Source organism: Raphanus sativus, chromosome 4 (assembly GCF_000801105.2).
Source record: "Raphanus sativus cultivar WK10039 chromosome 4, ASM80110v3, whole genome shotgun sequence".
Classification (NCBI taxonomy): domain Eukaryota; kingdom Viridiplantae; phylum Streptophyta; class Magnoliopsida; order Brassicales; family Brassicaceae; genus Raphanus; species Raphanus sativus.
In genome coordinates, this window is record NC_079514.1 from 7,950,953 (window position 1) to 8,016,265 (window position 65,313).

At 35.1% G+C, this 65,313-nt stretch overlaps 10 protein-coding genes and 4 pseudogenes across 12 annotated transcripts in view; 6 read left to right on the forward strand and 8 right to left on the reverse strand.

Annotated features, from left to right (window-relative positions):
- LOC130510648 (heavy metal-associated isoprenylated plant protein 19) overlaps positions 1–697 on the forward strand; it is a 1,641-nt gene extending 944 nt beyond the window's left edge. Inside the window, exon 3 of the mRNA XM_057007165.1 lies at positions 357–697. Within this exon, the coding sequence (XP_056863145.1) occupies positions 357–697 (341 nt within the window). The remainder of the gene's footprint in view (positions 1–356) is intronic.
- Positions 698–1,134: 437 nt separating this feature from the next.
- Positions 1,135–4,475, reverse strand: LOC108855257 (1-deoxy-D-xylulose-5-phosphate synthase, chloroplastic). The gene is made up of 8 exons (XM_018629027.2): positions 4,072–4,475; positions 3,676–3,801; positions 2,998–3,585; positions 2,656–2,929; positions 2,272–2,579; positions 1,921–2,202; positions 1,559–1,843; positions 1,135–1,460 (listed from the first exon to the last, which is right to left on the reverse strand). The coding sequence occupies exons 1-8, from the start codon at positions 4,216–4,218 to the stop codon at positions 1,320–1,322; spliced, it is 2,151 nt and encodes a 716-aa protein (XP_018484529.2). The 5' UTR covers positions 4,219–4,475; the 3' UTR covers positions 1,135–1,319.
- Positions 4,476–8,561: 4,086 nt separating this feature from the next.
- LOC108850173 (protein farnesyltransferase/geranylgeranyltransferase type-1 subunit alpha-like) lies at positions 8,562–9,823 on the forward strand (annotated as a pseudogene).
- Positions 9,824–14,780: 4,957 nt separating this feature from the next.
- Positions 14,781–21,503, forward strand: LOC108848596 (pyruvate, phosphate dikinase 1, chloroplastic). The gene is given in 23 exon segments (XM_057009098.1): positions 14,781–14,915; positions 14,995–15,181; positions 15,183–15,251; positions 16,477–16,533; positions 16,609–16,842; positions 16,952–17,089; positions 17,177–17,339; positions 17,430–17,665; positions 18,377–18,505; positions 18,599–18,778; positions 18,902–19,039; positions 19,133–19,297; positions 19,413–19,574; positions 19,661–19,750; positions 19,828–19,921; positions 19,924–19,962; positions 20,047–20,224; positions 20,314–20,443; positions 20,518–20,646; positions 20,730–20,867; positions 20,958–21,035; positions 21,113–21,204; positions 21,310–21,503. Coding segments are annotated over 22 exon segments (2,865 nt in total). The 5' UTR covers positions 14,781–14,915; positions 14,995–14,998; the 3' UTR covers positions 21,353–21,503.
- Positions 21,504–21,645: 142 nt separating this feature from the next.
- On the reverse strand, positions 21,646–22,990 carry LOC108848597 (uncharacterized; annotated as a pseudogene).
- Positions 22,991–25,573: 2,583 nt separating this feature from the next.
- LOC108852917 (cytochrome P450 71B2-like) lies at positions 25,574–27,339 on the forward strand (annotated as a pseudogene).
- Positions 27,340–29,179: 1,840 nt separating this feature from the next.
- Positions 29,180–30,818, forward strand: LOC108855779 (UDP-glycosyltransferase 84A1). The gene has a single exon (XM_018629677.2). It carries the CDS (start codon positions 29,297–29,299, stop codon positions 30,764–30,766), a length of 1,470 nt encoding a protein of 489 aa, XP_018485179.2. The 5' UTR covers positions 29,180–29,296; the 3' UTR covers positions 30,767–30,818.
- Positions 30,819–34,198: 3,380 nt separating this feature from the next.
- Positions 34,199–36,935, reverse strand: LOC108848470 (F-box/LRR-repeat protein 4). The gene is made up of 8 exons (XM_018621842.2): positions 36,584–36,935; positions 36,177–36,449; positions 35,706–36,112; positions 35,416–35,601; positions 35,138–35,330; positions 34,982–35,058; positions 34,743–34,896; positions 34,199–34,648 (listed from the first exon to the last, which is right to left on the reverse strand). The coding sequence occupies exons 1-8, from the start codon at positions 36,863–36,865 to the stop codon at positions 34,352–34,354; spliced, it is 1,869 nt and encodes a 622-aa protein (XP_018477344.2). The 5' UTR covers positions 36,866–36,935; the 3' UTR covers positions 34,199–34,351.
- Positions 36,936–40,158: 3,223 nt separating this feature from the next.
- On the forward strand, positions 40,159–40,629 carry LOC108855762 (uncharacterized). Its single transcript, XM_018629654.2, has one exon. It carries the CDS (start codon positions 40,197–40,199, stop codon positions 40,536–40,538), a length of 342 nt encoding a protein of 113 aa, XP_018485156.2. The 5' UTR covers positions 40,159–40,196; the 3' UTR covers positions 40,539–40,629.
- Positions 40,630–40,664: 35 nt separating this feature from the next.
- On the reverse strand, positions 40,665–44,179 carry LOC108855772 (linolenate hydroperoxide lyase, chloroplastic). Its single transcript, XM_018629668.2, has 2 exons — positions 43,514–44,179; positions 40,665–41,937 (listed from the first exon to the last, which is right to left on the reverse strand). The coding sequence occupies exons 1-2, from the start codon at positions 43,943–43,945 to the stop codon at positions 40,897–40,899; spliced, it is 1,473 nt and encodes a 490-aa protein (XP_018485170.1). The 5' UTR covers positions 43,946–44,179; the 3' UTR covers positions 40,665–40,896.
- Positions 44,180–49,868: 5,689 nt separating this feature from the next.
- Positions 49,869–51,958, reverse strand: LOC108851640 (ribonuclease 3-like protein 3). The gene is made up of 3 exons (XM_018625099.2): positions 51,321–51,958; positions 50,353–50,496; positions 49,869–50,244 (listed from the first exon to the last, which is right to left on the reverse strand). The coding sequence occupies exons 1-3, from the start codon at positions 51,930–51,932 to the stop codon at positions 49,981–49,983; spliced, it is 1,020 nt and encodes a 339-aa protein (XP_018480601.1). The 5' UTR covers positions 51,933–51,958; the 3' UTR covers positions 49,869–49,980.
- A 1,615-nt stretch (positions 51,959–53,573) lies between these two features.
- Positions 53,574–56,009, reverse strand: LOC130494805 (serine/threonine protein phosphatase 2A 59 kDa regulatory subunit B' gamma isoform-like). Of its 3 annotated transcripts, none has more exons than XM_057007770.1 (3): positions 55,617–56,009; positions 54,306–55,529; positions 53,574–54,233 (listed from the first exon to the last, which is right to left on the reverse strand). In XM_057007770.1, the coding sequence occupies exons 2-3, from the start codon at positions 55,434–55,436 to the stop codon at positions 53,850–53,852; spliced, it is 1,515 nt and encodes a 504-aa protein (XP_056863750.1). In that variant the 5' UTR covers positions 55,437–55,529; positions 55,617–56,009; the 3' UTR covers positions 53,574–53,849. The 3 variants fall into 3 exon arrangements, with proteins under 3 accessions (XP_056863750.1, XP_056863749.1, XP_056863748.1); XM_057007769.1 differs by having other exon boundaries at positions 54,306–55,535; XM_057007768.1 differs by having other exon boundaries at positions 54,306–55,571.
- A 313-nt stretch (positions 56,010–56,322) lies between these two features.
- LOC108850175 (plant UBX domain-containing protein 5) lies at positions 56,323–58,121 on the reverse strand. Its single transcript, XM_057007771.1, has 4 exons — positions 57,552–58,121; positions 57,123–57,417; positions 56,947–57,042; positions 56,323–56,861 (listed from the first exon to the last, which is right to left on the reverse strand). Exons 1-4 carry the CDS (start codon positions 58,049–58,051, stop codon positions 56,475–56,477), a joined length of 1,278 nt encoding a protein of 425 aa, XP_056863751.1. The 5' UTR covers positions 58,052–58,121; the 3' UTR covers positions 56,323–56,474.
- A 1,894-nt stretch (positions 58,122–60,015) lies between these two features.
- On the reverse strand, positions 60,016–62,791 carry LOC108852725 (cytochrome P450 708A2-like; annotated as a pseudogene).
- Between the last annotated feature and the right edge of the window lie 2,522 nt (positions 62,792–65,313).

Consider the following 65,313-nt stretch of genomic DNA (forward strand, 5'->3'; position numbering starts at 1 on the left):
GACATAAACGACCTGCACAAATCAGCCAGCTACGCTACCAATGAAGAATCAAGTGACCCTTCACCAGTATCGGGATGCAAGCTGAGCACAAGAGTGACACCGCCCCAGCATGACCAAACTGAAACGTCTCTTGCCGCCTTCGAGAACCAAAGAAACGGTGATAGTGCCTCGCTAACAGTTCACCTGTGTCTACAGTGAACCAATATGAAATCCAAGAGCCCAAGTCTCTAAATGAGATGCGGCCGCAAACCAAACGGAGGGTTCGAAATGGTGACAGGAAAATGATGTTAAAAAGATAATATGATGGTATGTTGTAACATTTATGTTTTCATGATGTGTATATAAATGATTATTAGGAGTTGAATCTTGTACGACGGATACAGAGAATCAGATTGCGGTTTCTGGAAGTTTTAACCTGGAGAAGTTGTTAAAAAAACTCAAAAAAGTAACAGGCAAAGATGTGGAGATTGTGAAGGAAGAAGAGAAAGATCCCGAACCTGAAATAACTGAGATTGTTAAAGAGAAAGATGAAGAAACCGAAGAGGATTCACAACCTGAAGTGGTTCAAGAAGTTGAAACAGAAGAGGATGCACAACCTGAAGTGGTTTTCGAACCAAACAGTGACGAGCAAAAGGAATTAGAGAAGTACATGATGTTCAGTGACGAAAACCCTAACGCCAAGTGTACTATATCGTAAGCGTAAAGTTTTTGTCAAAGAATAGACTTTTCTAAGGTTTTTGGCATTACATTTCATTTCATTTAATATCTAAATCAATTAGAAAAAGTTTCTAGTCGAGAGTATCCCGAATGGCAAGTATTGTATGGTGGTCTATGGATTGTTTCCAATACTCCTTGTCTGACATCTAAACCAAAGGTTATATGAAAAACAGACGACAAATGTATCCCTTCCGTTTTACTTTATCTGATGCTTTAAAATTGTGTGTACACAATTAATAAAACATTAACAATTTATACATTTTTAAAACAAAAACATCAATAACTACCTAACCAACCATAATTAAACCAATAGAAAAATAATTTACAAAATATAAAAAACGTACTGTATAACATAAGAATTAATAAACTTTACATCGAAAACTAAAAACTCGAAATAATTTGGAAAAAAAAAAAGAATTCTGCAACATCATCTATTAAAAAAGGGAGAGAATATTTGATTTTTACAAAGATGTTAGATATGGTTGTACAGCTTGATCTCAAAATCAGACTCCTTAAACAAAGTTACATTACAACTAATCTTTGCAAACATTGTCTTTACCATCTCAGCCAAATGACTTGCTTCTTGTATATGTTTTATACTCTCAATACAGAGCTTCCCTTGGTGCTCCGATTAAGTTAAGCGCAGTTGCTGCTATATGAGACGGCATGAGTCCAGCTTCAGCCATTTGATCAGCTGGTGAACCGTGGTCAATATACCTATCAGGCAATACCATTGGTCTCCACTGTAACAAAAACAATACAACAGAAAATTAGAAACCATAAAGATTCCGAAAAAAAGACAGAGCAAACTATATTATGTAAAAGTTGTAAGTAAAGTAACCTTGAGCTTCCCATCGAGAAGACCATCCAGAGCAAGAAACTGAACCACATGCGATCCAAACCCTCCAATGGAACCTTCTTCAACCGTGATCAGCACCTCGTGAGACTTAGCTAAGCTGCGAATGAGAGCACGGTCCAACGGCTTACAGAACCGTGCATCTGCTACGGTTACGTTTAATCCACGTTCTTGGAGCATCACAGCCGCTCCTAAACAGCTCTGAACCGCTGAGCCATACCCCAACAAAGCAACCCTCTCTCCTTCTTTTAAGATCCTACCTTTCCCAACCTGAAACACACTCAAAAAAGAGATGATTAAAGGATGCGAGAGCGATACGTGAGGACCAAGGTTTTAAGCTATATTACCTCAATAGGAACACCTTTGTTTCCAGGAGGTAACGCAACGCCAATACCGTTACCTCTAGGGTAACGGAAACAAGAAGGACGGTCATCAATAGCAGCAGCGGTTGCAACAATGTTGAACAGCTCTGCTTCATCCGATGGAGCCATCACTATCATGTTAGGAAGACAAGCCATAAACGTAACATCAAACGCTCCACAATGTGTTGGACCATCAGCTCCCACTAGTCCAGCTCTATCCATCGCAAATCTCACCGGTAACTTCTGCAAATCCACATCATGTACAACCTACAGAAAAAAAAATGTTCTATTAGTTTTTTTAGAAAATGAAAATGATTAAATAATGTTGAAACTTGCCTGGTCATAAGCACGCTGCATGAAAGAGGAATAGATTGCACAGAAGGGCTTAAGGCCTTCACATGCTAAACCAGCAGCAAAAGTAACTGCGTGCTGTTCCGCTATTCCCACATCGAAACATCTAGTTGGGAAGCGGCGTTGGAAGAGATTCAACCCTGTCCCACCTCCCATGGCTGCATGAATCGCAACCACGTCTTTGTCTACCTCTGCTTCCGCCACTAACGCCTCCGCAAAGTACGTTGTGTAAGACTGAGTCTTGTTTGTAGTTTTGAACTGTTTACCCGTAGCTGGATCAAACTTCACAACACCTGAAAGAAAAAAAAAAATAATCAATATAAGTGTCACACTCCTTAAGATATTAACGAAAAATAAATCAAATTTTACCATGGTATTTGTCATCAGCTCTCTCTGCGTAAGGATAACCACGACCTTTCTCAGTTATGACATGAATAAGCACCGGTCCTGTGGTTCTTGCACTCTTAACTTCTTTAAGAATGGCTACCAAATCATCTATGTTGTGTCCATCGACTGGTCCAATATAGTAGAGTCCAAGTTCTTCAAATAATGTTGATCCAGTTCCGCTTATCATCCCTCTAGCGTATTCATCTACCTTAGCAGCCAACTGATGCATTGGCCCACCTATTTGCTTTGTCACACCCTGTAACACAACAACAACACATTCTTTATTCACTTCATAAAGAAATGGAATATGTATATACTACTTGCCTTTGCGACTTCTCTCAACTCTCTGAGAGCTGGATTTGACTGCAACCGACTAAGAGCGCTGCTCAATGCTCCAACAGGTGGACTCGGTCCATCCAAAGTGGCAGTAGGTAACGAGACTTGCTTGTTGTCGTTAAGAATGACGATCATATCCGAGTCTAGATAACCAGCGTTGTTCATGGCTTCGTAAGCCTGCCCTGCCGTCATAGCACCATCACCAATCACAGCAACCACATTGTTGTTCTTCCCTTTCAAATCCCTTCCTACCGCCATTCCTAAGCCAGCAGATATTGTGGTTGAGCTATGTCCTGTACCAAAGCAATCGTGTTCGCTCTCTCCTCGCTTGGTGAAACCGGAGAGACCATTGGTCTGCCTCATCGTCGGCATCTTGCCTCTTCTCCCGGTAAGAATCTTGTGAGGGTAAGACTGGTGGCCAACGTCCCAAAGAATCTTGTCCTGTGGAGTGTTGAAAATGTAGTGAAGAGCCACGGTGAGCTCCACAACACCAAGGCTTGACCCCAAATGTCCACCTGTTTTGGAGACGTTGAAGATCACATCTGATCTCAGCTCATCAGAAAGTTGTTTCAGTTCCTGCCAATGAGATAATAAACCAAATAGCATCAAAAAGAAGCTATGGATCAAAGGGCTTGATGACTGTGATTCATTTTTGTTTCTCTTTACCTTGATGGAAAGATTTTTCATGTGGATTGGGTAATTGATTGTGTCAAGTAATGGAGTTGGTGGTCTGTTTGAATAATATTCACCCTTCTCTGCAAGTGAAGCACTCACTTTTGCCTTTCTGTTTGACTGTTAACACAAAACACACATCACAACATAAAGAACAAAAAGGCTGTCATTTTCTCCACAACTTATAATCATTGGTCCAGTTTTAATAAACTAACATACAAAAAAGGGTCAGATTTGTTTGACTTCTGTCAAAATTAAAGTAAACCCATTACTTAATTCTAGATTTTGACAAAATGGGTTACTAACCAAATCTCAACAAATCAACAGTTGATCTGAACTCCAACAAGGTTCCTAAACCATATTTAATTCAAGCAGAGAAGTGAATCTTACATGACAGTTGTTTGGTCTCAGACATGGCGATGGAAGATCTGTAAACAAAGATCGAGAGGAAGACAGAGAAGTTGATTTACAACAAGAATCTGTTAAACCTCCTTTGGTTGTTATGTAAGAAGGAAAAGCAAATGCAGATAGAGCCATTAAAGTGGGGGAAAGAAGAAGACTTGACAAAAGATTTGTCAGAAACAAAGAGAATTTAAGAAGAAGAAAAAAACAGAGGTTATCAAGAACAGTGAAAATCAATACTTTTAGAAGAAGGTGGTGGCAGTGGTGGGAAGGTTGAAGAAGAAAAGATGGAGACTTTTTGTAATGGGTGATGAAATAAAACGACAAAAGGATCAATTTCTTAGATTATGGACTTTGTTGATATGTAACGGTGTTTGAATATAATAACAGAGAGAAAAAGTTCAGAAGATACTGAGATGGTGCGTGATCCGCAGAGAAATTGAGATTTTGGTTGGGCCACGTCAACCAAAAAATCCAGGTTTTGGATAGATATTGATATATGCTACCTATTTTGCTTTTGTGTTTTCTTTTTTTATTATATGGTTTTTAAATAGAAATGTGAAATGATAATTTCTTAGAACTATAAAATGATGGTTGCTTTCATTCATCGAATGTTTTCAACAACCAATGTACCAAAGGTGAGAAAGATGTAGTTTTTTTTTACAAAATAGGAATATTTTTAATAAATATGCTGATAAAGAAAAAAATCGTAACTAATTAATACTCTTGAAAAAAATTTGTCTACATTAATTATGGTTCATATACATGTATGAGTTTTAAATTTCGTATTTAAAGTTTTAAGTAATTACACAAAAATTATTTCTTAAAAACTATTAGCTTAGATTGTATGTATACTAATACATTAAAACAAAATATCTTTTCATTAAGCTATCTAAGTGAGTAATACACCAAAATCTGTCACTTGAGCATAGTTTTTTAATATACTCTTTCAAATATCTTTGTTTTAATTATTTATTCTGATTAATTAACACAGAATCTAATATTCCATAAAAATGTAACCATTATATAGTTTCAACTCAACCAAATTTCTAACATCAGCTTTACCATATAATATATAACATACTTTATATAAATACATAAAAAATAAATAGAAATAAATCATAAAAAATAAAAGCTGTGGGAATCCATTTCTGAATTTTGTTTTTCTTTTTATCAAACTAATGCTGATGTAAAACGTAGAAAATTTTCAGGAAATCCTTTAAATTAAAATTGGATCGGAAAAAATTAATTAACTTTGTTTTCGGCATAAAACACAACTAAGATTCTGTATTGACCCTCCGTTAACAATACTGTATAAAATAGCTGTAAATTTTTAATTTGGAACACTGAATTCTATTGCGATTTTGTTATCCAGACCAGTTCAAATTTGAGTAATATAATAGTTTTTTGACATAAAAAAAATATTGAATTCTATTAAAAAAAAGAAAACGATATATAGTTACTCAAAAACAACACGTTTATAATTAAAATAAGGATTTTAACAATGAAACTCTTCAACTAAAAATAGATTGGAAAGAACCATTTAACTGAGTTTTAGACGGAGAAAATCTCAACTAAGATTCCTTTAGTTTATTAACTCCTCTGTTAACGGTATCATCTTTTTTTTTTTTTTTTTTGTCAACAACGGTATCATCTAAAATGGATATAAAACGTTAATGAAGGGTGAGTTGCATTAATAGGGGTAAATGACATGTAGTTACCAATAACAACACAATTTCTACTTAGAACAACACATAATTTTTAACTAAATACTCCCTCCGTTCGGATATATATGTCGTTTTAGAACCTTTCACTTGGATTAAGGCTGTTGATTACAATACCAATTTTATCCTTTTCTTTATATTCTCAATGCTAAGAATTTATTGTAGATCATCATTATCATTACTATTTGGTCAAACGTAACTGATTCCAATTTCTATTTCTTAATCAATTGTGCTAATACTATTAATTTGTTTCTTCAGTTATTAAATTTTTAATTGGTTGGAAATTTATTTCTCTCATAAAACATTTAGAATACGTGTTATTCTACTTGGAATTTGGATTGTTGACCGAAATGTATAATAACAATGTAAGGGTAAACAAAGTCATTCACCGTTAGATTTTGCATGGCTTTTTCAAAACGTCAAGTATTTCAAAACAAAAAAAAATGTTCTAAAACGTCATATAAAAGAAAACGGAGGGAGTATGATTTAAGTTAAACGTGTCTTTTAACGACAAACAAAGAAAACAGAAAAATAGTTTACCTTGGTCGATCATTGACAACCAGGACCCGCCCTGAAATTTTGGAGGTTTGTGGCAATGTTTATATAAAAAAAAATTTATATAATTTTTTTTCAAAAATTTCGAAGGTATGTTACAAATGTTTCATTTAACTTGATTCAGTGCCGGCCCTGTTGACAACATATCATTCACTGGATCACTGCTTGTGCTTGTGAAGAATATTTGTTATCATCTTTATGGCATCTCTGTCTCTGTGCGACGACCCGAAATGTTGCATGGCCAACCTGAAAGAAAAACAATCTCGTGATATAATTTTTCCTAAAGAGATTTTTCTATCGACTATATATTCCTACTTGGAAGAATTTTTCTCGGAGAATTGCTTATGCTTATGTGAAGTGTGCATCGTGTTAGCGGAAACGTACTAAGATTGGCTTCAACATACCCAACCTGTCTTCTAAGTAGTCGGGTACCTCTCTCGATCGGATGGCCCGTGCAAGGATCGGTGCTTGTGATTTGTGAAGATGGATTAGTAATGTCTCCAAGACACATAGTGATGGCTGCTTGTTGAGGAGCACATGTTTTCCTTAGAAAAGTTGGCCTACATTGTTCTTCTTGCCATTATGCTATGCAAGACGACCACCTTACTTATCAGTTTCATAAAGAGATTGTGATCCAACTGATCGTGAGGATCAAGATAGGCATACAACATTTGATTCAATATGATGCAGGCAAATGAGTTTCACCTTTTTTTCTTGTCTGTTGCATGATATTATCATCCTATGGTTCAGAAATTTGCATGGTCGATATTGAGTTCAGCAGAATTGGCACTAAAGGGTTGTCAGTCTTCCTATACCTTTTAATCTCCTATGCAGCGTGAGTTGTGGCTTTCACCTATAGATTGTTATTATTTGGTCTATCATTCATATAAAACTTTGAATACGTCGTCTACAAAAACTTTGAGTGGTACAATTGATGAAACTTAAACAAAAGCTGTCAAGCGCTCTCTTCAGAAAGTCATGTGCCAAGAGCAGCATGGGTCTATAATCCATTAATAATTAATAATTTGATCAAATATAGACAAATTATCTATTTCCTGAAACTTAGTAACTAACGCATCTTCTTCACCATTATTTCTATCAGTCCTCTATGTGTTCATCCTTCTTACACTATCATCAGCAAACCACTCTCGAGTTGGACTTGGACCTTGATATGTTTGTATTATTTATGTTGAATATCTCTTTCTTTTCTAGTACTACACGAACAAGATACAACCGCACCACTAATCTGGCAAGCATTTGTTTCCTTGACCTCTTTTAATTTATTTACTTAGACTTTGATGCATTCGTAACATTCTCTGAGATAAAGTGTAGTTATACAGAGATGGTAAAGATCTCAACAACAAGATTTCGTGTACCTTTTTCTAGAACCAAGACATTCACACTACCTTTTTTCTTAATTTGTCTTTCAAATTGCTCAACCTTAATTTGGCTATTCGCCATCCATTCTAGGCTCTTGTACCACTTTGAATGCCTAAAACTTGAAACCGGCCTAGGAAGTTGATCAATTGCACATAAACTTTGTTACAGCAAGTTTATATACTAAATCAAATCCATATACCACAGTTTTTTGAAAATAAAATCTATTCTATGTATTTGATACTACCAAATTCAAACAATTTTTTTCTCAGAAAAAAAAAACTTTGTTACAGCATAGTTGCTTCTGCTTCTGTTTTAAAGAATTAAAACTACTCACTTTTACATCCCCCTGACAATTTAACATATATTTCTTTGACTCTTTCCTACTTGTAATTTGACAGGAAATACAAGACTTGATGAGTCAATGATGAAAGCCACTTCAACACCGTCTTCGGTCAGCTCTACTGAGGATTTGGAAATTATTGTCAAAGAATTCATATATATCACGTAAGTTTAGAATATTCTCATTCGTTTTTTTTTTGGGGTCAAATTCTCATTCGTTTTATATCAATAATTTATTACGACAGCTCACATCGACTGCTACTTGTATCCACAAGCCCAAACCATTTTTTCTCTTAGATTTTCGTCATCACTAACGTCACAAAATTGCGTTGTCCAATGTACTTAGTCGGGTTGCTACTCTTCTTCTTCCTTTCAATAGTATAAGCTCTATTCACTTAGATCTTTGTCAGTATAATCTCTATATAAATCGAAACTTGTGTATTGTCTTTCATTAACTACAAACACCAAAAAAATAAAGAAATGAATAACGATAATGATCCATCAAAGTCACTCATCACCGGACCACACTTTCTATTGGTGACATTTGGAGCACAAGGCCACATCAACCCATCTCTCGAGCTCGCCAAACGCCTCGCCGAGACCATCACCGGAGCTCGAGTCACCTTCGCCGCCCCCATCTCCGCCTACAACCGCAGTATGTTCTCCAAAGAAAACGCCCCCGAAGCCCTAATCTTCGCCACTTACTCCGATGGCCACGACGGCGGCTTAAAATCCTCTATTTCCTCCGACACATCTCGCCAATCTGTAGTGGGCACTACAAGCATTAGGAGGATGGGAGAATGAGCTTGGCTACTGTCACGACCTCCTTGAAGCTGACGTCTTTAACAACTCTGCATGGAATCAGGTATTTGTGAATGACACATGCTAGACTCTCTCTCACCCTATTTGAATAACTTAATTTCCTTTAAATCTGGTAGAGGCACTACGTTGTTACTAGATCTCCTTCGTTGGGTGGCCTAAAAGCATGAGAGAACCTGAAGTAAGCTACACAACCAAGGCCATTTTAGGCAATCCTGGGAACGAGAGCTCGTGGAGATACCTGAAAGCTCTTTACAGAGAGGGCACAGAGTCTTGGATTAGTGATCCAGGTGTTTCTTCCGTCTGTTTGAGAGTTCTTTCCCGCACGGATTGCTTCCATGGACACGCTCTGAGCACCCTTTTGGATCTTCTGTGCGATGGATTGAGACCAACGAGCGAGCATAGAGACTCGGTGAAAGCTCTAGCAAATGAAGGAGCAGATTACAGCTTGGCCGCTTTGGTGTGTAGTGTGTACTATTCTTGGTCGTCTAGATCCTATAAGAGGTAACTATTGGGCGTGGAGGAAGAGCAAGATTACAGTGGAAATGTGAAAAACACATTGATTATCATGAATCCTATGTAACATGTTTCCATGCATGGAAGGTTCAAAATCAAAACGAATCTTGATTTCTTGGCTTGCTGTGTTTATTGATTGAGATGATGTATGCACGCAAAAATTAAGGAATGTCACTGACCCGGTTTAAGAAAATAGAAACCCGGTTTAATCAAATTAAAAATACAATCGCGGTTTGGATAGATTCCGGTTCAACATGTGAATTGATAGATGTGGGGGGAGAATGTGGTCATGTATGCTTTGTCTTTTGTGTGTGTTGTGACTTGTGATATGACATAATGTGTGGTGTTGAAATGGGTAAGCCAGATTTGTGATCTGTGATTGGTCAGACTTTTAGCTCATAAAGACCTTCTGAAAAGAGACAATTAAAAAGCATCGACAAAGAAGTTAAATATCATTTTCTTACAATTAGCAATTCGAACAAGAAAAGTATCATCATTAGAATTTAAAACTCCTATATTTTCTTGATCAGCCTATCAAATTGAATTGTTTTGTACATGAATGCGAAATGACGAGATGATCACATCTCCGGAAGAGAAAGTATCTGATACACCATTTTCTTAATTACTCACTCATATATATTTGGTGGTGAGTTATATAAGACTTAGCGTGAATAACCTACTATAAATCACAAGACCGGTATGTGACAATTCATACGCCACATGTTACAGAACAACTTTAGAACAAATTTATAGACTTGTGATACTAGGTCACATCTATCATGGACTCTTTAATTGTCAGACTTCCAATGATTCTAGAGACTATACGCATTATGCAACTTACAATAATTATTACAAGTTAACTTGGAGCACAGAAAAGGATCATTTTGATTTTAGCAAATTTTAATTTGAAGCGTTCGTTCATATCTTCCCTGTGACAGTCACTATTATAATGAGTTTTTTTTATAGTTACAAATCACCAGAAAGTTCCATAGAGTGATATGGCATATACTACCATAACATTTGGGTCCCTTTTTTTTTCGGTCAAAACATTTGGGTCCCTTAATTAGTTAACTCGAGCATGAATGTGTAAGACACTTCTAGGTTGCTCAGAATTTATAACCTTTTACTGGTAATGGCCATACGCTTCTATAACTTTGTAGAGCTTGAAAATGCATTCAAGCTATGTGTCATTCATGCTTGAATATAAAGATTAAAGATATCAAGCTCCAATTTAGTAAACTTTTAATAACTTGTTAAAATGGTGATATAGATTATATATACATGAAAACTGTAAATATGGTTGGTTAAGTTGTTGCTGAGGAAAATAATAGGAAGTTTTTTTTCGAAACAATAGTAAGTTGCATGGCCACATAGCTCTCCTGGAACCTGGCAAGTCGCCTTCAACCGAGCACCGCTACAAACACTTTTAGGTTCATACATGTACACTCCATCGATCCTAATTATTTTATTAACGTGTGTAAAGTAAACCAATAAAAGATAATGTAGAAATAAGTTACAGTTGAATTCAATTTCTTTTAACAGAAAGCGAATTATACATGACTTCATAACTTTCTCGAGTCTGATTATTATTAAAAACCAAATAATTTTAAGATATTAATTTGAATCGTAGCCACTTATGTATATGGACCTGGTCATTGATAGAGGAGGAATAACAACTATGGAATCGACACATTGACTCATCATAACCACATCTATATAGCATCCACTCAGGTCACTCGTCAAACCAAACTGCTGAATAATGCTTTAGATCTGTTAGACCTTATTATTTGAGGTTCATTAATTAATACTAAGATTTTCAGATGTATATATATATTGTGCCTCCTCTAAACTTAATCAGCAGCCATAAAAATCAGATCTGTTTTATATATATAGGATCCAACCGGTGACCACATTAAAAATGAAAGGAATCAAAGGGAAAGTAATCCAAAGGAATGATATGGAATTAATTAAAAAAAAAATTGTTCCTTATCTAATTTGACATGGAATATATTTATACTATAATTCCTCATAATAAAAGGAACGTGGAAGGAACGTGCTATAATTCCATGTAACTGGTGAAAAAAGACAGGAACTGGAAAGAACATGCTATTCCCTACAATTTTTTTTCTCAGTTGGTATTACCAGTTGGACCCATAGACAGATCTGTGTAATTCCTCCATCAATAAAAGTTTTTCTTTGTTCGTGGAGGTAATCAATCGGTAAACCACATTAAATTTATATATCTTTCCTTATTGTTTATTCACTTGTTAATCTCTTTTTTGTCACATCCATCATAATAAATTGGTATCAGAGCTTCGGACTGAATCTGGTGAGAAGATGTCTCGAATGAACATGAAGATCGACAAGTTTACTGGAAAAAAACAGTTTCAGTCTCTGGCAAATCAAGATAAAGGCGTTGCTGAAGCAAGAAGGTCTTTAAACACCGTTGTCAGGGAAGAAGGTTGAACATGTTACAGCTGATATGGAGGTTACTAAAGAGAAGGCGCATTCAACGATTTTGTTGAGTCTAGCAGATAAGATCATCATCAAAGTTTTGGGTGTTGATATTGCAGTTGGTTTGTGGTTGGAGTTAGAGAGTCTATACATGACGAAGTCTTTGACTAAGAAGTTATTTCTGAAACAACATATATTCGCTCTGAAGATGCATGAAGGTACACAAATTCAGGATCATCTTGATAGACAAAATTTCATTATGTTAGATATGAGGAATATTGACTAACTCCTATGAGATGAGGATGCGGGCACTGATTTTGTTGGTATTACTGCCTAACTCCTATGAGAACTTTGTTCAGTCATTTATAGGGAGTAAGAATACAGTAAGTTTGGAGGAAGTCAGGTCAACACTTCATAACAGGAAATTGCGACACAAGGCATCATGTTCTGTTAGAAACGACCAAGCTTCTATATTGTTTGTAGGTGGTGGAAAGAACTTTGAAAAAGGAAAAAGGTCAAAAGACAAAAATTCCTTTCTAAAAGGTTTAGGGCATTGGAAATTAAATTGCCCTAAGAAAAAGAAGCAAGCTGGTTTTGCTGCTGTAGCCGAGAATGAAGTTAAGTCTGATAACAATATTGCGCTGGTTGCTCATGGAAAAACACATCATAAATATGTGTGGGTCCTGGACACAGGCACATCTTATCATATGTGTCCAAAGAGAGAATGGTTCTCAGAATATGAGGCAATGACTGTTGGCAAGATCAAGATGGCGAATGACTTTGCTTATGATATTGCTGGAATTGGTTCTACTAAGCTCATGACACATGATGGTAAAGTCTGCACGTTGAATGGAGTTAGCCATGTTCCATCTATGTCAAGAACTTAATCTTAGTTAGTCTTTTGGATAGCGGAGGTTTCGAGTATTCAGGTGGAGATGGAGTTCTGAGTGTCTACAAGGTTCATATGTGATTTACAGAGGTTTCATTCATGGTACCTTGTATCTGCTGGAAGAATCTACGGTTTCAGGTTCAGCAAATGTTGCACCTCCAGAGGTTCACAAGGAAGATATGGACAAGATGTGACATATGCGGCTTGGACATATGGGTGAGCGTGGGATGCAGATTCTGTCGAAAGGATGTTCTTTGTTGCCATAAGACCAAAAGTCTTGAGTTTTGTAAGCACTGTGTGTTTGGGAAGCTACATCAAAAAAAGTTTCCTAAGGTTGTTCATAAGAGAAAAAGCACACTGGATTATATCTATTCAGATTTTTGGGGTCCCACCAAGGTGGAGTCGCTAATGAGTCACAAGTATTTTGTGTCAATGATTGGTGATTATTCGAGGAAGACTTGGATAACATTCACGAAGCATAAAAATGAAATTTTCAACAGTTTTAAGGAGTGGAAGATAGTGGTGGAGAATCAAACTGAGAAGAAAATTAAGAGGTTTCGTACTGATAATGGTTCAGAATTCTGTTCATCATAGTTCGATCAGTTCTGTAGGAATGCAGGAATTGCTAGTCAACATACAATCAGATATACACCACAGAAAAATGGTGAGTAGAGAGAATAAACCAGACATTTCTAGGGAGAGAGCGAGGTACATACTGTCTAATGATGGTTTAGAGAATAAGTTTTGGCCTCAAGCAGTTATTACGGCTTGTTATTTGATTAATTTGGGACCATATTCAGGCATTGAGTGTCGAATACTTAATGAGGTGTGGTTAGGCAGATCTGCTGATTACTCTATTTTGAGAGTCTTTGATTGCATTGCACGGCTTATTATCATGTTGATGAAAGAAAACTGGAACCAAGAGAAAAGAAGGGAGTGTTTATAGTTTATGGAGATGGTGTCAACAGATACAGAGTCTAGTCTCCATCTAAGAAACGATTTGTAATTAAAAGGAACATTGTGTTTGATGAGAGTTCTATACTCAAAATTTCAGCTGAGTCCATTTCAAAAGCAGAGCAGGAGGATTTTGACAAACATGTGGAGCTGCAGAAAGTGCAGTCGGACTACCCTAGATCAACTGATCTAGTACCAGGGAGCAATCGATCCACGCCAGTCACAGGATCAAGTGATCGCAGAGATCGGATCTACCAATCGATGTTCGTTAACACATGATCTATCGATCCTCAAGAAAATATCAAGCGATCGACGTCTGATGAGTAGCCCGAGACTTCTAATTCTGGAGTTGAAGCAACTTGATGTGAAGACTACTTATAAAGGTAGGAATAACTGATAATCATGTGGATATATTCATTAAGCTGGTTCCTCACATCAAGTTCAAGCATTATCTTGATTTGCTGAACATCTCAAGTTGTTAATCTGGCCTTGATGGACGTCAGACTCTAAAGGGCATCTAGCTCTAAAGAAAATCTGGCTCGAAGAAAACATTTGGCCCAAGTAATGGCATATGAATTTTAGGAGCATCTGGTCCGATGGGACTTCTGACATCCGAGTTCGACGTAACATCTGAGCAAAGAGAGAATCTAGTATATTTGTAGTTTGAGTACGAAAAAGTGCATTCTGATACATTTAATTGTGGAGGATTTAAGTCAAAGTGAAAATTTGTTGAATAATGTCTTGAATCTGTTGGGCCTTAATATTTGAGATCCATTAGTGCTAGGGTTTTTTGGGACACAACTATATATATCTTATGAGTCTGTGACTCTTCTAAACCTAGTCAGCAGCTGTAGAAAAATCATATCTGTCTTTTTTGTAGACAGATCTCTATAATTTCTCCATAAGTAATTTCTCCATCTATAAAATTTTCTTTTCATCTATGAAAATAGCCAATTGATAAATCACATTAAATTTCTGTCTTTTTTTTTCTTGTTTATTCATCTATGTTTTTCTCACATCTGTCACAGCACAAGCATCTTTTTTTTTGTCAAGAGCACAAGCATCTATATATCTAATAATTAAGAACCAACAAAAATAAAATAAATTAAGCTCAGAGAACCTTCTTTTATATAAAACGTCAGCCATTTCTACTCTCACTAATAGCTCACCATCAAGACATCAAACACCAATTTCTATTTCACGTGAGCAAAAAGATATATATCTTATAAAACTCTTCACGAGAAGATATATTTTTATTTATTTTAGTGATTTATATTTTAGGAAAATGAAAAGTATGATCCTGAAGACAACACCAGAACTCTTCCAAGGATATGGAGTGCACCGTACGGATCATCTTGGCGAAAACCGATTGGTTAGTCGATCATACCGGCTAGGTAATGGATCAAGCCGGTTTGCTAAAATTGGCACAATCCATTGCCAACGGTTTAGCATAGCAAAAACCGGTTTGAAATCGTGAGGTAAAGGCACGAGCCATCCTTAGCCCTGTGTCCGAGCCGGCCGCTACCCAAACCAAAAAGGTAAGTCTTCCATTTTGATCCATCTTTTTTATGTGTCTTGTGATTGTAGACCGATTTTCTTAGGCTTCCTTGGTTTTTTTTTTTACGCTTATTATGTTTCAACTTGAGATTCGTAATAAAATTCTGACCGACCATTGGATCGAAACCATAGCAGCTCAATTTTTATTATTTTATTTAAACTCAGTGGGTGAGTAAAACCGGAGATGGATGCTTGGTTTATTCTCATTGTTAGAACACAAAACGGGTTACGCAATCGTGACATTGGTTTTGTCTTGTGAAAATGAGGATTGTTGATGCAATGATGTTGATTGGTTCCATAACTCTACTTTAAACACGGAACGGTCGAAAGTTAAAATGGCACACGAAATCATTATAAATTGAAAGAGACGTTAACCGTAAAGATGATCATCTAACTCCGGCTTAGTAAACTAGTTAGGTTTTAACGAATCCCTGGTCCAAATTGATGGCTAAATAATTGTTTGAGTGGACTATGCATATAGATAACATAAGGGCTTGTGCTTTTGATCAGATTCTTGTGCCACTTGGTAGATCCTCCAACGCCACGTTCCGTAAATTGTAACACAAGAATCTTCGAAGAAAAGTGGTGGTAGATAGTTAATTGTTTGCGTGATTAGATATGAGATATAGTTTGGTTTGACGACACATCTATGACGAGTCACCGAACGGAAGCGTCTATAAGTTTTAGCATTTCAATGTCGGAGTTTTGGAATGATCTCTTGAGAAGATAAAATGTTGTTTGCTGACGTACCATGCAAAAACAAATTTCCTTATAGTTTCCATAAAAATATATATATATATATATATATATATATATATATATAATGAACTATCCTGAATGAACTTTCGACTTAATACTTTATATTATGAGAAAATAATTGATACTTTAGAAATGATTTTCTTAATAAGAGAAATATAATGTATATGATTATTTCTTTTGAAAAATTGTAAAATTTATTTTCTTGTCAGTTTGGTCTGAATATTTTCTATTTTTATTTGTTTAAATTACAAACATTATATTTAGCTGATAGATAATTAGTCATGTCCAATTTAAGTGGGATAGAATTCATCAGTTTTATCTGCTTCATCCAACCTTTTGAGTATATATACACGTACATGCCCTTCCCTGACTTTCAACATTTCTGCATTCTAAATTCAATTAAAAAAAAAAACTAAAAACTAAAAAAAAATTAACAACATGATGCAGCGAGTGTTCACCTTCGGAAAAGGTAGAAGCGAAGGAAACAAGGGCATGAAGTCCTTGGTATGTAATCAGTATCATTATACCAAACTGTATTATATACATCAATCTCTTTAATAAAAAATGTTGATGTAATAGTTGGGAGGTAAAGGAGCGAACCTGGCGGAGATGGCAAGCATAGGCTTGTCGGTGCCGCCGGGACTAACCATATCAACGGAGGCTTGTCAGCAATATCAGGTCGCTGGCAAGAAACTTCCAGAAGGTTTATGGGAAGAGATTCTAGAAGGTCTTAGCTTCATTGAACGTGACATTGGAGCTTCCCTCGCCGATCCCTCCAAGCCACTCCTCCTCTCCGTCCGCTCCGGCGCCGCCGTAAGTAAAAATATCTTTATTTTTTATGTTGTCAGCATAATTTATATGTATTTAAAAAAAAAAAAAAGACAAAACATTGGCTTGTCTTCCATTTATCTTTGTGTTATAGATCTCTATGCCCGGTATGATGGATACCGTACTCAACCTTGGTTTAAACGACCAAGTTGTGGTCGGTCTAGCCGCCAAAAGTGGAGAGCGTTTCGCTTATGATTCTTTCCGGCGGTTTCTTGATATGTTCGGTGATGTTGTAAGTCCTCTGTTTTTATACAGCTCCAGATAACTTGTACAAAACGAAACTCTCTGATCCTTTTCTTTGCTTTCTTGATCGATAAAGGTCTTAGGGATTCCACACGCCAAGTTTGAAGAGAAGCTGGAGAGCATGAAGGAGAGCAAAGGAGTCAAAAACGACACCGAGTTAAGCGCCACTGATCTCAAAGAATTGGTTGAGCAGTACAAGAGCGTTTACTTGGAGGTCAAGGGTCAAGAGTTTCCTTCAGGTTAGATATGATTCATGTTTATTGACATGAGATTTAAATAATGACATTCAGTTATTAGTTAACTGAACATTTTTGGTGGGTTAATTGCAGAACCGAAGAAGCAACTGGAGCTAGCGATTGAAGCGGTGTTCGACTCTTGGGATAGCCCTAGAGCCATCAAGTACAGAAGCATTAACCAGATAAGTGGACTGAAAGGAACCGCGGTGAACATTCAGTGTATGGTGTTTGGAAACATGGGAGACACTTCAGGAACTGGTGTTCTCTTCACCAGGAACCCTAGTACCGGAGAGAAGAAGCTCTATGGCGAGTTTCTCGTCAACGCTCAGGTCTGTCTACCTACCGCAATTGATCAGTTGTTTCTAAAATTGGAAACTCATGAACTCCTATTGATGAGAAACATCCCACATCGGAAATATAAGAATTATTCTACTACTATATAAAGGGTTAGGGTCAATCCACTAATTGCCAATTGGTTTTAAGTTGGAAGCCCATAATTAACCCGAATCTAATATGGTATCAGAGCGGTCGATCCTTGTGGATCAAAGTTAAATTAAAAAGAGCCACCCGATGTTGGACCACTCCGCGGATGGTATTCCCACAGTTGTCCACGCATGTGCGTGAGGGGGAGTGTTGATGAATAAAGTCCCACATCGGTAGTTGGAGAAATAATTAAGTAATATATAAAGGGTTAGGGCCAATACACTAATTGTCAATTGGTTTTAAGTTGGAAGCCCATAATTAATCCGAATCTAACATGGTATCAGAGCGATAAGATCCTTTGACCTAATTTACTACAACTACTACTACACCGGTGTTGGATTCTCTGTGGATGTTATTCCCACAATTGTCCACGCTTCAGACCTAGATATGTCTGAGCGTGAGGGAGGGTATTGATGAGAAACATTCCACATCGGAAATATAAGAATTATTCTACTACTATATAAAGGGTTAGGACCAATCCACTAATTGTCAATTGGTTTTAAGTTGGAAGCCCATAATTAACTCGAATCTAATAACTCCCAAAATGTTATGGACAGGGAGAGGATGTGGTTGCTGGGATAAGAACTCCAGAAGATTTGGACACAATGAAGAGAGTAATGCCTCAGGCTTACGCGGAACTTGTAGAGAACTGCGACATCTTAGAGGGGCATTACAAAGACATGATGGTTAAGTACAACACACAATTCTATTTGTTACTAATGAAGCAAACAGGACACATTATTTAAGTCTCAACAATGGTCTCAAAATGTGTGTTGCAGGATATCGAATTCACGGTACAAGAGGAGAGATTGTGGATGCTGCAATGTAGAGCGGGTAAGAGAACTGGTAAAGGTGCGGTGAAGATAGCAGTTGATATGGTAGGTGAAGGTCTTGTAGATAAATCTACTGCAATCAAAATGGTGGAGTCTCAACATCTTGATCAGCTTCTTCACCCACAGGTAACATATATATACAGACTCAAAAAAGATTCAATTCTTTTTAGGCCTTTAGGGTTTAGAGATCAAAACAGATTATTAGGGTTTGGCAATTCTAATCAAAGTTTTGTTTTCTTGATGGGCTAGTTTCATGATGTGTCGGGGTACCGTGAAAAAGTGGTGGCAAAGGGGTTACCAGCGTCTCCAGGAGCGGCGGTTGGACAAGTTGTGTTCACGGCGGAGGAAGCCGAAGCTTGGCATTCTCAGGGCAAGAACGTGATTCTGGTAAAATAAAATAAATACTCATAAAATGTCTGAATAGTATAAACCGGAACAACACTGCGATGTCTGAATGAGTCTTTTGACATGAGATTTAAGGTTCGAACGGAGACAAGCCCTGAAGATGTTGGAGGCATGCACGCGGCTGAAGGAATACTAACGGCGAGAGGAGGAATGACGTCACACGCGGCGGTTGTTGCTCGTGGTTGGGGGAAATGTTGCATCGCTGGGTGCTCAGAGATTCGCGTCGACGAGAACCATAAGGTTTTCTTTATTTTGATTGTTTGTCAAGTTAGGGTTTTTTCAAAAAAAAATTGGGGAAGCTTGTTTCTCAAGTTAAGATTTTTTTTAAAAAAAATATTTTTGAAAAAACTTGCAGGTTCTTTTGATTGGAGATTTGACGATAAATGAAGGTGAATGGATCTCGATGAACGGAACAACAGGTGAAGTTATATTAGGAAAACAAGCATTGGCTCCTCCGGCTTTAAGTGCAGATCTTGAGACTTTCATGTCTTGGGCTGATTCTGTCAGACGTCTCAAGGTGTGTATGAGTTTCTTATTTAACATATTTTTTCACATTTTTCAATCTTTTTTTTTGTAATATTAATGTCTTGATGATCAAATAAGGTTATGGCGAATGCGGATACACCTGAAGATGCCATTGCAGCTAGGAAGAACGGCGCTGAAGGGATCGGTCTTTGCAGAACAGAGCATATGGTAACTTAACACTCCTCTGTTCTTGATCCCATGTGTCCATGTTGTTCTTCATGTTGTGTTTGGCTTTGGTTGTTAAGTTCTTTGGCGCAGATAGGATCAAAGCAGTGAGGAAGATGATAATGGCAGTGACAACAGAGCAAAGGAAAGCTTCTCTAGACGTCTTGCTTCCTTACCACGTTCTGATTTCGAAGGGATCTTCCTTGCGATGGACGGTAAACATATTTTTTGAGTCTCTCTTTCAAAATGTAGAACTTTTGAAACAAGGCATTAATCTTTGATGTTCTTGTTACCTATAGGTTTACCAGTAACAATCCGTTTGTTAGACCCTCCGCTTCACGAGTTTCTCCCTGAAGGTGATTTGGATGCTATAGTACACGACGTAGCTGAAGAAACAGGCATGAAAGAAGATGTCATCTTGTCACAGATTGAGAAACTCTCTGAAGTCAACCCAATGCTTGGTTTCCGTGGTTGCAGGTTCTCTCTCTCTCTCTCTTTGCACCTTGGTTATTGTATTGGCTTCATTACAAAACAACAGTCCGGTTAATTGTTTTTGTATATTACAGGCTTGGAATATCATATCCAGAGTTAACAGAAATGCAAGCACGTGCGATTTTCGAAGCAGCAGCGTCGATGCAGAAACAAGGGGTTACTGTTCTTCCTGAGCTTATGGTTCCACTTGTAGGAACTCCTCAGGTAAGTGAAACAAACATATAGACTCTTTGCAAGATTATCAAGAAAAAATTTAAAAGAAATGATGACAATGACAGGAACTGGGACATCAAGTTAATGTAATCAGGAACGTTGCAAAGAAAGTATTTGCTGAAACGGGTCATACCGTGAGCTACAAGGTTGGGACAATGATTGAGATCCCACGAGCCGCGCTCATTGCAGATGAGGTAAATGTAGTAATGTACTACACTACCTGTGTAAGCATTACAACAACATTGCTAAAGTAGAAGAAACTCTTTTTTTTGAACAGATTGCGGAAGAGGCAGAGTTTTTCTCGTTTGGGACAAATGACTTGACACAGATGACATTTGGATACAGTAGAGACGATGTTGCAAAGTTTTTACCGATTTACCTCGCCAAAGGAATTTTACAAAACGACCCTTTTGAGGTAATGTAGAGAAGTTCATTTGCTGTCTCTCTCTCTCTCTCTCCAAAAATGTAAAATCTTGATAGGTATTGTTTATATGCTTTGTACCAGGTTCTTGATCAAAGAGGTGTAGGGCAACTTGTCAAGATGGCCACAGAAAAAGGAAGAGCGGCTAGGCCTAACCTCAAGGTAAGTTTTGTTTGTGAATTGAATTTGAATCACATTATAGAGTTTCAGACTGAATTCTGAGTTAATTAATAAAACAGGTTGGAGTGTGTGGAGAACATGGAGGAGAGCCATCATCGGTTGCATTCTTTGCTGAAGTAGGACTTGACTATGTCTCTTGTTCTCCTTTCAGGTATATTATTTAGTTACTGCTCATATCAAAATCATTATTGTATCATTAAATAAAAATCTGATGTGATGTAAATTTGGGGATTTTTGTTTTTGTATTTGGTTGCAGGGTTCCTATTGCAAGGCTAGCAGCCGCTCAAGTTGTTGCATGATGACATCTTGATGGCATTATTCTGTGAATAAAAAATGAAAACTAGATTTTTGGAAGAAAATCAAAGAAATTGCTTTTTTTAACTTTTTGTCTAAAAAATAATTTCATGGATTAACCGAAGTGTTAATAAAAGAAAGAATACTGTTGGGATATTTTAACATGTCCATACGCTTTATACTTGCATCAAATAACAAATGAAAATAAATTGATCACATAATCTAGTGGAATTGTTAAGAAGAAGATTAATAATCTTTCACCTGAAACCATCTTCAAAGATGTTCATACTCATACAAATAGGTTCAAGTAACTATAACTTCTTGCAAACCAAATATCATAGAGGCTTTGTTACCTACTAAGGAACCAACAAGTGTGAGGAGCTTTTGTCTTTTATGAACCCAAAATCAAGACATTGTTCTTATTTTCAAAGACACTTAACTATTCGTTTAGGAACAAACCGTTTAAAAGATCAGATGATGATGATGATGAATTCCCGTTTCCAACTTCATCAAAGAAGCCATTTTCTGCACTTTCTTTCCTCAACTTGCGCTCTTCGACGATGGATTCTTGTGTACCAGCACAGATATTCCGTTTCCCTTGCCTTAAGGGTTTATCCGCGACTATAAACTTGCTTCCATCTCTGACACGTTCAGAAAATCCAGCCCAAACTGTAACAAAAACATCGCATTTTAAAAGCAAGAAACGACTAGAATAGTCACACATCTCATGATCTTACAGAGTTACTACTCTCCATAAGTTTGCTGCTTTCTAACAAAGTTTCTTACAATCTTAAATCAGAATTAGCAAAAAAACAAAAAAAAAAAAAAACAGAGAAAAAGTACCTCCAAAATGATGCAAGACAATAGAAGCTGCAACAGTGACATTCAAGGAGGCAGTGCCACAGCCATACTGAGGAATGTATACAAAGAAGTCACATATCTCATACTCTTTGGCAGATAAACCTGATCCCTACCAAAAAAAAAATCACATTTAGTAATGATAGATTCACCAAGTCTCACATAATGTCATCGTCACACCAAAGTTTGGTGTTCCTATTGATTCACTAGTTCCTTCAACGTTCATAGATGAAAGAAAGATGAAGAACCAAAACAACCCATCACACTGAAGAATCCCTAATATTATCACCTCTCATATCTTTTCAGACCACTAATGTTACATGTCCTCTTGATGATCAAAAGTGATGTAGTGATCATAGATTACCTCATTACCAAGAAGAAACGCAGTGTTTTTTTTAAAAGGATGTTCGTTGATCGCAGAAGCTCCATCTGCAATCTCAACTCCACATATATCACAATCTTTCTCTTCCTTTTTTTAAGTAAAACCAAACACACAACCACAACAACAACAAAAGAGACACAAAAGTGAATTAAAAAAAAAAAGAAGAGAACATAAAGTTGCCAACTTTATTAGAGGGGTAAGTAAGTGTTGAAATCAGACCTTGAGATAGTCGCGAGCTTCTATGAGGGAGTGGAAGTGGCGGAAACGGACGTGAGAAGCGGAGCCATGGCTGCCGAAGGCGTTGAAGTCACGGCGGCCGACGAGGATCACCTCCGTCACACCGCTTTGCTATGTTGTGAACAACCACGTAGCTCTCAAACCCCACCATCCTTCCTCTTCTTCTTCTCCCTCCCCAGTGAGGGTTAGCCTTAAAAACCAAATTGAAGAACCTTGATTGATAACCGGAATTAATCAATTTGGTTTAACCGGGTTTATGGCAATCAGTGAGTGAAGAATTTCTTGATCAGTTGTTGACTAGGGCTGACTGTTTTTCCCGCTACCACCCGCAAACGCAGCTTTTGCGATTTATAGCGGTTGTTGGCGTTTCGAAACAATCACAGAAAACGCTACAAATCGCTTCAAACCGCTCTGAACTTCTTAAAATCAAAAGCTGGTTCCAGCTAGCGTTTGCGGTTGCGGGCGGTTGCGGGAGGATAAATTTTTTTTCTTTAAAAACAGAATAAATAAAATAATACTAAAAATATCCAATAAAAATTTTCAATTGAAGTAATAGAAATTGTAAAATGTATTCATATTATATTTCAATTTATATTATAAAAATTCAAAACTAAAATATTTTCTATAAATTTTTAAAATTGAATAATGTGATTTTATAAATATAAATTTTATATTTATCATATTATTATGATTTTTAATATTTTTATAATTACCTAAAATGTAAATATTGTTAAATTATTATTTAACAGATGTTGCGTTTGGTAGTTTACCAGTCATAAGAATCCCGCAAACGCAACAATTTCTAACAGCTGTACCAGTCGTACAAATCTTTAGAAAACGCTTAAAACCGCAACTACCCGCACCCGCAAACTCCCGCAACCGCAACCGCAACCGCTGCGGTTACACCAGTCAGGCTCTAATTAATTGATGATGAAATAATAAGATAGGTTTAAAGCTTGATGGACTGGTTAACAGTTGATAGTATTATTATTTAACTTCTTATTATTTTGCATACAACAACCTTAGTTATTAAATATATACTCTGATTTAACACTTTGTCTAAATATTTTCAAAATAAGACATTTTAAAAAGATACACTTAGGTATCTTTTCTAGGATTGTATTTTAATAATATCTTTAGATATCTTTTTAATTAATATAAATATATATTATTTTGAATCTTTACTTTTAAAAACTAAAAATCGTAATTAATTTTAAATAATAGTATAAATGAATATTAATTTATTTTTATTTAAAGAACAAGAAATAACACTTCTTTAATATCTATATACACATAATTCATATTCATTATTAAATTACTACACCAACTAATAAGTATAAAATAATTTAATCAATTTATTAACTATTTTATAAATTATAAAATTAAATAATTACATATTATTTACATATTCAATAACATATATTTAGATGTTTTACAATATACTTAAACTTATTAAAATAAATATTATAGTAATATATTTTAAATAAAATAATTTTATATTTATTATTCATAATTAAATTATAATATATAATTTAATATATTTGAAATTGATAAAAAAAGAAAATACTAAATTCATTTGATATTCATATTGTTCAGATGATATATAACTTATAGTTTCAGATGATACAAATACATCAATTGTAAACAGAACAAACTAAAAGTCAGTTGATATTAATATCTATCTTATTAAAACGGAAACATTCTATTGGATCTAACATTTATTTTGTAAGTTTTTAAATTAATTACACATTTATACTTTATAGTTAAACCTACATTAAATCACTATTGCTATTTTCTTTATACTACTATCCATGTTTCCAAACAATATACTTATTTCTTTATACTACTATCAATGTTTCCAAACAATATATTTTTTATACTACTATCAATGTTTCCAAACAATACAATAATTAATCTTAGTTATTTTATATCTATCATTTTCTCTTTAAAATTTTGTAGAAACGTCATAATTTCATAAATTGCAAAATAATGAACTTTAAAATTTGGATTATAAGATTACAAATTATGAAACTATTACAATTTAAATCAAATTAGATTACATATCGGTCATCCATCAGTTCAATCGGTTAGTCTCGGGTTTTAGTAATTTTTTAATATGAATAATTTAAAAACTAAAATTGAATTGTCAGATCTCCGGATTAACCGGTATAATCACAATCGGGTTGAATTTAAAAACACTGATTTAAATGCAAAAATATTTTAAATATACACTCTATAAAAATTACCAAAATATTTATTAAGTTATTAGTGAAATTTTCATCGTAAAATATTTCGCGCTTCTAAAGCGCGGATCAAGATCTAGTTATTTAATATATTTGAATATGATACATCAAACTATCGGTTATGTTTTATGATTACAGTTTTTTCCCGAATATTTTCATAGGTATGTAAATATTTATCAAATGTGAGATGGATTGATAGTTGATTTATATTATAACTTTTAAAACTTTAAAATGTAAATAAAACTAATACGAAGCACGTTATATAAATGAAATATCTTATTCTTAGAAGTTATATTTATATAAATGTTGGTTAGTTATATATAACACTTCAATCAAGTAAGTCAAAAGTGTGTACACCAAGTATAGTATTAATATTTATATAAATTTGGTTAGTTATCTAGTAAGTCTATTAAGTATAATATTAAAAGTGTGTACACCAAACACGCTATACTTTTTTTATATTTTGTACACGTAATATGATAGGCATCTATCGAGTCCTTTATTATATACAAGCTCTTCGGAATACTCGACCAAAAACAAAGTTGAAAAAAATGGCGATCTTGCTCTGTTTCTTCTTGGTTTTGCTTCTTACTCTTGTATCATCAATCTTTCTGAAAAAGATTACAAACTCAAAGTATAATCTTCCTCCAAGCCCTTCAAGTCTTCCAATCATCGGAAACTTACACCATCTTGCGGGATTGCCACACAAATGTTTTCATAACCTATCCATGAAACACGGGCCAGTGATGCTTCTCCGTCTCGCGTCGGTTCCAGTGGTTGTTATCTCATCGAGTGAAGCAGCTGAAGTAGTTCTCAAAACTCATGACCTGGAATGTTGCAGCAGACCAAAGACGTCAGCGAGCGCAAAAATCACTTACGGTTTCAAAGACATCGCTTTTTCGCAATAAGGGGCGTACTGGCGGGAAGTGCGGAAACTCGCGGTGATCGAGCTTTTTAGCCTTAGGAGGGTTCAATCGTTTAGGTATATCAGAGAGGAAGAGGTCGGACTTGTGGTGAAGAAATTTTCTGAATCTGCTTTGAGAAAATCTCCTGTAGATTTAAGCAAAACCATTTTCTCACTGACCGCAAGCATCATTTGTAGAGTAGCGTTAGGGAAGAACTTCATCGAGTATGCCTCTGTTATCGATCAAGAAAGTATCGAAGAACTTGTTACCGAAGCAACTGTAGCTGGAGGGACTTTCACTTTCTCTGACTTTTTCCCTGGTGCACTTGGAAGATTCCTAGATTGGTTGTTTCAGCGTCGCAAGAAGATCAACAAAGTCTGTGAAGAGCTTGATGCTTTTTATCAGTATGTGATTGATGATCACTTGAAGCCAGAAGGAAGGAAAGAGCCGGATATCGTTTCTTTGATGTTGGATATGATGGATAGACAAGGAAATGATGATTCTTTCAAACTCAATATTGATAATGTCAAGGCTATCCTCATGGTAAAACCCTCAAAATCTTGGTTAGCTTAACAAGTGATATTTAATTAAACTAAAGATATTATGTGTGTTGTTATATGATTTTCAGAATGTATTTCTGGCGGGGATAGATACAAGCGCTATAACCATTATTTGGGCCATGTCAGAACTCGTTAGAAACCCTAGAGCAATGAAGAAAGCTCAGGAAAAGATTAGAACCACCCTTGGGGACAACAGGGAAATAATCACTGAAGATGATCTAGGCAAAGTTGATTACTTGACACTCGTAATCAAGGAAACATTTAGACTACATCCACCATTTCCACTCATACTCCCAAGAGAAACAATGTCTCACGTCAAGATCCAAGGCTACGATATTCCCCCGAAAACGCAAATTCAAATTAATGTATGGACAATCGGACGTGACCCCGAACGTTGGACCGACCCTGAAAATTTCATCCCTGAACGGTTTTCTGATAGTTCTGTAGACTTCAGAGGACAACATTTTGAGTTGTTACCGTTTGGCTCTGGTCGGAGGATGTGTCCTGCGATGCAAATGGCGCTTGCTACTGTGGAGCTAGGATTGATGAATTTGCTTTACTTTTTCGATTGGGAATTGCCAGATGGAATGAACTTTGGAGACATTGACATGGAAGAAACTGGTAATATCACTATTGTCAAAAAGGTACCTCTTCAACTTGTTCCCCTTCAACGTTATTGATGTGGAGACCCAAAAGCTTGATACCCTCGAAAGTTCACGAGCATGGTATGTATGAGTTTTAGGATAGTGTTGCGTTATGTAAGAATTAATATTTGAACAGAATAAATAAAACTCTTCCTTTGGTTCAGCCAGTAGTCGAGTCTTTTTATTAGGTTTTTGTGATTGAATTTTTAAATAATGGATTTAGAAAAAATCCAAACCGGATTATATATCAGATTACCAAGGTTATTGGTTCGATTGTAGATGGGTCGGGTTTAAAAATATTGGAATTTGTACATTTTCCATATATCGAAACTTCGTTTGGATACAGTATGGTGATATTGGTTCAATTATAACAGTAAAAGTTTATCTTTAAAAGTTTAATTGTTGGTAAGTTAGTTGTAAGTGTAATGTTGTTATTATGAAATTTTTTTTTGCAGAGATTTTTTTGTACTTAAATATGCTATAGAATATTTTTTGTAGTTAAAATTATTATAGTTGTAATCGATATGCTATAGAATATTTCAAAATAAAATATACAAAATATATGATGTTATATAAAATAATTAATTTTTATGAATTAACATAATATATATTTATATTTTTTATAAATTATCAAAGTTTACTGTAAAAATATATTACTAAAAAATCACAAATACTAAAAAAATTAGAAACAAATAACTGATCTGCTCCGAATTTTGTACAAACAGATGTATATCTACGATTAAATATATAGTTTTAAATGTAAAATATTATATGATTATTATTTAACATATAATTTATTAAGTTTTTTTAAAAAAGGTACTTATAAAAATATTAAATTAAAAGAATATAAATCTTTATACAAAACTACAATTTTCTAAAAAAAAAATTATAAGAAAAAATATTAATTTTAAAATTTTATAAAACATATAGTTCCATTAATTTTTATTTTATATTTTTATGATGTAAAAGATATTTAATTGATATTTTTTTTTAGATTTACTTGTATTGAACAAAATGGTGAAGTATCCGTAAATATCTGTGAATATTCGTAAATATCAAATAAAAATTTTGATATCCAGAAAACCGCATATGATATGTATGTGAAGCAAATCAAATAAAAAGTAAAATATTCGTGAAATACAAAATAAATGACAAATACTAAAAATATGCTAATATTCAATCTATGTCTAGGCTTATTGTTAACCTCGTGTAAGGATGATAAAAAACGTGCACAAAAACAAAATATCTTTTTTTTTTGTAAAAACATAGAAACATTATTTTTCTCATAAGCTGAATAGCAGATACACTAGTCTGATGTTGTTATTAGGTGTCAATAATTATTTTCGGAAATTATCTTAGAAATACTTTGACATTAGTATTGAGTGGTCCCATTGCATTAAAGAAAAAATGAACACCAAAGTTTATTAAATAAAATATGTTTTTTAGTCATTTTGTCCTCATCAAATTTTTTAAAAAGTTAAAAATTAAAGAAAAAACTTTACATACACGAGAAAAAAAATGTCAATGATTTAACAAAAATTACAGTTTAATTGGTACAACAAAAGAGGAAGGAGTTAATCATCATAATCATTTTTTTTTAAATGTCGTCACAAATTAAAACCAATATATTTTAACTATATATTGAATATATAAAACATAAATATGTGAAACAAAATTCTAATTAAACCCGATTAGTTTCCAGTTAAGTTATTATGGTCAGTGACAGAAAAAAAAAGTTATTACCGGTTAGGTCTTCACCGACCGTACGACCTTAGCATCTAATGGATTCTATGACACTGAAAAATACACACAACGATAAAATCGTTTACTGATATTATATGATGGGAGCTATGGGCAAGATAATAACACGTCACTTGGCAAAAAAAGAAAAAAATCACACATAAATGCGAAATGCGAGCCAAGGGTGGTTAGTTAAGATATGTGGTCGAGAATAAGTGAGTAGGTTTGTATACAATGTGTGTTGAGGCTTTTAATAAACGCGTTCAAGGTTTTCTATAAATAAGTAATAACCTCTTTCTATGCGAGTATCTATTATCATATAAACAACATCATTTCGAATCGAACCTTATTAGGTCGTGATTTTATTTATTCACCAATTAATGGGATCTATTTTGCGAATGGAGTTCGAATCTTTGCCATCTCCAACACCAGTTCATGTAATGCTCGTGTCGTTTCAAGGACAAGGCCACGTCAACCCTCTCCTTCGTCTCGGCAAGCTGATTGCTTCAAAGGGAGCACTCGTCACCTTCGTCACCACCGAGCTTTGGGGCAAGAAAATGAAACAAGCCAACAAGATCGTCGACGGTGAGCTTAAACCGGTCGGTTCCGGTTCGATACGGTTTGAGTTCTTCGACGAAGAGTGGGCTGACGACGACGACCGCAGAGGTGATTTCATTTGTTACATCTCGCACCTCGAGCAAGTCGGGAAACGACAAGTGTCGAAACTCGTGAGGAGGTACGAGGAAGCGAACGAGCCCGTCTCGTGTCTGATCAACAACCCGTTTATCCCATGGGTCTGCCACGTGGCGGAAGAGTTCAGCATTCCTTGTGCAGTGCTGTGGGTCCAGTCGTGCGCTTGTTTCTCCGCTTATTACCATTACCAAAACGGCTCCGTTTCGTTCCCGACGGAAACAGAGCCCGAGCTCGACGTGAAGCTTCCTTGCGTCCCACTCTTGAAGCACGACGAGATCCCTAGCTTCCTCCATCCTTCTTCGCGGTTCGCGGGATTCCGACAAGCGATTCTCGGACAGTTCGAGAATCTGAGCAAGCCCTTCTGCGTCCTCGTCGACTCCTTCGACGCCTTGGAGCAAGAAGTGGTCGACTACATGTCGAACCTCTGCCCGATCAAAACCGTTGGACCGCTTTTCAAAGTGGCTAAGACGTTGACCTCTGAGGTGAGCGGAGACATCTGCAAACCGGCAGATCGGTGCCTCGAGTGGCTAGACTCGAGGCCCCGGTCGTCGGTTGTATACATCTCGTTCGGGACGGTTGCTTATCTGAAGCAAGAACAGATCGAGGAGATCGCTCACGGAGTCTTGAAAACGGGTTTATCGTTCTTATGGGTGTTTAGACCTCCGCCGCATGATATGAAGTTAGAGACTCATGTCTTGCCGCAAGAACTAAAAGAAGAGAGTGGGAAAGGTAACGGGAAGATTGTGGACTGGTGTCCGCAAGAGCAAGTGCTGGCTCATCCTTCCGTGGCGTGTTTCGTCACTCACTGTGGATGGAACTCGACGATGGAGGCTTTGTCTTTGGGAGTTCCCGTGGTTTGTTGTCCTCAGTGGGGAGATCAAGTGACCGACGCGGTTTATCTAGTTGATGTTTTTAAGACAGGAGTGAGGCTTGGCCGTGGAGCTACGGATGAGAGGGTTGTGCCGAGGGAAGAAGTGGCGGAGAAGCTTTTGGAAGCGACGGTGGGGGAGAAGGCGGAGGAGTTAAGGAAGAATGCTTTGAAATGGAAGGCGGAGGCGGAAGCGGCGGTGGCTCCCGGGGGATCGTCGGATAAGAATTTCAGTGAGTTTGTGGAGAAGTTAGGTGTGGGAGCATACAAGGTTAAGGAGGGTCATTAGACCAATGTGTTATTGTGTTTCAATTATTTTTTTTTTTTTTGAATTTTGCATATTAGTGTTCAAAAGTTTATTTGTTCTGTATTTGGTTTCACTTTTGCATTATTAGTGTTTCAAACTTTCATCGGGTAAAATTGTTCATCATAAGTGTAATTCACATAAATCCATATTCATGGTAAATTAATTGCAAATAAAAACTATATGTCATGAGTCTTTGAGAAATGGATGTACTCATATGTTATGTAATCATTGTTCTTCTCATTTTTTTGCGTATATGTATTGATTCTTTTTTTCTACCGTTGGCATCGATCCTTACATATACACCCTACATATTTTTAAATAATGATGTTTTAGATTTTTTTTTTATTTTGTATTTAAAATAGTGATGTTATAGATTTAATCAATGCATTTATTTTAAAACTAAAATATAGCTTAAACGGTAAAGGGAAGATTGTGGACTGGTGTCAACAGGAGCAAGTCTTGGCTCATCCTTCTGTTGCGTGTTTTGTAAGTCACTGTGGAATCGACCACGGAGGCTTTGACTTGGGGAGTTCCGGTGGTTTATTTTCCGCAGTTTGGAGATCAAGTCACTAACCCGGTTTATCTGAGTGATGTTTTCAAGATGGGAGTGAAGCTTGGCCGGGGAGCAGCGGATGAGAGGATTGTGACGAGGGAGGAAGTGGCTGAGAAGCTTTTGGAAGCAATGGGTGGGGAGAAGGTGGAGGAGCTCAGGAAGAATGCTTTGAAATGGAAGGCGTAGGCGGAATTTTGTTGAGAAGTTGGCATGTGAGAAGTGGCTGGACTGGAGATAAGTCTTTAGTAAAAAATATATATTAAAATGCTAAAATAATGTCCTATAACTATAAGAAAATGTTATAAATAAGATAATATCCTCTATTTAAAACATAAAAACAGGCTATATTTAGGAACTTATAATCGAATATTAAACATATACATATATTAGTTCTATACTTCTTTAATATTGTTATATCTAGAGTTTTATGTTATTGAAAGTTACAAAAATCCTAGTGTTTCTACAAGAAAACAAAGAGTCGGCTTCTCTAGCATACGACATTCCCTAATTTTCAATTTTGATAATTTGAATTCCTTTACTTTTTCTCTTATAAATTTATAATCCTCCGGAATCAAGATCCTATATTTTTAATCAGAAAAAAAAATATTATATGTCATATATATGCAAAACAACAATATTTGTGACACTGATTTATCTGTTTTTAATATATTTTTCATGCACAGACTGTGACAGATATCCTACGTGAAGGGGAACTGACATTATTTAGACAATTATAAATCTATCATATTAAATTATGATTGTGACCTATCAGTAAATGTTTATTTCGACAATTATTTTTCTATATTATCTATTTAAAAGATAAATTATATATTTTCTAACTGCATCAAAATCAAACAAACTTTATTTCGTAATTAAGTCAAATAGTCAATACATATTTTGTAACATCTTCTCCAAAATTATCGGTGGCTATTTATTTCTAATATTTATATTCGCCAACAGTTATATATTAATAACAATTAGTCTTACTCCTTTGGACAGTATTCCATCCAGTTTTTTCTTGTGTTATTCAATAATCTTAAACCTTTTTAATAGAATTTTCACCTTTTATGTGATTAATATAACACATTATTTTAATTATATATACAGTTACATTATATTGACATATTTTCCTATAATGATATGCTAATTAGTCATCATAATATTGATTAATAAGTATAAAAAATAATTATTATATTATAGACACTTTATATTTGTTAAGAAATACAAAATAAAACATTTCTAATAGTTTCACTTTTTATTTTCACCCCTAATATTACGAAAAAAATATATACTATTTTCGCCGACTATTACAGTATAATATTTAATTATAATAAACTTTTATATATTTTTTTTAAAAAAATTATTACATTACAACAACATAATTTACATCTCAGCCCAAGAAATTAGGATTTATTCAAATAAACATTAATTTGTTCAAATTTTAAATATTTTATGCATATATCAAAATTATCAATTAACAAAACACATGATATTAAAATAGGATTTAAGAGAGTTTAAATGGAATTTTAATAGATAAAAATATTCATCTAAACTCATTTATTTTAACCAGTTTTAAATAGTTATTCGATTAAAAATATTAATTAAATGTGATTTTAGCTTCACCAACTTTTGCTCGCGATGTCCATATAACCAACTGTTGTTCATACAGTCGTACTCCAAGCCACCCTCCTGATCGCGCAGTTGGAATGACTGTGAATCTGTAGTCTAAGCATCACTCTCACATTACTAGGTCAAGAAATTTTTGGCACATGACCAGTGGCGGATCCAAAAGTAAATCTTATCAATGTCAGTTTATATATAAATATCAATACAAAACAATACGTATATAAAAGATGAAAAAACATAACAATATTTGTGCATATATATTAAATATATATTTTCTCATAATATTATGATTTTAAATAAATTGTTAAAAAAATAAGTGTAATTTTAAGTTTATTGGCAAAAAACACACAAAAAATCATTGATATTGAATAAGGTATAGTTCTATTTGTTATCATTTATTTTCATATGCATTAATCTTTTTACTTTCTAGTTATAATGTATGGGTTAGAAAATTAAAAATCTTGTTGGTTTATGTCCAGATGATCTTCATATCCATTTTGTTTATCATAAAACTTCCAAGGATCGTTTTAGTTAGTGTTAAGATAGAAATAGAGACACTAACTAAAGTATCTCTTAGTGTTGACAGAAAAATAGTGTTCAAAAAACAAAACAGAGAAAGAAAAAAAATTATATTAAATATACTATTACATTTCAATTAGGATTATTTATCGAGAATATTCATAAGAACATTAAAACAAAACATTAATATAGTAAATGCGTACATTAATGTGACAAATATAGTTAATATCTTATAGATAGAAATAGAAATTGGATTTGTTTTGGTTGAAAAAAAAGAAAATTCTTTTAAGAAATGTGAAATCGAAAGGGTCAATACATGTTAGAAGAACCGCCTCTGCACATAACGTTGGCCCTTCTCTTTGTTTGTGGGAATGTTGCATTCTTCCCTATTGGAATGGGTCCTGTTTGGTGCGTCTTGACGTCTGAAATCTTCCCACTACGGCTACAAGCACAGGCCTCTGGTGCGTGGGGTGGCGTCTGCAGCGGCCTACTGGCTATGTCATTCCTGTCCAATGAGGCTTCTTCATCTTCTCCCTCCTGTCTGCCCTCTAGTGCCAGAGACAAAAGGGAGGTAGCTAGAGCAAGAGCATATAGAGTTAATGTTTCAGGGCAGTGAAGCTGAGCATCTTCTGCGTAAAGATCAAGAGTTCTGTTCATAGGTGATAGAGATTCAGGATCACACTGTTTTTGCAGCATTTGGATTGCACATTTGTAGATCCCAACCAAACTTATGACTCCGCATAAAATTACAGCATTAAAAACATTCACAAAAAAAAAGGACTGTCTCAACATAAGTTTGGACTAGAGTATGACTTTGTTAAAGAAAACACAACTACAATTCTTCCAAAATATGACCTTAAAATTACGATCTAGAGATCCATACAGAGGTAAGAGAGAATCGATCCAGCTCTCCTTATAGTCCTCTCGCTCACTTTCCATTTCTCTATTAACACCTTTTTGATGTGTGAACAGCTCGAGACGACTGTAGCCACTCCAGCCGAAGTGATCCCTGGACAATAAACCATGTGGCAAGTCTCCAGCAATTTGCATTTGCTTACCAGATGGTTCAGACCATTGTCTGTTACATGGTGGCAATGAGACAAGACCAAGTCTTTCAGCATCGGACATCCTTCTCCAAGCTCAGACAACGTCATGTCTCCAACGTTCTAGATTTGAGATCAAACCCAAGCATGTGATGTCAATAACAACAAACACACACACACAGACACACTTTTGTCTGTAAGAGGTTGTTTGGTTTACCTGAAGTACACTAATGTCTAGGTGAGTGAGTTGAGGACAGCCTTTGGCGATTGCTGAGATTCCAACATCTCCAATTTGATGACAACCACTAACGTTTAGTTGTTGTAAAAAGGAGCAACCTTTTCCAACGGCGACTAATGCTACATCTCCAACTCTGGTTATAACCAACCAAACGATTTACCTTACACCCCGGTACTAATAAGAAACAAGATTTAAAAAAAAGGAGTTGCAGGACTCACTTATCGCAAAACCGGAGACTAAGCTCGGTTAGTGATTTACAATTCTTTCCAATGGCTATGACACCTTTGTTTCCAATCTACAAAAAGAAAGAAAAAAGAGTGTGTATGTCTATCGAACAGGAGAAACCATTATTTCAAAAGGAGAAGATTATTTGCCTCGTAGCATCTGCGGATATGGAGCTTCTTGAGGTTGCGACAGCCTTTAGCAATACTGCACAAAGCAGTGTCTCCAATGCCTGCGCAGTCTACTAACTGAAGTGTTTCAAGAGATTTACACCCTTTTCCAATTTGGTAAAGAGCCGAATTACCAATCCTTTGGCAATATAACAAAGCTAACTCAGTGAGGCGCCTGCATACATCCCCAAAAAAAAAGAACGGTTTAGTCAATGATCCAGCGTTATAGTTGTCACCAAGAATAAGAAAGAAAAACGTACGGGCAAGATTTTCCAATGGCCTCTAGTCCACGAGTACCAATGTTGTGACATCCATTAATTTCAATACGCGTAAGTTCCTTGCAGCCATGAGCAATAGCTTCTAAACCAATGCAGCTTACAAAGTAGCAGTCACTTAGAGTGAGATCTTTCAGATTCTTACACCCTTTACCAATAGCCTTCATGCCCCTGGAACACACAAAAACAAAAACAAAAAACATATAAGAATATCATCATCCTCTTACGCAAAAAGCCTGAGGGATTATTAGATTGTAACTAACTAACTAACTAACTTGTCAGTAAATTGCTGAAAACTATACAAAGCCAACCGCTCCAACGAAACACAAAAGTCTCCCACCACGGAGAAGGCCGCGTCCGTCACGTTGACACACTGAAGCTTAAGACTTTTCAAACGTCTGCATCCCTTAACTACCGCCACAACTCCTTTATCATGGATGCATTCGGAATCCAGAAACAGCACCTCGAGAAGGTTACAGTGAGAACCAACTGCTTCCAGAGATGCATCCGTCACTTTCGCCGAGGCAGCAACACCGACGGACTTCAAGGACCTGGCGCAACCGAGAACAAGTCCAATAACTCCAACATCAGTTAACCCTTCGCAAAACCGCAGGTTCAGCTCTTCCAGCTTCGTACAGAACTTCCCAACAGCTGCTAAGCCTTCATCTCCAACATAGCAACCCTAAAAAGAACCACAATCATAAGCGTATGCCACGTGTCGTCAACATAAGAAATGGAAACAAAACCTGTAGATCGAGAGATCTGAGGGAAGTGCATCTCTGAGCAAGGGAACGCAAACCGAAGCTGGAAACGTTAGGGCACCATATCAAACTCAAGTCCTCTATCCGTGGAAACCCATCCGCGAGAGCTATCAAGCCCGCATCAGTCAAGCTGCAAGTCTCAGCGTTCTCAGCTCCATAACGTGTCTTATTATTACTCACTTTCTGACGTTTACTAGACGAAGAAGGCGATGATGATGATGATGACGATGATGACTTGTTACTCCCACGTTTCCTTTTCTGCATATATATACCAATGATTTCGTCTTAATCAATCCTTTCTAGATCAATTTACGAATCGAACAAACCCTAATTTCAAAATCCAGATCCAATAGAGAAGAAATTTGCATGCGATCGGATTCGATGAGACATACGAGGGGAGGAGGAGTGGGAGGAGGAGGGAGGGAGAGGGAGAGACGCTCGTCGACGTGGATGGAGGTGACGTGGAGGAAGCGGCGAGAGAGGAGGGTGACGAAGGTGTCGGGGGAGAAAGAGGCGCCGATGCGGAGAGTGGTGCGGCTGAAACGCTCGAGGTGGAGCCATCGTTTGCAGACGAGGGAGCAAGCGTCGCGTGTGGGTTTCGAATCGAGTCGGCGGAGGAATTCGAGGATGAGTTCGTCGGGTAAGCAATCGTTGATCAGATCACGACCTCTCATGTTCCCCTCCGACAGCTAGAGAGAGAGAGAGAGAGAGAGTATTCAGAAACGTGTATGTAAATGGGATGTGTCGTGACAAGTTCACACTAAAAAAAAACGATAATTAATTTATTTTTTTTGGTTCAGAAACGGTTTGATGCATCCACCACCTCCATGTGCTTTTTCCATTTGGTTTTGGAGACTGTTTTTTTTTTCTTTTGGAGAAACCACTCTGTTTTGTACTCTGTTTTGCTCTGTTTTCATGGATCAATACTAACACATATGCATGGTAAAATCAATAGGTTCAAAGGTGGTTTTTCTTTTGAGAGCTTGCACTTTAGCAAATTAAGTTAGACTTGTTTTATGTTGAAAAAGAGAAACTATGAAAACAGAGATTTGTAGGAAACAGAGTAAAGAGAGTTCAGAGAAGAATTTAGAGTAGGAGAAGCTATAAGTGGTGAAGCTTGTTGAGTTTTCTTTGGAGATAAAAGCTTGGAAGTGTTCTAAGCTTGCTATAGGAGTTGAGTTTGTTGAGTAGTTATATCAAAGTTCCAAGTGTTGAATGTATTAGAAGAGGTTTTTGAGTCTATGCTCCCTTGTGTCTCCTACCCAGTTTGCGCATTTGTTTTGAAAAGGTAAATGCGCGATGAGCCTTTAATCTTGGAAGGATGTAGCTGTAACATCCATGTTTATGATATATGGAAATTGTTTTAATAATTAATTGTACTATTTATGTTATCAAAATACATTACCTTTTCAGTTCGGACCAGAGCTTGTTGACCATAGCAGAGATACGGCTATTCCATCAGACGGCTGTTCATGTAACTCCACTCTCGACTTAGAAGGTTGTTCTTCCATGGTTTGCAAACCAACTCAGAACGAAGAAGAGAGAAGAGAACGAGTCCCTCGAAAGTTTGAGTATAAGCATGAAGGATTGGGGAGAGAACAGCCAGGAAGAACATGTGATACCTTCACATATGCTGCAAGTTAATATATTCACCACCCTATATCTTTTTCCCAATCAAGCGCACCTGGGAAGAAATGATTTGTCCCGTGGACACACAATCAATCCAACCCGTAGGATTTTCATCAAGAAAACAAGGCAATAAAGTGTCTACAGAAATAAGAGTAATAGCAGTAGTCGTGGAAGGTCTTTTTGTGCATTCTACTATTACCAGCTTTCCATTTTACATATTCATAAAACCCTTATGGTTGAGCTGGAGTAATGAAATGATTGTTGAATTATCAGGAAGTGATTCGTGATATTGTATGAGTGAGATTAAAGCACGAAGAAAAAATCATGTAGTTATTCCAAGGTGAGTAAAAAAGTGATTTATTGTGTGAGTAGGATCAAAGCAGGGAAAATGTCATGTAGTGATTGATAAGTAAATAAGTGATTTGCGATATTGTGTGAGTAAGACCAAAGTAGGGGAAATGTCATATAGTAATTGATAAGTAAATAAATGATTCGCGATATTGTATAAGCGAGATCAAAACACAGAAAAATATCATGTAGTGAATGAAAAGTCACGGACGAAGGGAGTGATGCAGAAGAAGAGAAGAAGACCTGGAGATCCGGTCAACAATGTGTTGACCGGAGGATTAAGGACAACGGAGGCGGAGATAAGCGTGATGAAGAGGAGCTGAGCCGAGAGAATCCGGTAGACCTTGTGGATGAAACCCCATCAGAGCTGATTCTCTCCGTAGCTTAGCTCTGAGTAAAGCCTTGCCGCATCACCGTCTCCCATCTCCAGATCGATATCCTTCCCGGTGGCGCGATCTACGTGGCTCATGTTCACGCTCGCGTATCCATACGGTTTTTTCATGGCTCAAAGCTGTTCCGTGAACGTTCTTCGATGAAAAAAAGAGAGCCGAGTTATTTTCATTCTCCTGCAACCAGATGATGTACACGTGTTAAAATGAACGGTTAGGATTTGTTATGAAAATATTATATGTCTATGACGCTGTTAGCTTTAAATGAAATAAGAAAGAAAAGTGAGGAACCTTAACATTTTTAATATATTTATCTATGATAATCCACAATTGGTATTTTAGTGCTATACCTAACATTTTGTTATGCTAATCCCGTCTAGTAAGTTAAGAATAAGTTGATTAAAGCAAATATTGGTCATTAGAATATGATGATCACACTACAAGAACACAAAGCAAATACCAAAAATATTCTGATAACAAAATAGTTTTTAAGAACTAGTGATAACTTTCTGATGGATAATTCTATCAGTTTTTCTGACAAAATAATGTTAATGGATGTTTAAACCATTTTCGATATAATATTCTGTTGGATTTGAGCTAAATTCCCCACAGTCAGATTAATTAATTTGACATTTTTCTAATAAAATTGATTTAATTGTTCTTTCATATTCGAGATGCTTCTCGCTATATATCAAATCACTATAATTTTTTTTCTTTTTGCTGTTCTAACATTTATTTAATATATTGATTTCAAACTTAGCTAGCCAAAAAAGTCAGAGACACCCATTTATAAATATGAAATACCAGAAATGAGTTAACGAAATAAGTGAAGTTTAAAGAATTTTTTTTCTACAGAGAATTTTACTCGTTAAAAAAAAATCAAATTTTGTGTTTATCTAACATCCTCTCAGTGAAACTCCGAACCTTATAACTTTTACCTAAATGGTAACATCTAACAATGTGTGTATATATACACATATACTTTTAGTTTGGATCTTTATAATAGTGTCTTTTATTTTAATAGTCTCTACATGATGACTTTTTTCTTGGTGGAAGGTACATGATGACTCTGTCTTGCATTTCTATTAATGTTTGCATGTCTCTTCTCTTCATGTGAGTTTCGCCAATGTTTACGGCCATGCGATGAGTGGTTATAATCCATACAAGAAGGACGGTAATTATAGCCATCTCTTCAAGTGAGTTTCGCCTTTGAATTCTGCAATCTCGGTAATGGTTTCCATCTTTTGGTTGGTATATAAAATGTTATAAAGTTTGAAGTAGTATATGATTTACATGATCTAGAAAATGATTCTGAAAACCTTTATATAGGATAAAAAGAGAGGGTACTTAGTTTTTAATTTTGGACATGAAGTTATAATATTTAGAAAATTTACAAAATCGAATATGGTTACTAAAGACTTGTATAACTTTTTCCTTTGTTGACAATCATAGGACTTGTATAACTTTTTCCTCGTACAACAATAAACAAAAAATAACAATATTCTTATGAAATGTTGCCTACTTATTATCTGGAGGCTTTCTGAAGCATCTTACTCACAATAACAATTTCCTTCTTCTTTTTTTCCTGTATTAAGGTAAGAATCAACGAATCAAAGATAGTGCACACTTTGATATTACCATGAGAATCACGAAGAGCCGAGCACACTTTGCTCTAAATTGCGCAGTCATGCTTATGATTATTCTGCTTCTCTTCAAGTTTACCACCGTGGTTGCCAAGGGTGGCGGTGGTGGTGGTCACGGTGGCGGTGGTGGTGGTGGTCACGTCGGAGGAGGGGGTCACGGCGGAGGAGGTGAAGGCAGTGGTGGGCATGGAGAAGAAGAAGGCGGGCGAGGGATCGGAGGGGCAGGCGGTATGGTTCATCAACCACGACCATTGACAAGGAGTGGAGACTCTGCACTAAACCCTTTAGCGGGTGTATCTGCGACTATTCTTATGATCATCGTGTTTCTATTTAACTAGAGCTTAACATGTGTCTTCGCCTGTCAAGAAATTTTAGGAATTGATTATGGTAGGTAAGTTGTGTGCTCGTTTGTTTTAATAAGATTTGTCTTTGACTCTTGTGTTGTTTAGACACATGAAGGAGAATTAGTAAGAAAAAAGATGTTCCCTTTGTTTTAGAAAATATATTTTTGCAAATACGCTTTTGCTAGTTTCTACAACCAAATAAAAAATATTATATATCGCTTACCAGATAAACTTAACAGAAAATACCTCTGGCAATTTCTGTTACAGTTCGCATTATTTTAGTTTAAATCTTATTCGACACTCCAAACATAAACATATGATATGAGACCGTGGAGGAAGTGATGAGTCTTCCTCATGTAGCTTTAACAACGGTCTTGATACTCCCGGCGTCGCCGGTTATTTTATCGTACCGGAGAAATAAATTGGCGATGATCAAGGCAGCCGTGATAGTAACCATCTCTTTGGCTGCACACTGTTTGTTCGACGCGCTCGGCGTACCGGTTTGTGGACCATTAGACCAGAACAGATAATTAAGCAACTTGGACCCGGTCTCACCTACAAACCGATCCGGTTTAAACTCCTCCGGGTCGTCAAAGATGCTAGCGTCTCTCATCACCAGCGGCTGGTAACCGCAGAGGAGCTCTCCTTTCTTGACCTCGTAAACGGCGTCGTGCGAGCTTATCTTGAAATCATCCCTCGCGCGCGCGTACTGCAGCGGAACCGGCGGGTTTAAACGCAGCGTTTCGTAAACCACGGACTTAACCAGCTCCATTTCGTTAACCGTCCTGAAATTCAGAACCGAACCGGACCCGCAGACCTTCCTCACCTCGGTCCTCAGCCTCTCCTGGAGACCGGTGGTATCTCCGGCGATTTTTCCGATCAGAGACGGTAAAAAGATGGAAAAGCCCCCGTACGCGTTGAAACCCAAATTGAAGAGGAGGTTATGGACCGTCTCGTCCCGGGTCAACCCGTACTCCTCGTCGCCCAAACGGATAACGTCTCCCGCGTTCTCGCTGATGAAGTCGTAAAGCTTCTTGTAATCTCCGGCGACTAGGAAGAAAGGGTAAGCCCAGGAGTGGAGGAAGATCTCTTCGAGCGGCTGGAGAATGCCGATCTTGGTGGTGGGGATGACCTGGATCGCGAGCCATTTGTCGAGCATCTTCCAACCGTTCTCGGCGATGTCGGGCGAGACGGAAGGGTTTGCGCCGGTCATAGCGGTGGAGAGGAAGTTGAACATGCAGCGTTGGAGACCGATGAGGTAAGAAGCGCCGCCGTCGGGGTTTTTGGAAATGTCGGATTCTACGGTTTCCCAGAACTTGTCGAGGTTTGAGAGAAGCTCTCGTAGCCATACCTCCGAGCTTCGTTTTAGTATCTCCATGGCAAAGCTTTTGACCTGGCATGATTAAACTTTTTTTTTACAAATGATTGGAAAGGTTTTGACTTCTAAATATTAATAGTTTTATACTCTCCCTCTGTTTCATAATACTTATGTTTTGCCTTAATGCACAAAGATTAAGAAAACTAGATTTAAAAAAAAAAAATATTTTTAAAAAATTATTTTAGAATCAATTAACCAATAATGAAAAAAACAGTGAAATCTAATTGGTTGAACAGTTTCCAATAAAGTTAAAGTTAACTTTAAAATCTCAAAATTTCATCTAATTTAAGACAAAATTATCTTTCTAAAACATTAACTATATTGAAACGGAGGGAGTACTACATTTCGACATATTACTCCTCCCAAAGATGACAACAAAAACTAGGGTAAGTAAATTATAATATGAAATATTCGGATATCTGTCATTTTGTGGAACAAAATAATATATGCTTATGCATACAAACTTATATTTTAGAAAATAATATCAATTCTCATTTGTAGTCGTTATATGCAGATATAATATATTCAAGTAATTTTTTGTTTGTGTCAGCTGCATCAATGAACCAAGTTTTGATATGACGATTTTTTTTCTTCTGAAGAACACCTTCATTTTTTACAAAAAAAAAGAACACCTTCATTTGATCGTTTATATTTAAATATTTTTAAATTATATAATTTACGTTTATATTTAAGTTTAATATACTTTTATTTATTAAATTAATTATTTATTAATTAGTTTTAACTTTTTAATTTTTTAATATTTTTATTTATATTTATATTTTGTTTTTAAATTATTTTATTAGTTGAATTGACCAAATCGATTATTTAGTTAAAAATAAATAATTTCTGAATATCTGAACATTAAATATTCAGATGGCTACATATCAAATTCGATCTAAAAATTATGATCTAATAAGTTAAATCGAATCAGGAATACATAAGAAGCTTTGAATACTCGATCTGTGTGCCCCTATAAATAGCAGCCTTAAATGGCGTATGGAATCATAAATGAACACAACTGAATATTAATGAGAATGGGGAAATATGTCAATTTAAAATATATTGGGTGAGATCGGTTGAGTTTTATCTTTCTGTTTTAGCTTTATTTATTTTTAAACTATTAAATTTTATCAATTATTTTGTATCTTTATTTTTGAAAGTTAAAGTCTAAACCAAATTTCTATTATTGTCTTCGTTCCTGAAAATATGATTTTTTAAAATTTTAGTTTTATTCTATAATGATAGACTTTCTATATTTTTAAAATATTTTTTGATACTTTTAAAACACATTAATTGAAAACAATTGAATTAACTAAATATTATTGGTTCATAGTTATTGGCAAATATATAATAAATATAAATAAAAAGTTTCATTGAAAAATTGATTGTTGATTGCTACCAGTCTACTACACCAAAATAGTAGATTGGTAGATAAAAAGGCTTAAAATCAAATAATTACTTCAATGTTTTAGTTAGTTTCATTTATAATGGCTTCATTAGGTTAAATATCGTAGCTCGTTTTCAACGGTATATACCGTATTAATTACTTGATATATACTAGCAATTAGCAAAACAGAAAGTATATAGAAACCTTCGCGTGCTTTGGCTCGGTGGTGTCAAGATAAACTCCGACACGAATGCCACCGTAGAAATCGAGGCTAGGTCTAAAATCTCCGATGAGAACATCTCTTTTATCAACCAGATCCATGTCGAATAGATAGCTAAAAGACTTGACGTCCAGGACGGCGACTATGTTAGGATTAACATTGCCTAAGAAAGGAAACGCCGGAGGGATATTTGTACGGAACACAGTGCTCTTGTACTTCTCTGATCTTGACTTGAAAAACTTTTCCGGTCCTTGGAACCAGAAGTAATCTAAACGGTCCGATAACGGTCCCACCAACGGCCAGCCGTACGAGCCCGGCATCTTACGGATGGGAAGCTGAGACGGCGGTGATGATGATTGTTGTGATGTTAGGGATGTTGACGACGGTAGTGGCGGTGGCAGTGAAGAAGAAGCCATTGTTCTCAAGAATATCTTTCTGACCTTACAATTTTTTTGGAGACGTCTTTTTTTTTTAAAGTTGTGTATGGAGTTGTAGATATCGTGAGAGATATAAACAAAGCGAACATAAATATTTATATGAAAAAAGTATTATCTATATGTATATTGGGCTGAACTGTTAGTTGCATTTGCGTCTGTAAATATATAGATAAATTTATTTATTTTTTCTTCCAGCATCTCCAATCATAACAGCTAATAAATTTCGCAAACCAATAATATAACTTTTTAATAAATTTGATTAAAATATTAAGTTTATAATAGATAAAACTATATTAGTGCTCATTATATTTCAAAAATATTTACGTGTTGATGTTTTCGCACATATTAAAATTATATTAATATTGAAATAAATATATTATTTTGGAATTAACTATTTTCATAATTTTTAGTTAATATTAGTTAAATAATATAATTACTTTTAAATTTTAAAATTATCATTATTACTTCACAAAAATGTATAGAAAATATAAAATATTTTTAAAAATATTTCTTTAAACATTGATTTTCTTGGTTAATTAGGAGGAGTTTGGACTTTAGGGCATCTCCAACCTAACTCCATTTTTTACTCTAAAATGGAATAAAAGTGAATATGGAGTAACATATGCTCCAACCCAACTCCATATCTCACTCTATTTTGAAGTTTACTCCATAAATGGAGTAATCTATTTTTTATTTGTTCATGACTCCATTATGGAATGAAAAATGGAGTAGAATTAGAGCAATTTTACTCCATATTCACTTTTACTCCATTTTGGAGGAAAAAATGGAGTTTTACATTGAAAATGCTCTTAGGCCCTAGACTCCTCATGACTCCGAATCAGTTTTTGCTGATACCATTTATGGTATAAAATACTCTTCCTACCAATGAATACGCTGAGTATGTATGTTAAAACATTGATTTTCAAACAATTTTCGTGAGCTTTTCAAAGTTATAAGTTAATACCTCATGCTTAATATTCCAATGGAGATTGAAGATGTTCTTAATGCAGATGTCAAAGAAAGGATAAACGGTTGTCAAAAAAGAAAAGAAAGGATAAACGTAAAGAATATATTATAAAATAGTAGTTTTAATTCTTTTGAAATAAGAGTTTTATATTTATTTATTTTCATATGAAACCAGCGAAGACATCGACACAAGCCCGCCTAGAACATCGCTTGCTCCAAAAACTTATGCATCTGCGTTTACGTTATAAGGGGATTGAAGTTGATCAAAAGAAACATTGTGCATGGGTCCAAATATAAAAAGAAAGAGAAAAAATCAGTGAAAAATTAGCGATCACATGTATGTGATACATATGTAATAGCTATGTTGCTGATGGAGACAATCGAAAAAGATCAGTGTGTGTACCTGTGTCACTTGGAAGTTGTTACAACGTAAATATCTTTCTCGGAAATAAAAATCAAAAAACACATGTCTATCGTTACTCTAACCACCCCGTACTGTTTACTACAGCGCTTCATTTTTAGGTCCAACATACATACTCAGAACTGTTGCTCAAAAAAAACATACATACTCGGAACACTACGCAATTGTATGTCTAATGTCTGAAAGAAACGAACAATCATTTTTCTTTCGTAAAACCTTTTTTCACTGAAAGGATATGATATTAATTTTTTTTAAAAACGCAAATCGAAACTCGAAGAAAGCAAATAATTTAAGAGTAAAAACGTTCAGACAAATAACTGTTTATAATTTTATATTATTATGTGAATGAATAATTTACAATCCGTTAATCACATATTTATAACAACTTCAAAATTTGATTTCATTTTCCTTTTAAGAATACATACTATCTTAGATGCAATATAAAGTCATCCAAGTAGATTCTATTTAGGAGTTTATATTGAATTTGCATATGCATTTGTATATTTTCAGGTTTTAGAGCGGTTCTATTAGTTTAGAATGGATTAAGGTACAAATGATTGAAAGATCAATGTGGATGAAGGTTTTAAAGATAGCTTTTGAAGCTCATCTTTTGATACAACAAAAAAAATTGAGTTAGTTTTTCAATGGAAGTGGTATCAAGTAATTTGAAGGAACTGTATTGATATAGTTATGATCGCATTACTGGATGCATATCAATTATGTTGCAAAGAAGATATCACCGATCGACATCGGTTTAGTTACAACGCCAAAGCCAAGGCCGCTACGAGATGGATGTCACGGTTTCCACAGAAGCAAAAAGCTTGGTGCTTAATATATAAGATCCTTACTTAATCGATGTGTTAATGCTAAGTTAGATTCGATCTTTGTCAATTGACATTTTAGGTGATTTCATGTTTAAAAAGGTATTCAATAAATACTTGAATAACCAATCAATGAGCTTTACTTGCTTAGAAAATCGAAGTTGATGCTAGGATTCTTTAGTGGCTAATAGAACTTGTGATTCATGTATGCTTGATGGTAATCAACCAATAAAAGTTGATGTTAAGAACTTGGTTAGCATTATTGTCACATAAGTGGAATAGTTTAAATTGGTGATCATAGGCTTAAGGATTATCAATGATTGATTGTGTTAGTATTAAAAGTTAATATTTGATCATTGTAGTAAATATCATTAACTCAAGAACTTGTCTTTCTTGCATTTTCGTCAGTTGACTTTCATTTGATTTTTGTTGAATTTTCATTTTGCTTAGTTTAACTTCAAGCTTCTTTTATTTGCTTGAATTAGAGAAATTAGAAATTTTTGTATGTTCATAGTATTACAGGTCTCTAGTTACTTCTGTGAATTCGATTATAAAATGTTATGATAACATTTATTTGATTGTGGTATAATTTTGCATAGCGTGATAAATGCTTAATCATAGATCATCTCATCTGGTTATGTGGTCTTTTTCACCCTCTTGACGTGAATTTTAGATCTCTATTTCTTTTTTACTGCGATAATCATGCAGCTATTTATATAAGTGTCAATCATGTGTTTCACAATATTGGAAACTGATTACTATTTTGTGTGTGATAAAATCATTCAGGATACTATGCTCAGTCTCAGCTGGGCGAGATCTCAACAAAAGCGCTTGGAAGTTGGAAGTTTGAGACATTTCTTGATAAGATGGAAATTTGTGATATGCAGGATTTAACTTGAAAGTGAGGGAGGTATATTCCATATGTTCGTGTATCTCCTAGTGTCGGTTATGTAAATATGTATCTTAGCATTTTTTTTTTGCTAAATGGTAAATATCATTAATGAAAACGATGGTTTGGTTACAAACTATGTTGAGACCACAATCTGCTTAGAAGCTGATCTGATCTTAGAGGCCACAAAAAAATTAAAAAACCCCTAAGATACACAAGATTGATTCCAAACTTCTAACAAGTATCTTAGCATTTACTTTGTTATTAAGATATATTATGTAGTTACAAACTTTTGTACATATATATTCATGTCACTGACCTAAACATCAACACAAGAAAACCTTATATGAGAACTAGCTAGTTTTCTCGACACACACATTTTAAAATTAAAATACTTTCTTTCGTTAGAGAATACGGTTTTGCAAGATTCAACTACATAATTCTACGGTTTGTATATGAACATATACATACGAAGATTTCAAGAAGCTAAAGTTCAAAAAAAAAAAAAATTCAAGAAGCTTTCACTGAGAGAGAAGTCTGCGAACGTTTTTACAGAGCATGGAAACAAAACATATGGTCCCAAGTCAGTAATTGACTTGACTCTATATACTGACGCATTTGTACTCAAACCAAGATGGCCACGAGATACTCTATCTTTTACAATAAGTCCAAAAACAATAGTGGACCATCATGGCAACTTTCTAACACTAATCAATGTACCTTGCATTATTATGTATTTTAAAAAGTTATTGTAAGAAAAACATTAAAAATTAAGGGTGTTTAATTCCAATTTTGATTCGTTTTTTTTTAGTATTTCTGTTTATAAAAATGTAAAGTTTATTTGGTTTATCCAATTTTATACGCAAAATCATAACTATATTTTTTATATTTTGTTAATTTTATTTTAAGTGATTAGAAATCATATTTATTGAAATGTACAGATATTTTCAATACCAAAGTCTTAAATAGAATGTTTTCCAATTTTATTTAATTATTAATAGGGCTTCTAAAATAAAAATAAAATTGTGATAATTTCTCTAAAATAAAATTAAGAAAAAGTAATAATTATGAGTTAGCATAAAAATCTGTCAATGGAAAAATCTTATATTTTATAATTTATATAATCAAAACAATTTTTTAAACTTCAAAATAACAAATTATTAAAATAAAATATTTAGATAAAAAAATCATATCAATAAAATAAATTATGCATATATATTATCAATTGCATTATATAATTTACATAACTATAGTACGATGTACTATTATATTTTGAGAAAGTTTGATTTTTCACTGCTCCAAAAACAGGTATATGTAAGCCCATAAGAAACTGATGGAGCTTATCCTCTCCACGTTCCTATTGTATTTCTGCTGGTGTTTTGGGTCGTTGGTAGTCAGATAAACTCGACCAAAAACTTTTTGAGTTGTCTCTAGTATGCCTCAATCACCATACGTGTTCCTGACAGCAGTTCGCAAGTTCCGTTTTGAGACGTTGTACACGTTGTCGTTCTTCACCAGAAACAAAATTGTACATGGAGCCCCAGCTTGTGCATCACCATTTTGTGGTATGGTGGAGCGTATTGTCTACGCTATTGTGAGCTTAATCTATGGTATCACAAGCGCATTGTTTGCACAACAATCTTCATAGTCTTCCGAATACTGCTCCGGATGGGGAATGTAGTCCTACGTGAAGCCAAATTTCATTTGGGCTTGAAGAGCTCCTCGTAACAGCTGCTGAGATATAGTTCTCCTCACGTATTCAACACGTGAATTCGACTTGGATGCAGATGTAATCGCTTAACCTAAGTATATATCACGGATATACAAGTTCAGGCCCAATAGGCCCACTAAAGGAAGTTGTAGAACCTATTTGCATCAACATTCTTGGGACGAAAAATAGAAGGATCTTCAAGAGGGAATAGGTTCATAAAGACCCAAAGAAACGTAAGAGGTTAACAAAGACCCAAAGAAACAGAACAAACTGATGTATTCATGAAGATAGACATGGACATACACTTCTATAAGAGGCTTCAAGAAAGGGAAAGCCTTCTCTATCCCTTGGATGTTGGCTGAGTGACTGTACAAATGCTATTAAGATCATGAAGAAGAAGATGAGAAAAGAAGTATGCGATGGCGACTATGTTCATACTAATCTTAAGGTCAACATACGGCAATGCCAGATTATCATAGTAAATGTCCCATGGCTCCGACCCCCACTCGACATATGGCAATGCCAGATTATCTTGACTGTTGAGTTTGAGCACAAACCGCTGCTCCCCGCATATGTTAGATACAAAAGCTACAAACACTATGGACTTTTGTCCATGTTCTCAATCTCTTTCTCCTCAGTTATCTGAAACATCCGAAGGGAGTTTTGAGTAAATGTTGCAAAATGAGGTTTGGAGGATAAAGCAAATAGCATAGCTGAAATAAACGCGTTACTTGATTCCATCGAATTCTTCACCGGACAACCAATATAATACCATATAGTGCTGGTCCTAGATACAAGCCAATCAAGCATAGATTTTAATCGACAAAGCTATCTATCGTAACAATACTTGTGGGCCTTTCTAACGGAGTTTTATGTTTCTCCTCTGTTGCAACTCTTCAAAACTCATTTCAATATATGTGGGCTTCAGAAATAATGAGATAAACCGTTTATTCTTGGTTAGTCATGTGGCTTAGAAAAAAAACACGACATGTTCAAATTCACTTCAGGAAATTGAAAATGTAGTGCTTTTTTTAAAAAAAAAAAACTAACTAATTGGCCATGAATCAACAATTGCTACCTTTTAAGTTTTACAGTATATAAAATTTGACATGGTGGGCTAGTAGCCCAATTTTATTCATGTTGATTCAAATAGAAAGAAATAATACAATCTTTACAAGAGAATTCATACAAATTTAATATATGATATTACATCTTTGTAAAGAAACAGGAAAAATTGTCTAGAGCATCTTTTGCAGCGCAATTTTTAGCACTGTCTTTCTTGGCTAGATGATGTCCACGTCCAACCAGATGTTCCTCAATAAAGACAAGAACCCTTTTGTCAACTTCCCAAGTACTGTCGTCGAACCTCAATTTCAAGTTCTTCTTCTGACACATTTCATGGAGTTCTGTCATTGGATGGTTCTCCAGTTTATCTAAAGATATTATCGGCTCCAACAATGGCATTACCACCTTATGTATGTTTAAAATATCAAACACAAATTCATCAATTAGTAGATAGTAATAATTACTCTAATTAAAGAATACTTATGAAAAGATATCACGCATATATAAAGTTACCTTCCACACGGTCTCGAAGGAGTCACAGTCGGTGTATAGAGCTCCAATGGTAGACTCTACTATGTCTGCTAGAGATTTAGGGACTTTCAATAGACCACGCGAATGTAATGGATATTTTTCCATTGCTTTTGTAAATTCCAAAATCTGCATGTATTATTAGTCTTTTTTGACATGATATCCTTTCTTATGATACTATTTACATGTTTAAACACATTAACATTGAGCAAAAAAAAGGGTTCACATGCAGTTTGGAAATTCAAATGGATTCTAGCCTAGAATCCAGAACAAGGAACCAGATAGTTTGGCCAAAGAACAATTCCTGTCCAATTATGATGTCCTCTTTCACTTTTATGTTTCTAGATGCATTATACTAATTCTCCATGAAGAACATAATAAAATGATGCGCGTTTAAAAGAATCACAAGCTATGGATGAAATTGAATAATGGATTGCGTTATTCATGATTTTAGACCAGAAGTCAACTCATAATAATATATTATACTTTTTTATTTTTCATAGAAAGTTTGAGTTTTACACTTTTCACACCGATTAAAAATAACTGAAATCTTATTAATTATACTTAAATAATCAATAATATTTGAAATAAATAAAATTATTTATAAAATTAATGTATTTTATAATTATATAAGTAATTGTAAATTGTACTAAAATTTTAAAATAACATTCTTTATATAACAATAAAAAATGTCAACTTTGACATTTGTTTGTGAAAGTAGTTTTGAAAAAGAAAATCATTACTGATAAATTGACAAGTTGTACATGGAGTCATGGACGCCATGGAGGACTATATTGTCGTGACTAGGACATAATTGACGTGGATTTACTATTTATCCCTAATCATTCAATCAACCAATAGTAATTTAGCATGATCAGAAGGTAATAAATGAAATTTAAAGAGCAAATAGGAAAAACTAACGATGACTATAGGGTTTTAAGAAAGAAACTTACTTGGTCCTCAAGCAAGGGTTTTTTATGACGGAGACAGCGATGGAGGTTGTGTTTTACGGCGACTCGAGCAAGTTTCTCTGTATCAACGTTGACCGCTCGGAGATTGGTCAACAAACCTGGAGAACAATCACCGTATCGATTATATAAATATTTGGTTATAACCATATTTAAGACTGTGTCTCCTAAGAACTCAAGGCGTTCATACGAAACACAGTTTTCATCGAAAGTAGCGTCTGTGAACGCTTGCAGCAGCAAACTCTTGTCTTTGAACTTGTAGTTCAAGATCTTCTCCACGAACTCGATGTCCAAAGGCTGGTACTGTGGATTATTGGTGGAGTTTGCGGATCGTGATCCGTTGACGACGATTTTGGTGGTGCTGTCTTTAGCTCCGAGGCTCAAATTTAAGAGTTGCTGGAGGGAATCAGTGTCTGCGTTTGAGAGTTGGGTTTCCATAGGGACAAGAGGGAGAGAAAGAGAGAAAGAGAGAAGATCGGTCTCTTTAATTCTGATTTTGTTGTTTGTTTTCGTTCTGGTTCTTCGTGGGTTATAAGTCTCTTTGACCCCTTTATATATTTGGTTTCCTTTTCCAATATTTTTTCTATAGTTGTTCATTCTTTTAACAACCGTTTATATAGTTGTTCATTATTCAATCTGCGAGGAAAAACGGACATCATTATTCAATTTCATGATATCTATTATAAATAGTAGTAGATTCTCAATTATTATTTTTAATTATTTACGATTTCTTAGAAGGTGTTTTTAAAACCGGACCGGCGAGCGAACCGGAAATTATTTGGGTCACGGGTCATTGTGGTTCGACCTGGTTCGACCGGAGTCGATTAGATTAAACTGAATTTATTATTTTATAAATATTATATATATTTTTTTTCAAAAAATAGTCATAATGTTTAGAAAACTTTCAAAAATAACAAATTGAAATGTGATAAAAATAATTAAAAAAAATAATAGTTAAAATCTAAAGTCAATAGGAAAAAAAACATTTAAAGTTTATTCTCCAAATCTTTGTCCTTCTAAATCTTCATCACCTATAAAAATTATATACACATTAGTTACAAAACTCTATTTTGGTTGTAATTTGTGACAAACAAAATAGTATATATGTTAAAAAGGGAGAAAAAAATAATTATTTTATTAACAAAATTTTGATTTTTATACGAACCAGGGTTTTGTCGGTTCGTTGGGTCACTCGGTTCCCGGGTTTTTAGCGGTTCAACATGGGTTTTTAACCGGTTCAACTTTAATTGGGTTTTGACATTAAACCAACCTGGATAGGTGTCCGGTTCGCGGTTGAACCCGGTCCGACCGCCGGTCCGGTCCGGGTTTAACAACACTGCTTAGAAGTAAAAAAGAATAACGTGATGATGTCGTAAAAACAATACTTTTAAGATTTTTTCATAAAGAGTATAGCGAAAATAATAAAATAGTGCAATTTTATCATTTTAAAATAAACTTATTTAATTGGCTACAAAAATATTGCTAAGTTTGATTTGGTAAAAGATAATGAATATATAATATTCTTTCTGTTTCAAAAAGATGCATGTTCTAGAAAAAAATTGTTTTAAAATATTTCTAATGCAATTTTTGTTAACTCATAACTAAAAATTATGAAGTTCAAAAACATTAATTGTATTCTGTAAAGTCTTATTCGTTTAAAAATATAGAAAATATAAAATTACAGAAAACTATGTATTTATAATTAAGATTTAATATATTTTATTAAAAAGTATGAAATTTTTTGAATATATATTATTTTGAAAAGGAAGGATTACTTGATAGATCCAACTTGAAACATAAAGAACAAAAAATAGGAAACACGATAAAACAGTCTTATAAATTAATGAATTTTTGTTAAACAATAATATTCCATTCTAAATGGACCGTATTAAATATGGTTAAATATATATTTAAAAAAAATTAAGTTTTATTTGCTTACATATCCAAAACTTGTTGAGATAATTATCTTTAAATAAATTTGGGACATGTTGAACCTTGCAATATATAATGCCAAGAAAAAGAAATATAGTATTTGCAAATTGGGTTAATTTAAAGTCCTTTTAGCAAACAAGGAATCTTTGAATAAACGTCATGCCAACAGGTTACAACTTGTACTTTGAAATGGAACCAAATAAACAAGTTGACTTTGACTTTGTAAAACTAAGTTGGCTGGCTTGTTGTGATGTCCTTTGACAAATGTCATTGAACACCACTCATTGGCTAAGAACAAAGAAATGATAATTTTCGAATGAATTTGATAAAATCGCTACTGTTTATACGATTCATCTGTTTTCTCACCAAAACAGACTTATAGATCACTTTCATTCCACAATACATTACAAATAACATTCCTCTCAAGAACTATAATCTATGGAACCATATTTCTTACAAGACATTGTTCTTTCACCTCTAAGAGCTAACAACATAAAAGAGATCAGGATCAATAAACAATTTAACAACTCTACTTGATCTTTTGAAAGCATTGTTGATAAAACAAAAAGCAAGAAAGAGTGTTCAACTACCAGAAGATTTCCCTGAGGTGGTGGTAATAGTAACCGAAGATGAAAACCTTGTGACCATCACTGCCTCGCCGCTTACGGATTTGGAAGCCGCCAAGTCTTCCAAAAGCTTCCACGTTGCTTCTCGTTTGGCTGCAACCTCGCCTTTACTCGCTTCATCTTCTTGAAACTTGGCTAAGCACTCATCAAACAGAGCCTGGTCCGTCTCCGCCAGTACTTTCCTCACATTCAAAGTCAGATTCTTCACCGCCTGGTTCCAGTGCCCCTCCATGTTTCTCTCCATGGCCGGGAACACTATTGGCATTATCACTTTATGGTTTTGCGTAATCAGGTTCCTTATGTGATCGTTGTTCCATAGAAACAAAGCTCTTTCAGCCACCTGAACAAAAACAAAAGAACCAACATTGAATCTAACAACTTTTACACAATCACAAACTCAGAACCGGATTACCTGAAAATGAGAGCTGTTGAGGCATCTAGCGATTCGACGGAACAAAGGAACCATACACCGATGAAACTCACCAGCTTGAGCCACTTCCAAGACCTCTTCCAGCTCTCCAAGAAACATAACCTCCTTAGAACTATTGGTCACAGGCCAATACTTCAAAAGCCCTCTAACGACCGTATCAGCGAGCTTGGAGTCTTTCTCAACGAACTGAACAACGCAATAACAAAGCTGCTGATGATACGCAGCGGCGCACTTAGGCCTGTGCAGCGGCATCAAAGCCCTGACCAAGAAAAGCTTGTGCTCCTCTTTCAGCGGCAACGCGAAACCGTTGATTATACTTCCCAGGATCTCAAGCAACTCCGCGACGCCGTTGTGCCTCTCTGTCTCGAAAACGAACCTGTAGAAGATGTTGTTGATGGCTTTCCTTATGAAAGGCCGATGCACCATGAACTTGCCGTATATCCGGTGGAGGATGGTTTTCAAATACTCTCTCTCTCTCCGGTCCACGGAGTCGAAGAGCTCCAAGAGCTTTAATACGAAAGAATGGTCCACGTAGCGCTTGGCGAGCTTGGCGTCGGTCATGGAGGAGGCGACGAATCTGAGGAGGAGCTCGTAGACGAGCTGGAGGTGAGGCCAGGCGGGCTCCAAGGCGAGCTCCTCGTCGTCTCCTCCATCGAGCGTCGTTGTTTCGAGGAGCTTGCTCTCGTGGTTGGTAGCGGAAGGGAAGGTTCTGAAGAGGTTGGTGACGGCGAGTTTGGCGATCTCCTGCATCGCGGCGTCGGTGAACTTTGTGGAGACGGTGGCGATGTAGTCGACGAGGTCGAGGAGGGTCTGTCTTTTGATGTCTTTCTCTCGGAGGTTCTTGGAAGGGTCGGTGAAGTCGAAGAGGACGCAGGAGAGGGTGAGTTTCTTGATGAAGAGAGTGGGTTTCTCGGAGGTGGGGACGTCTCTGAGGCTAGGGAGAGGTTCGTAGACAGCACCATTGGGTCTGTTTGAGGAAGGAGAAGGGGGAATGGTTCCGTTTGAGGTTGTGGGGCCGCCGCCTTGTCCGTTTGGATGGGATGATGATGATGATGATGATGATGATGATTTGGAAGGTTTTTTGGGTAGTTTCCCAAATATCTGCTTGATCATATCTACTACCAGAAAGGGACAGAACACACCTCTCTTGTTTTTGATTTGCTCAAGAATCACTTGTGTCGTGTAAAACCAGTTAAACTCATGTTCCTGTTTCTTAATTGAGAAAAAAACCCTAATCATTAAACAGCCCTGCATACACCACACGAATAATATGTAAACTTGGGGAGAGCTTACAATTAAGGAGAGGAGGAGAGAGAGATCTGGCCATTTCAAACCCTAAGAAATGCGAGCAAGCTATTATGATCTTCTGATAAACTCGCAGTTCTTTTTTTTTTCTCTTCCAACCTGAAATCGCGCAAGAGAGAGAGAGAGAGAACGCAGGGGACAGGGCAACGAAGCACAGCAGCTAATCTAGGAAGATACAGAACACTAATTGAAGACTTAAAAGGTTGTATTTATTTTGAGCAACAACTTAAAAGGTTGTAGTGAAACAAAAATAGGTCTCTCTCGACTCTCGACTCTCGCTTTCTCTCTCCCTCCCTCCTCTTCCCTTTCCACTGTAAATCTTCTCTGGCTTCCTTTGGATTTCGATTAACAGAGGAAACTAATCAAAATTTTACAAAATACAGCATAAAGTTTTTGAAGATAACAAGAAAAATGAGAATCGACAGATGGGAAGTTGTGTGCCTATTTACCTTTTTGACCTTGATTTTTAGGAAGCCTATATGTGTGTGGAGTTTATGCAGTAACTGGTCTATTCGTAAATTCACGAGAGTCCCAAACTCATATAATTGCTTTATTCTTTTCTTTTTATACTACTGCTATGCTATAAAATAAGTCTAAAACGAAACGGTAGTTGAGTCGCCACATTTCAAATATTGAATTTTCAATTCAAACTTTGGAATATAAAAATGAAATGAAATTGTAGAGGCCTAAGAAATTGATTTTGCACAAAAGGTGAATTTAAAAAGAAAGAGAGATTTGATGATTCTCTCAAATTATCCAAATCCTAACGTTGTTGAATCATCGATAAAGGTTCTCAAACACTTAGAAAAAAAAAACTGAATGGGTCTTAAAATCTGAATAAAGCTATTAGAACTTCTGGATGACGACCGAGTTAGCTATACCGGCTTGCTCGATGGTTTGGTCCAAGTCTGTCAACTGTTTAGGAGGGAACCCCATTGTTAACAACTGGTACTCTCTGGAGCCGCCGGGTCTCGAAGCGTCGATGAACCCACGCACCTCTCTCACAGTGTGGTGGTTGTTGAACCTGGACACAAGGCGTGTCCCGTCTGCCAGCCTTAGCTGGATCGAAGTTGTTGGCGCTGCTTGGTCCACGACTAGCCCTAGTGATGGTGCTGGTGCGGTGTTCATTTGTGCGGGTGGAGCTTGTGGTTCTGCAGCAGCAGCTGATCCGGATCCGCTGGCTCCTAGGGTTCTTCCTACACCTTGGAATGAGTTTTTGGGCTTTGGTGGTTCCTGCGTGTCGAGAGATAACAGAGTAAGAAGAATATTTTGACAGGTTAACTACAGTGTTAGTGAGACAAGTGAATGAGATGTTTACTATGTAGTTGTCTTCACGCTTGACGAGATCAACATGAACACGGATCTTCCTATCTACTGGTTCAAGTTCACGTGGGCACTCTGACCTTGCAATGCTCTGCAAAGACATAAACATATAAATAACATCTATGGAGTTGTACTAAACCTTGAACGAGAGAGAAAAAAAAAGGATATTACATCCATAAAGTCAGCGTTTTCAGGGTCCTCGACCCTCCTTAAAGGACCATCATCAACGGTGAAACCGTTCCTCCAGAAAGTGATGGTATGCATAACCAACTGAGGCTGGTCTTGCTGTTGCTGAGGAGCAGAGGGAGGAACAGGTTCACCAGACAACATCCTCGAAGCTCCAGTGAAGCTCGTGGAAGCAGCTGATCTCGATGGCTCAACAGGTCTGTCCACAGCTGAAAGCCTAGCTTGCTCAAAGAGTGCATCAACATCTTTCGGTTTCTTAGGATCTTGTACCATCATCCCACTAATCACACAAGTCACAATTAATGAATAATAAAAGCTTAAAAACATGATTAAGCAATCAAGATTCCACATTGCTCAGTTTATGATCATTCATTATATAAACATGATTGGATCTGATGATTACACAATTTTTACCTCCTCTGTCCACCGGTGTAGTACTCTTGGCCTTCATCAGAGTCACTACCCGCGCCGTCGGCGGGAGAACGATTCAGATCGGCGAACGTACGGATGTTCCCAGCTTGCTGACGGCTCCTAGTGTTCCTGCTCCCAGAGGGATTACCAGCTCCTTGATTCTCGGAGGCAGCGGCGGCCTTCGATCGGAGACGGTAGGGAGCGTCGCGGGAAGGGGGAGAGGGAGATCGGGAGCGGGAAGGAGAGGATTCGGACGGAGAGTAGTCCGGAGAGTGAGGTGACGCGGCGGGGATCGAAGGAGGGGGTAAGCTAGGGTTTGGACCGGTCGGGAGATCGTTGGCGTTGGCGGCGGAGGCCGTGGCGTCGTTGTCGAGGAATGTGGAGACGGCGGCGTCGAGATCCCAGCGGTGGCTTTCGAGGAAGAACGTAGCTTCTTCTCGGGATGAGGATGTGATCTCGAGGAAGGAGGTGATCAGGTTCTCGTTCATCTCCGTCGTCGCCATCGTTTGATAATTTTGTTTAGGTTTTCTTTTTGATTTAATTTTTTTTTTTGTTTCGCCTTGTTTTGTTATATTTATATATTCTTCGGAATCGGAATTATATTCCTGTCTTCAACCGTCAAGCTTCCTTTCTCTCTTGTCAAACACTCTTAGTAGCGGATTCCAATCCTAGATGGCCCAAAGGCTTTTAAGGCCTGTTCACTATTCGACACTTCCGGATAAAGAAGTCGAACCCAACCGAATCGACCCAAAACAGAATTCTGAACCGAAATTCATCGAAACATAAATTGAATCACTCTTCTTTTTATAATGGAAATAAATATTTTCTTGGAAAATCCTTAAGAAACCAAAATATAATAATTTTAGGTAATTTTTTTAGTTTTATTTGTATTTGTTTGTATATTTTCATGTTATTTTAATTAAAGTTTTATTTAGAAATCATTTAGTTGCAGTATTATCACTTTTTTGTGCAATATATTCAACTTAACCATAATATTTATTTCTAAAATTTATAAAATCTAGTGTAAAAAATGATCTTATATGTGTTAATTATTTTGGATTCTTAACCAAGTCATTACCTTTAGTTGTTTCATGGATATGATCCCTCTTCTTCGATTTTGAGTTTTATAATTGTAGGATTATTAGAATTTGAAAGACAAAAAGTTTTAAAAATTATCTTATAATCAATCAAAACCATCTCAATAGAAGAAAAAAATTAAGATATCCTTTTTTCAAAACCTCATTGATTTGATCCTTCGTATACATAAAGAAGAAGAAAATTTTGGGATGACAGTTATGAAAATTTTAAAGATTGGAAAATACAATTTTGTGAATTTGGCAAAAAGAATGCAAATCTTCAATTTTGGGGGTGATTGGTTTAATCTGTGAATGCTGTACACAGCTTCAATTCTCCCCACAGCACTCGAATGAAATCAATCAAGCTTTGCTCAATTTTTTAATTTCACAGCCATATCTATCTTTTATTTTCTTTTATGGCTGTAGAGAGCTAAATTCCTAGAGCACTTTTTCAACTGCTTTTGAAAATATTTTCTTCCCTTTATGCCAATCCACGTACACTTCCTTTTCTATATAGTAATATATTTCACTAATATAAATATAATAATATATTTCTTGCATACATATTCCACAAAATATTACAAATACTATGCACAAATATATATATATATATATATATATATATATATATATATATATATATATATATTACATAAATAAAAATGTTTCACATACATATACAAATAAAAATTACATGTACTAACTTATATCATAATCATTTTATAATTTTTAAAATAACTAATTAACTTATAAATTTTAATTTTAAAATATTATTATTTAATTCTAGTTTTACCTTTAATATAATAGAATTTAATTTTAGCATAAATGCATAATGTTAATACTAACCAATCATGCTTTTTAAAAAAAACTCACGGCTAAAACCTTACCGCTACAGCATGAAATTCTACAGTATTATTTCTAGAGCAAAAATATAAATCTACAGTTGCAAACTAATCAGACTCTTTGTCGTTGTACTGATAAAATATTTTGTGCAGAAATGTGCTTTTATGGTTTTAATGACACATATTTTTTAAAATTAAAACAATATACAATATATTTAATTATAATATTTAAGGTAAAACTATTTACCGTTTATATTTATTTTATATGGTATTTAAGTCTGTGAAATTTAAATGCAGAATTTGCATTCATATTGTAGTTTTGGCATTTCAAATATTCAGAATTTTAATGCATTTGATGTTGTAGCTAAATGGAGCATCTAGGTGAAAAATATTCAAAATAACAACATTTAAACATCTGCATCCAAATACAAACATTTAAATACAAAAACGAAGGCATCATATAGTGCTATAATTTAAAATCAAAGTTCCTAATCAAAAACAAGTAAAAATCTTAAAACTAAATCCTAAATCCACATCCTTCAATGATGAAAGCATATATTCATAATTGTTTGGAAAGGCATTCTTGTTCATACAAAATGCTTATAGCCTACTTCTTAATTCTTATTAATTCAATAAAAAAACATACAAAAAAAACACAACATAATGAAGGATACCTATTACGAGACTGGTATATATATATTTGTACCACTACTTTATTTTGGGCTTCAAACCAACGACCTCAAATGATATATAACCACCTAGTAGCCAGCAGAATTATCCACTTCAGTGTCTTCAGAGATCTGAACATCAGATCCACGTGGAAACATAAGTATAAACCTCCGAAGTACTGTAGTATCTGTCTTCATTGACCACCTTCAAACCATAGGTAATATGTCAGTTAGTAAAAACTTTAACTAGAGAAAAAATTAAACACGAGTCATTAGGTGATAGAAACGAACGTGTATCTACACAAATGATGGATGAAAATGGCCATCTGCATCTTAGCAAACTCAGCTCCTAAACATAGTCTAGAACCAGCGCCAAAGGGCATGTAAGTCCTGGAGAGAATCACACTTAAGTCTTTTCCCTGAAAAATAGTTTATAAATCGGATAAGTAGAATTTAATTTGGGGTAAGGAAGTAATAATGTATGAAGAATAAATGGAATCACCTCCCAACGCCATGGATTAAATGCTAAAGGGTCTTCATACTTTTCTGGATTGAAATGGACACTAGGAAAGCCCATGAAGATCCAACCAGCTGGAATTGTGTAATCACCAGCATGTGTTTCATGTTCAACTATTCTAAGCATTGTAGGCACCGTGCTTGTGATCCTTAGAGACTCATTTATCACCTGACACAAAAATATCATGTTTCTATGGACTGCTATATGTCAAGATTCATAGGATCTCAACTAAACTATTGGAGTTGAATGAACTGACACAAATGCATAATTTTGAATAACATTCATTTCAATGGATTTTTGAGTAACTATGCATTGAATGATACGAGTATATAAACCACTAGACTATATATATGTGATCCTTAGAGACTCATTTATCACCTGCACAAAATATCATGTTTGTATGAAATGATATAGTATATGTTCAGATTTGTAGGCTTTCAACTAAACTATTGACGTTAACTCAAATGAATGATATTGTAATAACATGCATTTTAGTGGATTGAGTCTGAGTATATATATATATAGTTATGTGATTTTTGTATCATTATAAAGTTATGAAGTGTAATTTTGGCAGATACTCACCATCTGGGTGAAAGTCATTGATTTATAATCTTCCCATGTTAGGTTGGCTTCTTCCTTCTCAGTCTTATCCCGTCCAATTCGCTTATGCTCTCTCTGCAACTCCAGCTTGACTTTAGGGTTGTCGTTTATGAGCTTTACAGTAGCTGCAAGGACTCCTGGCGTTGTCTCGTTTGCAATCACAAAGAAAGTAAATATGTACTCGATCGCATTCTCTATGCTCATCGTTTCAGATCCACCTTCTCTTTCCCCAAATATGATCTTGAAGAACTCCCCAAGCTCCTCTCCTGCTGCTCTCTTCTTCAACACAGTCTCTTTTAGTAAATTCATCATCTGATTTCTCGCCTGTTATAAAACAACATGCCTCGATTCATTTTCCATATATAAAGGTATTAAGATTATATGAACCAAGAAAACACATACCTTCAACATTCTATAGACACCATTACCAGGAATGCTCCATGAGAAACGAAACCACCCTCTAGGAAAACATCTCCAGCATTGTGTTAGTTCTTTCGCTGCATGGGGTTCCATATCACCCATAACTTTCTTCGCAAGACATTCAATTAAGATCTGTAACATGAAGATATTTATTAGATGACATAATATATCTTACCTAATGGAGTTATTTCTTTATTTTTTTTCTTTTTCTTTTTGTTACCTTGCTTGCTGTTTCCTTGATGTCAAGACCACCATACTTAGCTCCTATCTCCATGTGTGTTCGAACCAAAGAATCAATGTTTTTTATCATCCTAAATCTCAAACCTTGTGAACCTAGGAACTGGGTTGTCAAGTTGCGAACATGTTTATGGGACTCCTTACTCTTTACAAACATGTTGTTTTCCCCAAAAAACCGCGCTAAGCTCTTCGGCGCACCAGGAACATGATTAGTCTTTGCTATCTCCATGTTCAATCCAATATCAGTTGAGATAATAACTCTGGCTCCAAATAAGCTTGTCCGAAACACTGGTCCATATCTAATATTTTATTTGTAAGTAAAAAGGAAAAACGCTTTGTAAGCTAGGGCAATGAAGAGAAGGCAGTATGTTTATTGCTACAAACCATAATAAAATATACATGACAAATTCATGCAAGTGAAATCAACTAGGTAACATAAGTTAAATAACCTGAGGATTTTCTTCGTCAAGAATGTTGGCAACTGAAAAGCGTCATGAGGCTTCATGAACTCCAACGTCTCTCCGATGATTGGGAAACCCATCGACCCTGGAGGAAGTTTTCCATTACTTGTTGGATTCCTCCACTTATAGATCCAATGACATAGCTTTACCACTACGAGTGTAACCACTATAGTCCAGAATTCATAAACCTCTACCATATTAATATATTTCTCCCTTTTCAACTACTTTTGATATGCTCCGTTTTAGGGTTTAGGGTGGCAAACTTATCTGAGGGAGGAACTCTCTTTATAATAGTTCTCTGTGTACATACATCTTCACAAACGAAGATGGTAACTGTGTATGTAAGGAAAGACAGCTGTTATTGTATTGAAAAGAGGTATTTAATATTAGTTGTTTGATAGTTGAAATAAAAGCGGAGACTCACTGCTTGCTCTATCTGGTACTGGATTTCTCCTCTGTAACATCCAATGAAATAGGTTCACCACTATGGGGGAAAGAATCTCAGTCCATGTTAATTTATTTATTGCATTCAACTATTTTGGAGTTGGTTTTACGGTTTAGGATTTGTATGAGCCTACATTTTTTTTTAAATAACTGCTCTCTGGTTGGTACGCAAGGGGACCCGATATTTCAAACTTCAATATCCCCAACTAATTCATATAAATTTCACCATTAACTAGGGTAGTATTATATTATATGTAAATATACATATATGTGTACTTTAAATCTTTATATTATGAACATGATACATTTATTTAGGTCTGCTACTATCCATACAATAATACATTTCATTAAGATGGTGGCTGTTTTTAAGAAAAAAAGAACAGCTGTGCTTGAATTTAAACAAACTACAAGTTGCTGTAAAAGAAGACTAGAATTGTAATTAATACTTTGTAAAAGATCTAGAACTCCATTTATTTATACATCACTAAATTTACAACAATTAAGTTTTAATAATTTTTTTAAAAATCACATCTTTTGTAATAACTTACAGCTGTACAAGTGTTTACAAAACCAAATATCTAAAACAATTTTTGGGGTTTTCATAAAATTCTACGGCAATAAAGTGTAAAACTAAAATAACCTTTTTAAAGTACATCAATCACTAATCAGACCCAAAGACTAGGATATTGATTGTTTCTAGTTTTTGAAATGGTTTTTGTTTTTCTAAAATCAAATTTTTATTCCATACACATCTAAGTAAATAGGTTTCTTATTTTAAGGAGAATTAAATTTTTAACTTTTTCACTATTTTATACATAAAACCAGATTCTTGTTTCACTGATTTTTCCTTGATAACAACCACGTTCATTTTGCTGGAAAATAAATTATTTTATATAAATAATTAAAATTACATCTACTATCTTATAAAACAAATGAACAAAATCTCATAAATACGATTTTTTCACAAATCAAACTTTATATTTTTGTTTAGATAAGTTTATTTCATAATATTTTTTAAAAATTTGTACAGTAAAGATTATTGAAAAAGTAATTCAGTTTGCTAGTTATAACCATTACCTATATATACACTGTAAAATATTTTATATTTTAAAAAATCTAGAGATTAATTATTACTTTTAGTATTTCAATAAAATAAACTTTACACCTTTTACCATAGTTTAAAATATATCAGTTTTGTATTTGTTTAAAAAACTAATTATAAATTGTGCACTATTTGATATGTGTAAAATTAATAATACTTTAAAAATCTAACTACTGATATTTTATAATATTTTATTTACATGAAATAGATGGATGGTCTTTGATATGAAAAATGCATTTATGGGATTTAAGCTATTTTTTATATTTCTAAATTATTTTAGGAAAATAAATATATTTAATCTAGTGTGGTAATTTTATTATTTTTCATTTTCCTAATAAACAGTATTTTATTTTATTAACTTTAATTTTAATACAAAATAGTAACTAAATATACTTAAAAGATGAGAATTAAGTTACCATTTAAGTTTTTTTTTTAACAACACCATTTAAATTTTTCTAAAAACTAAAAATCTACAGAAAACTAAAATCAAAAATTTAAAGGGAAATTTCATTGTTACCACATTATTTGTACCACTAATCATGTTTAACTTTATTAAATGGACATTTTCAAAATATCTTCTTATTTAAAGCAGAGACTCTTTACTCTTGTTTAATAAAAATATAAATAATTATTTAAATGAATTATAAAATATTAAAATATAAAATATAAAGTTTAATATTTTTTGAATTATGCCTTTTTATTTATTTTTTTAATTTTGAATTTCTTTTTGTAAATTTCTTTTCGAAATTCAAAAATTCTTTTTGAATCTATTTTTTTTTTAAACTAGGTATTCATATATTTATAAAAATCCTAAACCATACATTCCTAAATCCCACCTTTCAAGTATAAATCATAAATCTAGATTAATTAACCCTAAAGTTTTAATTGTTTACTTACCTCTTTAAAAAAAAAGTAAATGTGCTTAAGCTGAACATACAAAGTGAATATGGTAGTTTTGATAATTTCTCAATTTTAAATTAAAGCTAAAAGTTTAAAAACCAAAAACAGAAACCCCAAAATTAAAATCTAAGAATCAGAAGTGGTAAACAATCAGGATCTAGATTAATTCTCCACTGTTAGGAGTTAAGTTTAACAACTACAAACAATTATTTTTTTAAAAACTCGGTTACGTGCAACACAAATTTTCACATAGTTATTTATGAAGTCCCCGCAACAAGAATTTGAGGAAGGAAGGAAGGAAGAGGTTGCGGGCGGGTGTGCATATATATATTTATTTTTGTGGCCTAAATCTAGCGATAAGTAAAGAAGAGTTCGTTTACCAAAAAGGGCTATAAATACAGTGAACGTGGATACAGATGCGGATGCGTGCGGAAGAACGTGATTGTAATTTTTTTTTGACCAATACGTTATTGTAATTTTAAACGCTACTTTCTCAAA

Bases quoted from the DNA above. Each gene is read 5' to 3' on its own strand.
- LOC108855762 (XM_018629654.2), top strand. From the start codon at position 40,197: ATGAGAATCACGAAGAGCCGAGCACACTTTGCTCTAAATTGCGCAGTC.
- LOC108855772 (XM_018629668.2), bottom strand. From the start codon at position 43,945: ATGGCTTCTTCTTCACTGCCACCGCCACTACCGTCGTCAACATCCCTA. The intron at 41,938-43,513 runs GTTTCTATATAC...TAATCATGCCAG, and splicing joins CCGAGCCAAAGCACGCGAAG to GTCAAAAGCTTTGCCATGGA.
- LOC108848470 (XM_018621842.2), bottom strand. From the start codon at position 36,865: ATGAGAGGTCGTGATCTGATCAACGATTGCTTACCCGACGAACTCATC. The intron at 36,450-36,583 runs GTATGTCTCATC...ATATATATGCAG, and splicing joins CTCCCACTCCTCCTCCCCTC to AAAAGGAAACGTGGGAGTAA. The intron at 35,602-35,705 runs GTTAGTTAGTTA...TGTGTGTTCCAG, and splicing joins TTTCAGCAATTTACTGACAA to GGGCATGAAGGCTATTGGTA.
- LOC108851640 (XM_018625099.2), bottom strand. From the start codon at position 51,932: ATGAACAACTATAGAAAAAATATTGGAAAAGGAAACCAAATATATAAA. The intron at 50,497-51,320 runs GTAAGTTTCTTT...TAATACATGCAG, and splicing joins AACCCTTGCTTGAGGACCAA to ATTTTGGAATTTACAAAAGC. The intron at 50,245-50,352 runs GTAACTTTATAT...AACATACATAAG, and splicing joins CCTTCGAGACCGTGTGGAAG to GTGGTAATGCCATTGTTGGA.
- LOC108855257 (XM_018629027.2), bottom strand. From the start codon at position 4,218: ATGGCTCTATCTGCATTTGCTTTTCCTTCTTACATAACAACCAAAGGA. The intron at 2,930-2,997 runs GCAAGTAGTATA...GTTGTGTTACAG, and splicing joins AGTTGAGAGAAGTCGCAAAG to GGTGTGACAAAGCAAATAGG. The intron at 1,461-1,558 runs GTTACTTTACTT...TTTTTGTTACAG, and splicing joins TTCTCGATGGGAAGCTCAAG to TGGAGACCAATGGTATTGCC.
- LOC130494805 (XM_057007768.1), bottom strand. From the start codon at position 55,562: ATGATTAGGGTTTTTTTCTCAATTAAGAAACAGGAACATGAGTTTAAC. The intron at 54,234-54,305 runs GTAATCCGGTTC...GTTTTTGTTCAG, and splicing joins TCAACAGCTCTCATTTTCAG to GTGGCTGAAAGAGCTTTGTT.
- LOC108855779 (XM_018629677.2), top strand. From the start codon at position 29,297: ATGGGATCTATTTTGCGAATGGAGTTCGAATCTTTGCCATCTCCAACA.
- LOC108850175 (XM_057007771.1), bottom strand. From the start codon at position 58,051: ATGGCGACGACGGAGATGAACGAGAACCTGATCACCTCCTTCCTCGAG. The intron at 57,418-57,551 runs GTAAAAATTGTG...TTGTGTGATTAG, and splicing joins TACACCGGTGGACAGAGGAG to TGGGATGATGGTACAAGATC. The intron at 57,043-57,122 runs GTAATATCCTTT...ATGTCTTTGCAG, and splicing joins AAAACGCTGACTTTATGGAT to AGCATTGCAAGGTCAGAGTG.